Raw genomic sequence first — 72,089 nt, forward strand, 5'->3', positions numbered from 1 at the left:
CGCAACAACAATCACATGTGCAAGTACAAGCCCAAGTACATGTGGAAGGAGAGGCGGCGCAAGGAGAGGAGCAAGCAGAGGTGCATGGAGGGGCACAACATGTGGCCACAATAGTTGTTCCTCCAGAAGTAGGGGCACATCTGGAAATCGACAATCAAGCCGAGGTATCATTCGAGGAAGCCACTCCTCCTGATGATCATTCATTGTCTTCCACATCCCGAGCAAGGAAAAGATCAAGGGTGTTGGTGTCTACATCTTCTTCAAGCCCACCTCCTTCTGATGATATAGATCTTACTTGGGAACCAGCACCACTGCCGTCTGAGAGTGAGGTTGAGGAGGCACACCATGATCTGACAAAGGTAGCTAAGCGTAAAAGGAAGGTCGTCGAAACTCTCATAGTTATGGAGTGTGATGACGCTCAACAAGAAGTGGCGTATACTCCTGCTGCTGAAGACTCTCACGACGACGACGCAGTCATCATCACTAACGTCACTGAAGCCCCAGCGGGCATGCAGTAAACAGACATTTTGACCCTAGCCCGGCAAGCTGCTGAGCGTGATGATGAAGTCAACGAGGAGGCAATGGGAACACCACAATCATTGATCTTAACTAGTACACCACAACCTACCGCTTCCATATTTCTTACTCGCCAGAAGGGACCTCCATCCACCTCGACCTCAATTAGTGGTGGTGAAAGTGCACAACGTAGTAAAGTTCAGCAATACACATCCTACACTTCATCTGGCATTAGCAGCACGACCACCACCAGTATCGCCTCCTCCGGCCCCCACAGACATTTGAAGTCCGCAGTTTGGGACTTCTTTAGTGTTTGCCCAAAAAGGGAAAACATAGCCATTTGTAGCCTTTGTAAGCTTGCAGTTAGTCGTGGTAAGCTTGGTACCAACTATGGGACTGGAGGCCAGAGAGGTCATCTTAAGAGACAGCACACTGTCCAATGGTTGGCGCACCTAAAGGAGATCAAGGAAGCCCGAATTGCAAGTCGAGAAAACGTTGATGTTCCATCTGATGATGACGAGGAGGAAGAAGTGTCACACACTTCACTTACACCCAGTACCTCCGTCAGCACACCCCCTGTGAGCCACACTAAGAGTGTGGGACAGAGTGAGACACCAATGCGAAAAAGTTCATCAGCGAGCGTAACTGGGTCGAAGAAGTCATCATCATCATCCCGTAAAATGGTCCAGGGCAACATTAAAACAATGTGGTTTTCAGACGCGCCATATGACCGCAACCACCCAATGGTGCGTCTGTATAACACTAAGCTGGCTAAAATGCTAGCGCTGGATTTTCTCCCTTTTTCTTTTGTAGAAGGGGTTGGTTTTCTAGAATTAGTGGCAGCGCTCTGCCCTAAATGGAAGGTTCCTAGCCGGTACTATTTTGCCCGAGTTGCGGTTCCAGCACTACATGAAGATGTGCTGGAGGTGATTGGGGCAGCTTTGCAGAAGAGTGCTGTTCACACTATACATCTGACAACAGACATGTGGACCAGTGGCGCAGGCACTGATTACATGTGCATCACTGCACACTGGGTCTCTTTTTCAGGGGTTAAAGCAAAGCTAAACGCAGGTGCTGACCTGGACCAAGTTTTTAAAGCTGCTCGGAAACATGCAACACTAGCCATGTTTGGCTTGGAGAAACGTCATACAGCACAAAACATTTTGAATGAGTTCAACACAAAGGTCTTTCACTGGCTGTCTCCAAAAAAACGCGGCATTGGTTATGTTTCCACGGATAATGGCGCCAATGTAGTTAAGGCCATGGAACTGGGTGACTATTTCAGAGTGCCGTGTTTGGCGCACTGTATAAACCTGGTTGTTAAAAAATTCTTGCATAAAGACAGTCCAGCATGCCAGTTAGTGGTCACCTGTCGAAAAATGTGCAACCATTTCAGCCATTCTTTTAAGGCCCAGAAGCATCTGAGGCGCCTGCTACATGAACGTCGAATGCCAGTGAAAGCACTCATCCAGGAGGTGCCAACACGTTGGAACTCAACCTTCTACATGCTTGAGCATCTGTATGAGCAGTTTACAGTACTCAATCAGTATTTCTTAACACTGGGTACAGCTGTGAAGGAGGACCTGAGGTTAAATGCGGCGGAATGGGAGCTAGTTAAAAGCCTGACAGACATGCTTCGTCCTTTTGAGGTCTTCACGTGTGCAGTCAGCAGGGAGGACTGTAATTTGGGAAAAGCTATCCCATTGTTGCGCATGCTGGAGCACAAACTGAAGGCGGTGTCTTCAAAGTTTCAAAAAGATGAAGAAAAGCAAGAAGCTTTTGTTTTGGCGGAGAAATTATTAGAGCGCCTACTTGGCGATGAACGTCTTCAAAAGATCCACTCAGAACAGCTTTACATTTGTGCTACTATTCTGCATCCACGCTACAAAAAGGCGCTGGCAGGCTGTGCATTATTTCCTTTTAGTGATGAAGATGTTACAAAGTACAAACGTTGGCTAGCCTTGTCAGCCATCAGGTTTGAAAGAGAACAGAAGCAAATTGAAGGAAAAGGCAGTACAGCAGCATCAGCAGGCCATCCCCAGTCAAAAGACTCCACTTCTGCACCTGTGGCTGTGGCAGAAGTGACCTCTCAGCCGTTAAAGACACCGGCAACCGCATCATCTGCACCAGACACAACAGAAATATCGGGTGATGAAGAGGATTGGCTAGCTGAGATTGGTTATGGTTCTCAAAAGGTCCAAGCAAAAATTCAGCAAAGTGGAGGAACCGTGGAGAACTTTGAGTCGATGGTGCAGGACTATCTGAATGACTCAACAGAGGTCTATGTTAATGCTGACCCATTGGCGTATTGGCATGGGAAAAAAGAATTGTGGCCAGAGATCACCCGCCTGGCTATACATTACTTGTCTTGCCCACTCGCAAGCGTGTCTTCTGAACGTGTTTTCAGTGCTTCAGTGCTGCTGGTGGCATTGTAACTTGCAACGGACCCGCCTCTCGCCCAAAAATGTGGAGATGATCAAGATGAATGAGCACCTCATACCACCAGATTTCAAAGTACCAGATTGCACGACGGAAGAAGACAAGGAGGACAGCAACTTAGATGAGGGAATTTCTTCTGTGTTAGGTGACACTGACCTACTCCTGTCTGAATTTGCAGAGTATGAGGACAAACTCTTCTTCCCTGACACCGAGCCCTGAAAATGAGCCAATGAATTCAGAAATTTTCTTTTTCGTACTTATTCACTTTTATTCCTGTGTTTCTGTCTTTCTTTGTTTTGCACAAGTTAATATAATTAAAACTTTAACTTTTGCTTTTTGGCTGTTTGGGGGTCTTCTACTTGTTTTCGCCTGGGTTGACGGCTCTGGGGCCATTGCTGGGAAGGTCTAATACCGGATAAAACTGGTTTAAACAACATCCATGAGGAAAAAGGTTTTGGCACTTTTTGTAACTTAGGGTTCGTTAGGGTTAGCCCTAGCAGCAGGATTGCATGTGTTTCGGGGTGTTCTTGATTTTTGCAACTGAGTTCTGGGGTTTTAGAGCACTCGTGGAAATGTGTAATTTTTGTTGCAAGTGATTTGAAGAAAATCCATGGTGGGAAAGGGGGGATCACTTACTCTGTGAGAGGCACTTAGTGTTGAAAACATTTAGCCATTTACACTTAAAGGAAGAAAATGACACAGACTTAAGTTTCAGGAAAACAAACTTACTGTTAAACCACCACCCACCAGACTCAAAAGCAGTAAAAAACAGGTATGCTCAGATAAAGTTTCAAAAAGTATATTTGTATAGCCCTGTCATACTCGCGGCGATGCGAACTACGTTTCCCGGCATGCTCCGGGGTTTAGACTACAATCCCCATGATCCTTCACGACGCGCCGCATTCTCGCGAGAATCCCATTTAAGAGAATGGCGGTCGGAGGATCAGCGTCGGGAATTCCGGTCCTGGTGTTCGTTTCTGGCTTTGCCCTAGATCAAGTTTGGTAAGGGTGCTTGCACCACTGCAGCCTTGCAGCGCTTCTCTGCGAGTTGTTTGGAGATACACTATATACTTGCAACGCTGTGTTGTGAGTTACTGGGATATCTGACTTTGCTTAGGAGGTTGGCGGTAACCTGGACTCGTGTTACAAGACCTTTGCTTGCTATTGGGGACAATTTTGGATTTGACTCGGTTGGTATTACGGCAAACGGTGGTGGTGTTAAAACTAGAGCTATCAGACTTTGGATAGCCTTTTTGGTTTCGTGATCACAGTGCTTTGTTTTTGGATTACTAGTTGAATCACCAGCTAAGATTCATTAGCTGTGATCGGGGACTCTCTGAGCCCAGTGGAGTTTTGTGGATATCGTTAAACTGTGTGGAAAGGCTATTTCTCCTATAATTGTTTTAGGCATTAACTGTGTATTGAATCTTCTATTAACAGGGGTACAGGAGGTGTGGCTACACTCTTCCCCTGTGATGTTTATTGGATTCATTCATTGGGTATGTTACAATATCATGTGTATGTTGTGTGTGGCATATGAAACATCGTTCCTGTTGCCAGGTATTACATATCTGTTTTGTCCCTTTATATAGTTCTGCCATCGTGACCCCTACGTAGCCTCTACACATCCACAAGATCCTATTATTTTCTTTTACAGGTATAGGTTGTTATAGTCACTTACTAAATGTATATGTAGAGTGTGCTTGTTACAGTACAGGACGTTATCTTATGCTTGTGTTTTATTCCTGTCTTTCAGATCTCCCTCCCTGCTGTCCCCTTCCTTTCCTTCCCTGTTCTTTTCTATTATCCCCTCTTTTAATCCGGTCAAGGTTCTGTGCCATCACGGCTAATCAGACATTGGCTAGATTTAGAGGTGGGCTTGCCATTCGACAAACCGATCCTGAGGACTAATAACACAACGAGCCCTAACAAAATAATCTCCCTCAAGACCCTCCCTAACCCCAACGATTGTCTTTCAAAACTCCCAAAAAGAACCCAACTCCCAAATCCCACCCCCCAAAAGTCTCTAAAAAAGGGGCAAGGGACACTACGGCAGGATGCTGTTCACTGTAGTGGCCAGGGCATCATACTCCTTGCGGAGGGTGGCATGGTCGGAGCGGAGGCCCTCCACCAAGTTCTTATAAGTTAAGACTTCCTGCTCCAGGTAGGACACTCTGAGGCATAAGCGGCGCTGGCGTGCCTTGCAACTCCTGTGTGGGGCAGCTGATGTCTTTGCTGCTCGGCGGTGGCGGTTGGTTTTGGTAGCCCGGCTCCGTACCGCTGGAGCACTGCGCTGGCTGGCTGCCCGTGTGGGCCCGGAGGAGGACGCAGCTGTCGCAGTAGATGTGCTAGTAGACTGCGTGTCCTCCTCCTCCAGGGCCAGCAGCCGCCGATATTCTGCGACAGTGGCATCCAGCCTCCGTTGCCGGGCCATTCGAGCCTGCTCCTTCCTTGATGGTTTGTTGGATTTGGAAGGTGCAACTATATAAAGAAAGAAAGACATAGTCTGTAACCAATGATCTTAAGATTAACACAAAATGATTGAGCAGAAAGTTGTGTCACAGTACAACTAGCTACTTAAAAGCACAGTACATAACTATTGAGGCCAGTATCTATCTAACCTCCCACTTCTTCATCCTTGCTCTAACATTAGTGGGAGTTTAAGGAACAAATTCTACGAGCACTATGGACTTCCATTACAGTCGACTATGACAGTACACCAGTCTTATTCTTCTTCTTCTCTCTTGTTTAGGAAAATTGGTACGTTATCTTCTGCAAGCCGGCATAATGCCAGCGCAGTGATCTTGCACCCGAGAAAAACAGACGCACACCATGATGAGTGAGACAGACTTGTGTTACTGTACCGGTACAGTACATGCAGGTGGTGAAGCTCATATTTTTCCGGCCCGGAGGAGGCGGAAAATCCTCTGCGGAGTCACCAAAGACCCACCGCCGCATTACGATGGCTGGTGGGTCTTGGATTCTGTCCGCTGCTTTTACGCCGCGGTCGTATTACAAGCGCGGCGGAAAAGCTCTCCTTTGGCTGGCAGTGTCTATCAGACACCGCCAGCCAAATTAGGAAGCATTAGTAAACATGCTTTTCCGCGGCGTTTTTTCCGCCGTGGAAAAGCATGTGTACTTTTGCTTTTGGGGGCCCGTTGCGGGCCCCCAGGGCGTAGGCGGGTGGGGGTGCACATGGGGGGTACCTATGGTACCCCCCAGCATTTACATGCACAAAGCGGCAGGCACCGCACGGTGCCTGCCGCTTTGTGCATGTAAATGTTACACATGCACTTTTAACATTGCGGCGGGTGCTGCTTGAAGCAGCACCCGCCGCAATGTTAAATATCCAGGATGTGACCGCCAGGGTGGCGGTCACATCCTGATTTGCATGGAGGGACCTCCGCAGTCCATGCGGACGGTCCCTCCACCTCTGGGATGGCGGACGGACGCAAGTCCGTCCGCCATCCTAATCGGCCCCATAGTCTGTAACCAATGCTTTTAAGATTAACACAAAATGATTGAGCAGAAAGTTGTGTCACAGTACAAGTAGCAACTTGAAAGCACAGTACATAACTATTGAGGCCAGTATCTATCTAACCTCCCACTTCTTCATCCTTGGCTTGCTCTAACATTAGTGTGAGTTTAAGGAACAAATTCTACGAGCACTATGGACTTCCATTACAGTCGACTATGACAGTAGTACACCAGTCTTATTCTTCTTCTTCTCTCTTGTTTATGAAAATTGGTACGTTATCTTCTGCAAGCCGGCATAATGCCAGCACAGTGAACTTGCACCCGAGAAAAACAGACGCACACCATGATGAGTGAGACAGACTTGCGTTACTGTATCGGTACAGTACATGCAGGTGGTGAAGCTCATATTTTTCCATTACAGGTGGCACTGAGAATACTCTGTTAAAAGGGCTACTGCTTAATTAATTTAACTTTCACCCTACAGTGCAAATGAGTACTAGAGAAGGAAAAAGAAGAAACTAAATAATCTGATTATCTATCACCTCACATGGGATGTATTTGATTACATATGGGATGACTTTAGGTGCTTTGCTTTTTTGAGTGAACAGTGATACACCCACACATGAATGACGTACTACTACTAAACAAAAATTATTAAGAGAGGTAGGGAGGGTCCACCGTAATAACCGGATATATGCTGGGCTTGCAGTTGCATACAAACTACTGCAACTATTCATGGTAGTATTTGGACAAAATTACAACTTCTTTTCCTTGCCTTTCCTACACTGGAACGGACGTGCGGGTGCGGTGTTACATGCTCTTCAAAGTAACACTTAGTTCAGGGGTCTCCAAACCGGTCCTGGAGGGCCGGATCCATGGCAGATTTTTTGGATATCCCCATTGAGATACATGTAGTTATTTTAAAAATCTGGCATGTATCCGGCCCTCCAGGACCGGTTTGGAGACCCCTGACTTAGTTCATCCAGTGACCGTCTACTCTCTCTAGATACACATATGCTATCTAAGAGTCAGATAGTACCATGATCCAGGCATCCATCCATTCAAAGTATATGCACACATACAGTTTCTGTTTCACCCACCAAGGCTGTTCTCCTTCCACCCATTCCTGCTTCATCATTCACCCAGCCATGCACCATACCATATTCTTCTCAGCCACCTTGGGGACCAAGCAAACACATATCATTCTTCTTTGCCAGTCATCAATAAATTTCTCGTCCTTCCACACTTACTTACACCCTTCTTTCGCTTTTCGTTTTTTTATGTGCACACTAACAAAAGAATCTCTGTGACAAAAGCAGTAACCACAGACATATGCACATAAAATACTGCTTTTCGTTCATCCCATCCATCAAGTTCATCTCAGATCTGATTGGGATTCTTCTCGCCAAAAACTTCACAGCTAAGTCGAAGTACATTTAGAGGAGGCTACTACCTGGTTGATACACCCGTGCAGAAAGCACACTCTGCAGTCCTCAATCTCAATAAGTAAGGAATATATAGCTTACCTCTGCCCGCCACCACCGTGTGAACCCTCACAGGCACATTGGTGTCGTCCGGCACTTGCACCGCATCCTCCCCAGAAATGTCCTCCGAGTCCTCATCCACCACCACCACCTCCACGCTGGCCCCGCCACCAGATGTTCCACCTACAAAGTACATTTAAGAATGTTAGAATACACCACTCACTACTATATAATATTTGGTCTAGGAATAAAGAAATGTGAAGAAAAAAACAGAAAACAATGTAATAATTTGTGACTGTCTAATCTAAAGTAAAAAAATTCCTTTTTCCAGGGAAGGCTCAGTGCATAGAGCTATTGCTGACTAGAATGGGAGTCCAATGGAATTGCCAAATGTGCAATCTTAGTTAGCTACACAGACAGACTAATGAGAATAATCTAGTAATACCACAGGGAGTTATAGTCGAGGCAGGATAAGAATTTAGATACATGGATGATATTTGTCAACCAAATCAAACATTGCAAAAGAACAATAACAAAATATTTTGGTGAAATAGCAAATAGACAACTATTCCACGGGATATATTGACCGATCTCATGTGGTCTACTACGTTATTAGTATTGCTTGATTTGCGGACCGTCGACTTGGAAAGTTCTTATGTAACTCACTAAACAAACTACTAAAAAGGTTCGCCTAGGCCTGGCAGGCAGCAGTCCGCAGCACGCGAAGTGACAGACAAAGTCCATCGTGATTGCAGATCAGTGAATACTCAAACTATCAATCCACCATCACTATTTCTTCTTATCGCCATGTGTACAAAGGAAGGACTGGACTTGAGTCTGTAGGGGCTGATTTAGAAGCCCCTTGCGGCTCTTTTGCTCCATTGTTGCGTGACTTTTGTGACGCAGCGGCAGAACAAAAGAGGCGCCATGGTGCGGCGTATATTAACAACGTAACGCATATGGGAGTGCATCACGTTGTAAAGCCCTGCGCCATCAGGGGGCGTTCCGGCGCAAGTGTATTGCTCTTGGTAAAAAACAAAAATTTGCAATATAATAACACATAGAGCGGGAGAAAAGAGAGTAGTGATGAAATAGCTAGAAATAGCTACTACTACTCACCAAGCCCGGGGATCTCTACGCCGAGCACGTCCAGCAAGTCGCGTTCCCAGTCCATGAGATCCGTCCAGCGATGGGTGGCCTGGTTATAGGTGCGCCGGACCCCAGAGTGTTCAAACATGGCCCGGCACACCTTCTCCCACCGCTTCCGGCGCTCCCGGATCCCGTAGCTGGTAGCGATCTTGCCGCCTCCCATGATGGTCTTGGGGAGGCGGCGCTGGACGTGAAAGACTAGTGCGGCCACCTCCTCCGCACTAAAAATCTCTCGAGCTATAACTGTCTCACCCCTCAAACGCCCGCACGGGAGCCAGGCACGGGGTGCGGGACCCTTACCCTTCGCGGGCTTCTTCCCGGCTCCCTTTGCCATGGTCTGGGCAGAAAGGAAGCAAAATAATAAAGAAGAAATAGAACAGGGAAGAAGAAAAGAAAAGCGTTTAAAAAAGTAGTTTAAAATTAACAAAAAGTAGCAGAAAACACAAAAATATAGAGCTAGAAAAATAGAGGGATAGATAATAAGTAAAATAGATTAAAAAAAACTTCAAACAAGCAAAGGATGGCAGAGATTCAGAGAGGATACAGAGAGTATGCCCAGAACCATAGCAATGAATGAGAAACAAGATGGTTGCGCCCGTTCACGACCGCGTGGGTAAGTTCGCGCGAGATTTTCCTCGCGATCACACGTGAAATTGTACTAGCGAGCCGCACACTTTGCGACATTACACATAGCGCCCGGAAAAAGAATTACGTCACGCAAACAAGATGGCCGCGCCCATGTACGACCGCTAGGGTAACTTCGCAAACGTTGCGCTAGAAGCGGCTTGCGAACACGCAAAAAATCACGCGAACAAACACGCCGCAAAAAAACCAAATCGTGTATTCGCACGAATTCGCGGCTTCTGAAATCGATCTCGCACGGATTCGCGCCCCTCAAATCGCGCGAAATTGCAGAAAAACGATTTTTGCAAAACTGAAAGCACTCAGCAGGTGCAAAAGTTCAATCTTAACATTAGTAACCATTCACTCTAGTGCTTCCTGAGGGGCCCCTCCAGAGTTCAGTTGCCTATTTGCAACTATTCTATGACCCTGCTCTGACCCTCACAGCAGGCTCATAGAATAGGTACAAGTAGGCCATAAAGGTCCTGTGAAAAAAAATTGCACTGCAACAGAAAGCAAATTACAGATAAGGAAGGAAGCAGGTGCCAGCCAGACTGGAAGTTTAAAAATCAGTGACACATTAATCAACCCCAAATTAATTCATGGCAGTTGAAGCAGGGCAGGTGTGCTTGCTTTTTTTCACCCCCATAATCTACAGTGATAAACCAACCAGAGGGTGGCAGTGATGTACCAGAGGGTGGCATGGGTGTACCAGAGGGTGGCAGTGGTGAAACAGAGGGTGCTGTGAACCTGTGATGATGAACCAGACGTAGAAACAACATAGTCGCGGCCGTTGCGAGCCGACTAGTAAGTTCGCAATTGTGAACTGGTACACAAACCTCGCGAACTGGCAGAAACCCTTGCAAACACAAAAATCTGCAAATTTGCGAGAGTTCGCGGATTTTGCAGATTGCGATTCCGTAAATACGCAAGTTCGCGTACGCCAGATTCGCAAAATCCGCCCATACTTACCAAGCATATTCAGCACAGCTTAGAGTAAGGAACCATGTAGGAGTTCCTAAGTTCCTTAACATACATTTAAGTTCTCCGTGACGACGGTACCAGTACTCATTAGTACCACGCTGACATGCCATAAGATTAATTAGCTGAGATTCCAAAACATTGTCTTTCTAGTGTACTTTATCCATAAATTCCTTTGCCGAAACATTTTGCAGATGTATTGTACACCTGTTTTCAATATATGGTTTACTGCATAAGAAAGTCCAGACAAATCACTCTCAAACAAAAGATTAAACAAATACGGAATACATTGTCAAAATCTTGGATCTTCTGCATGCAATCTTAATGTACGGTATTCAGATGCAGGAATCTGCACAGGTGGGTCATCATATCGTCCTACTTTTCCTGTAGGAAACAAATGAGGGAAACAACGAGCTTCCAAGCTTTTTTCCCATACACTAATGGGACTTCCCTTTGCTTCTTTCATTTGGAATAACTCTATAGTATTCCCCATCACTTCTTTGGAATGCGGTGGATGAACACTATAATGTTCATATATTTCTTCAGTTCTGGACACATCCACTTTTTCAATTTGTCCAGATGGCAAGTCACTATCTTCTTCTACAGTTATTTCTTCTTCACTCATAAACACGTCTTTATAATATTGATTATTTTTTATCAGATACAATGTTGCCTTTTTCACTTTCCTAACATCCACTAATTCTTGCCAGATTTTCTTACTCTTTGTAGGTACGCCATTAATAAGAATAACTAAAGGTTCATCTTCTACATGTTCTACACCAACTGTTTCAATATTTTTCTTTAAATCTAATGGCAAATACTCAACTCTTCCCTTTAATCCTCTCTTTAAATCTGAAGGAGGCAATTTCCCTGTCTTAGGCTCTATACGAACAATAGCCCGAAAAGGATGCACACATTGAATAAGAATAGACTCATAAGTATTTAAATCCACCAGTTCAGAAGGAACTTTTACCAATTCAAAATTATTATGCACAGCTCTAGCAGGCCTTTTATTTTCGTCTAATTTGTTATAACAATATTTACAAATACGCTGATCACAAACTAAATCAAAAGTATTCTCTACCAACAAATAAGTTACAAATTCCATCCACTCCTTATTATTTTCCTTTTCACATTTTAAATACAAATCAACAGTCCTAGTCTGATTTTTATAATGAGTACGTCAACAACAAATACAAGAATATTTGGTGTTTCACCTGAAATCACCTTGAACTTTGTAATTTCTTGCTCAAATGTTTCTGTACTGCAATGTTGTACATTCTCTTCTACATTTCATTCTACTAATGTATACATTTCTGCACTATCTTCTTCTGCACCAAAGTAACTAACCTGAATTTCATCACAAACGTTCTTTACATCTGACACAGATCCATGCAAAAGAGCCCTGGTCAACTTCTTTTACATTAGAGCTGGACTTTTTCCATAATACAACGTTCTGACTAATTTCCTCATTTCAGTATGATGTACTGGCAACATCCTGAAATGGTGAAAAACACTTCTACATACTTTTTTAGAAAGACAAGCCAAAGAATGTCCTTGCAAACCAGTATTTTCTCTCAATCTACAAGGGTCTAATCCTTGCAACATCTTACTCTTTTGTTTAACACTTTTCTTATAGTTACGTAAGAAATTGCGTAAAAAATCAATAGATTCCTGCCGTACACTACAAATACTACTGCAATTCCAAGTGTACACTGGAACTTTAGGCCTTCTACCTAATACTTCATCAGCTAACACCTCTTCTACATTTCTAGGAAAATTTTTCTCTTTCTCAATAGGACAACCATTTTTAACCTCATAAGCACGACCTGTAGTGTCAACTGCATGCAACAACTCATTACTCTGAAAATAACTCTCCTCATTAAAAAAAGGCTCAGAACTTGAACTATGTTTCCATTCACCCAAAAAAAAGTCAAAAAAATTACTTCTATTAAATACTCTCCTCCACTTACTTTTGCTATTCATTAAATATATTGGCTTATTTAGTGATCGAATTCTATTGATTACTAAAACAAAACGTTTTTTTTAGTTCAAAAGCTTTCTCAATTACATTTTCAATACATTTTCTCTTCTTATAAAATGCGGGTTTCTTCTTACAATTCTTTATTAACTTAGTCAAATTAAATAAAATTCTATTATAAAACATCTTCTTCCTTATTTCCTGAAATTGGGTTTTCCTCCTTTTACTATATACCTTTTTTCCAGAAGTTTTTCCATGGTTCTTGTCTTTTCTCTTAGTTGCAGAAACAGTCACAGTATTTTTTACTTTGCGCACACTACTATTACTGGTTGACAATCTTCGCAGAAAAGTCTTAGTTTTCTTATCAGGGCTTTTTTTCTTTTTGTTAACATATTGTTCTTCAGGTAAATGTTGTACATGAGATCTCTTTAAATAAACTGCTTTCTTTCGTCCTTTCTTCTTTTCAATTTTAGAAGGCATGATTATTTTTTCAGTGTTGATCAAAAGAATCTATTATAAAAAATATATATCACTTTAGAAAAATAAATATATCAAATAGACTATTATATTACTTATAAGAAGAGAGTAGAAATTATGACAACAAACATAAGAGTATGACAATAGAAGGAATTACAACAAGAGAAAGAGGACTATGAGAAAATAGGAAATATAAATACAAAAGAGGATATAAGGAGACACTGCATTATAAAAGGATAAATAGAGTATGAAACGACTGGAAAATATAAAGAGATAATGAGAAGTACAAAGATGGCAGCATGAGGAGAGAAGGGAGAGTATAAGAAGAAAACACAGAGTATAAGGAGACAGGGGGCAGTATAAAAAGAGGTTTGACAAGGGAGTATAAAAAGAAGTAGGACTAATAGGAGACAGACTAGCCAATGAGGACAGAGAGACTCTAAGGGGCCCAATAAGATGGCGGACAAATTGCTCCCGCTAGGCTGGCGGTACCCACCACCAGCCCGGCGGGAGCAATCCAACGACCAACCCAACCAGAATGACCCCCCGCCATATTAGCATGGCGGGGGTGTCCACAGCGGGCGAAAACACCGTCCACCGCTTTTCCGCCTCAGTCTTCTTGCAACCAGGGCAGAAAGGATTTAACATGGTGGTGGTGTCTAATTCACACCGCCAGACATATCATAATGGGCCTCTACAGATGCCTTTCCGTAGTAGCGATGCCGCCACGGAAAATCAAGCGGTCTTTACTGTGAGGGCCCCCTACGGGCCCCGGGAGTGAAGGTGTGATTGAGGATGCACACAAGGGGTACCTGTGGTATCCACCAGAATTTGCATACACAAAGCGGCGCCTGCCGCATTGTGTATGCAAATGCATACATGCGAACCTGAGAGTACCATCCACCACAATGTTAAAAATGCAGGATGCATCCGCCACTGTGGCGGGCACATCCTAATACCCCCCACAGGACTCCCACCCTTATGGCAGGGAGTCCCAACTACCGTGAGAATGGCAGGTGAACTAAGACCCCCTAAGAGTACAGAAGACACTATGACAACAAGCAGCACTATAAGAAAATACAAATGAAAATAAAGAACGAGGGAAAATATCACAAGAAAGGAGACACTATAAGCAGAGAGAGGTAGACTGTGAGAGAGACAGCGGATATTATGGAAAAAGGTGAAAGAGTAATTCTTGAATTTTCACCGACACTACGTGTGATTCTAGACAAAAAAAATTAAACCGTACATTTCACCAAAACACATTTACCACACTAAAACATTTTAGTGACTAAACACATTCTATGTATATGACCACTACATTTCAGTAGACAATCCTGACTCATTTTGCAAATACATTTCCAATTTGCACCATTATTTGTTTTGCCAACATTACATCCAAATATGAAACACAAGAGAACAAGAAAGAGGCCCCAGGGGCTTGTAAATCTGCACAAGAATGTATGCAGCAGTCTATGTATACTGACTGGAGGATTATTAAGAGAGAGATATGATGAGAGAGAGAGGAATAACAGGTCAGAGGAGAGACTATAAAAAGAAGGGGCATAATTAAGAAACAAAAGGAAACAATAAAGACAGAGGGTGACTAAAAGGACAGGAGGCAGTATGAGAAGAAGTGGCACTGTGAAGAAAGACAAATTAAAATAGGGAAAGAAGGAAAATATCAGAACAGAGGGAACACTATAAGCAGAGAAAGTTAAACTGTGAGAGAGACAACAAACATTATAGAAAAAGGTGCAAGTGTAAATCTTTAATTTTCACAGACGCTCAGTGTGATTCTAGGAAAAAAATGTAAACCATACATTTCACCAAAACACATTTACCACACTAAAACATTTTATTGACTAAACACATTCCATGTAAATGACCACTACATTTCAGTAGACAATCGGACTCATTTTGCAAATACATTTACAATTTGCACCATATTTTTTTGTTTGGCCAACATTACATCCAAATATGAAACACATTAGAACAAGAAAGAGGCCCAAGGGGCTTGTAAATCTGAGAAAGAATGTATGCAGCAGTGTATGTATACTGACTGGAGAATTGTAGATTTAGAACACAAGCCTAATTCTAAACAAGCAACACTATTAAGTATTCTACAACTAAAAAAGTGATTGCGAGGCTCCCGCCCTACCATACCAAACAGCAGTGGCCCGGGGGTAGGCACCCTGGGACACTGCAGGAGCCGGCCCTGGGGAGGTAGAGGTCCCCAGGGCCACACAAGCCTCCAGGAGGGGGCCGCACGGCCCCCCTCCCAACATTGAAAAGCCCCGGGGGGTGGTGGTCCCCAGGGCAGGGGGGTCCGTCACGGACCCCCCTATTTTACATATTAGTGCCCCGGGGAGGTGGCGGTCCCTGGGGCATGTGGGGGGTTAAGCCCCCCCACACAGGTTTTTTTGTTTTTAAACAAAGCCCGGGGGTGGCGGTCCCCGGGGCTGCGGGGGGGCGGTGAGCCCCCACATACTTAGAACGAAAGCCCCGGGGGTTGGCAGTGCCCGGGGCTTGGGGAGCCTTAGAGGCCCCCCATCACTAATATCAAAGCCCCAGGGGGTGGCGGTCCCCAGGGCTGCGGGGGGGGGGCAAAGAGCCCCCCGCAAACATACACCTTAAGCCCCGGTAGATGGGTCCCCGGGGATTATAAAAAATTTGTAATAGAGACTATTTTTTTTTTACGATAGATTTTCCGTACACGTACCGTGCGAGGTCAGTAAGTCGTACCGTGAGCGTACAAAACCAAGAAGAAGAAAAAATGGACATTGGAGATCATTGTAAAACCTCCCAACTAACCCAAGGGAGTCAGGAAGTCCTATAGCAAACAGCAAATATTTCCTGTCAATCTATACATTCAATCCACACACATATACAAATAAATAACAAATCACATTTATTCCCACATTAAATCAAAATGAAAGACACTTTTCTATTGCTTGAACTTTTGAACCTTTTCCAACTGTCAAAACTTTCAACCCTTCCCCAACCACATTCTGCCAGTTACCATAGAAACACTTCAGGGAACACGTTACTGAAAACACAGGTGAAAAGTTCATCATACATTGTTGCAAATCAAAACAGCAAGTGTGCTTGACTTCTCAATATACCAGCTTATCTTAAGTATGTTTTTTTCTATCACTTTTTCTTAACCAATAAATGACAGGATTTTAAAAAACAGAAAATTGCACCCTATTTTTCTACCTAGTAACATTTCAAACAACCAATCACTTCTTTGCTTTTTTTCAAAACTCCACTTATCCACCATTTTAGAAAAAAAATCTTCAAACTGCCCTTTCATTTACAGAGACCATCTGAGTGCATCCAGACCTCTCTTCAAGATGCTTACAGTGTGGATTGTGGGACATAGCTATATTTTCTGGAGTGAAAGGTACGCACAACAGAAATAAATTCACAAAGACCTAGGTTTACCAAATGTAGACATTAAATGGATAGGACAGAGAGGGTTAAAGTGGCACCAATTGATGCCATTAGTGAAATCCTTTATGCATCTCCAACACCCTAACCTCATAATTGTGCACTGTGGTGGCAATGACCTAGCCACTTTAACTGGGGTAGGACTGGAAATGTTTATGAAGGACGCCTTTACAAAACTGATGTCACTTTTCCCCCAAACTGCATTTGTCTACTCTAATATATGTCAAAGACTTAATGGAACTGGTCCAATCAATTTTGTCAACAAATTGAGAAAACTAGGAAAGATGTAATAAATCTGTTTCTGCTTTTCTCCAAGCCTATAGAATGGGGCCCATTTACCACAACAATCTGTGTTTCAATATACAAAACATCTATAGGAGAGACGGTGTGCATTTTACAGATGAAGGGAACAGAGTCTTCCTCATAAACTTTAGACTCTGCATCAGTACTTACTTGTAGGTACTACAATCTCCCAATAAACACAAGGGCTCTTTTTAGAGCCACCCAACATGTAAACACATACACTTCATAAATATCTAAAAATATTTTACTTTTTCTAGCTTAGGTACGCTTACAGACTTTGCACCGTACGTCATACGTACGAGCATGGTACGCGTACCGTAAATCTATTGTAAAAACAAAATAGCGTCTATTACTAATTTTTTATAATCCTTGGGGACCCCATCCCTCGGGGCTAAAATACAACATTGGGGACCATGGGGGGAGCCCCAATGCCCCCACGGTCACAGCCGGCTCCCCACATCTATGGGAGCCGGCATTGCTTTTCATCAGAGAGAGCAGCTAACATGCTGCTCTCTCTGATGAAAAGCAGTTTGCTATGGTAGGGCGGGAGCCACGAGGCTCCCACCCTACCATAGCAAACAACAGTGTCCCGGGGGTAGGCACCCCGGGACACTGCAGGAGCCGGCCCTGGGGAGGAGGCGGTCCCCAGGGCCACCACAAGGCTCCAGGAGGGGTGCCCCTCCCAACATATACAAAGCCCTGGGGGGTGGTGGTCCCCGGGTCCATATTTTACATATTAGTGCCCCGGGGCATGTGGGGGGGTTAAGCTCACAGTCACGACAGTTAACTACCTCACTCTGCACTTCTTTTAACAGTACCAGCCCGGGGTTGTGAATAAAAAAAATTCCGATACACCTACGAGCCAGGTACTTTTTAAACCTTCACTATATCCCACCACTCACATTTAAATACCCCTACCACTTGCATCACACACACCACACATAGTCCAACCTTCAGTGCTCCCGCGTAGTCGTAGGTTGCAGCACGCCGCATCCCGTTAGAGGGGTGCGAAGACCCCGATGATGAAGCATGACACCAAGGGGCCTGTTGGTGTGTGAGGGGTATTTTACAAAACACTGTGTGTCCCCACACCTGTGGTAGACACCTTTCCCGTTCCACTGTGAGTAGGATTCCTTTTGTTTATGTATCAGTGCCCATGGAGTAGGAATCCTACCCTGTACTCTACCTCCCTCCAATTGTTTTTTTAATTAGAGTGTTGACAGCCAATTAGCATTCAGCTCGTGCTCGGAAAGGTACAAAGTACAGTAAGCTTACGGTAAGCTCCAATAGATATACTTATGATTTTACTTATGATTTTCTCAGAAACTGCTGAACGGATTTATACCATTTAACAAAAAGCATGATCTGCAAACCGAAGTCTACCTTTTTGCAAAATTTGGTGTAATTTTGTTCAGCTGTTCATGCTGTAGCCCTGGCTAAAGGTCCAATGGAAAATTGCATGGGGGAAACATGTTTTGGGAGCCCCCTTTTTTCGCAGGCTCCAGCTTCACGAATCACCCCCGAACTTTCAGGGAAGGAGCAGAGCGGAGAAGGCCATTTTCTTGGAGAAATTCGGGAAGATTCGTCCACCGGCACCAAAGTTATTCCAAATAGAATGTTGCAGATTTCCTATGGAAAGTAGGTCCTAATTATAAATACCTACTGGCGACCGCCAGTAGATAATATATCGTGGATCGTGGCACTCCTGCTACACATGAAAAAATAAAATAAAGAAGACACTGCTGCACTCGCTACCTGACTTGGTGTCCGTTTTCTCTGAGAGGGTACTGCGGTCTGTGGCACTCTTGGGAGCGTTGTTGTATATATATATATATATATATATATATATATATTCTTTACCATACCAAACTTCTGATGAAAGAAGGCGCTGACTCCGTGAGTTTCAATTCAAACGTATTTATTCCTTATTTCAGTTTCTGCTCAGACGCGTTTCGACGGACTCCTGCCGCCTTGTTCACTAACAATTGCATACTGACATTTAAGGTTATATATACAGAAGCACATTATCACTGATTGGGTAGGCTCAGTTTTTTCTAATGCCAGTTGCTATAGTTACATGGTTACACCCTAGGTGATGACGCTGCCTGACATATGACTTGCACATTTGATCCATCATGGAAGTCTTTCTACTGTTACTGTTAAATCCACATGTAACAGAAAATTGCAGCATATTTGACCAACATACTTCGTGCTTAAATTATACAATGTGAATAATTGCGCTTAACATTACTGTGAAAACGAACATTACACACTCCCACTTGCCACCGATTGTGGTGCACGTATGTCAAGCCCATGTATCAGCGAATCACGTGTATTCCTGCATACAGGGTGGACATGTCTGCTCATATAAGCATGCTGATTGGGCTGGCGCTGTAATCTCAAAGTTGCCAGATCCCTTGGCGCGCTCTGAGGGGTTGTCAACACCTATTGCTGTCCTGACTCGGTGAGTTCTAGAGTAAAGCGGCGCGCGCGCCCTGTTTGGCCCTTAACCCTAGTGCAGTTAAACTAATGTTTGTAGATTATTGCTTATGCTGAATAAGGGATAGCGAGCGGGACCTGTTGCTGTTATGTTGCATTACAAATGCTGTTTAACAACAAACGGGGGGTGCCTAATGTGTGGCATGGTGTGAAATGTTCGCTGCACTGTTGTATGTCATCTCCCTAAAAGTGATATTTATGTGCACAGTGTATTTACAGTGAATTTAAATAATATGCAGTTGTTCAAGGGTACTCGGGAAATTGGAAGCAGACAGCGCGCTGTGCTGTGTTTGCTTAAATGTGGACATTAAGGGCCTCATCCGCATTCAAACCTGAAGGGATCTTGGAGTTCAATAGAATTATGTATCTAGACTCCAGGCGGCGTAACGCAAGTTTTCGATTGCCACCTCTTGGGTTCTTGGGGATGCTGTCTATAACAAAGTATGTTAGACCATCCGCATTGCCCCCATGGGACTCATGAATGTGTCGCGCCACTGGGTATGCCTGGTCCAGGTTTGCAACCGCCCTCAGGTGTTGCAGAATTCTCACATGGACGGGATGAATAGTAGATCCTACATATCTTTTGCCACACTGGCACGTCAATACGTACACAGCAAACTCGGTTTTGTAAGTGAAGTGTTCCCTTAAGGAATATTTTTTCCTTCTGAATGGTAATTGAACCTCAGTGGTATTGATGCCATGCATGCAGGCTTTACACTTCATGCACTTTTTGAACCCCTTTTGGGACTGTAGCCAATTTTTCTTCTTTTTCAGAACCGGTGCATTGACCACCAGGGCGTTGCGCATTGATTTGGCTTTTCTGAAGGATATCAGTGGACTCTCGCCTACTTCGCTCCCTATAGTAGGGTCATTGTGTATTAATGGCCAGTGCCTTTTTAAGATTTTTCGGAGGTTCGAGTGGTACCGGTTGTAGCCTGTTATGAGTCTAGGGGGTTGTCTTGCCTGGCTTTTTGTAACTGCTTCATTCGCCACTGGAAATATTAGATCTTTTCTATTCTTGGTGTTACACTTCACTTCTGCTTTCTTGCATGTTTCTGGTGTGTACCCTCTCTGTTGGAGTCGCGAGAATAGATTCGTTTTGGCATTGGCAAGACCCTCAGTTGTGCTACAGTTGCGTGTCATCCTGAGGCATTCTGCATATGGAATCGATTGCTTGAGAGAGGTGGGGTGGAAACTGTGGGCATGCAGAATCCCATTCCCTGCAGTTGGCTTACGGTATGTGCGTGTTTGAATCCTGTCCTGTTCGACAAACAACTCTATATCTAGAAATTGTATGGTTTCTGTGCTGGTGTTACAGGTAAACTTTAGATTTAAACCATTTTCATTCAGTTCTTCTGTGAATTTCACAGCACTCTCCACATTGCCTTCCCACAAAATAAATATGTCGTCAATGAATCTGTTGTACACAACCACATTGTTTTCCATAATTTCTTTGTGCTGTACCCACAGTACCTGCTCCTCCCACCAGCCCATGTGTAGATTCGCATAGCTGGGGGAGAAGCAAGTTCCCATGGCCGAACCTTGTACCTGTTTGTAATACAACTTATCAAACATGAATGTGTTGTTCGTGAGACACCATTCTGTCATTGCCAGGAGCATTTGAGTGTGTTCAAACAAGCTTATGGGTCTATTTCCCAAGAAGTGTTTGATGGCGTTCAGGCCATCCTTATGTCTGATGCTTGTATATAAAGCTTGGACATCCAATGTCATGAACACATATTCCTTCTTCCATCCAACATCATATACTTTGGATAGGAAATCTCCTGTGTCCTTTATATAGGCAGGTAGTTTTTTAACTTCTGGTTGCAAGAACTGGTCAATGAATATGCTTGTGTTTTCAAACAGGCTCCCTATCGCTGAGATTATCGGCCTTCCCGGTGGTATTTTGTCATCTTTGTGTATCTTCGGGATTAGGTACAGTTGCGCTGTTACTGGGTAATCGTTTTTCAAAAATTCGAATTCCTTTTTGCTCAAAAGCCCTTTGCCTTTCCATTTGTACAGGTCACAGTGGTATATATCGTGGATCGTGGCACTCCTGCTACACATGAAAAAATAAAATAAAGAAGACACTGCTGCACTCGCTACCTGACTTGGTGTCCGTTTTCTCTGAGAGGGTACTGCGGTCTGTGGCACTCTTGGGAGCGTTGTTGTGTATATATATATATATATATATATATATATATATTCAAGCTCCTTCAGGTTACACCAGCTTTCGCGGGCGGTGCCCTCCCCCTACAATCTATGTTCGAACTTTGCCTCGTAAAGAAGAAAGGAAAGGACTCTCAGGGGCGAGTTCAAATCTTTATTCAGAACTCACAGTGACCACTGAGCATATATATATATATATATATATATATATATATATATATATATACACACACACACACATGTATGTGTGTGGATATATCTGTATATATGTAGATTTAGGAAAGAACAAAGAGAGAGCGAGGAAAATAGAGAGGTATGTCCTTTTACACAAATAAATAACTAATCAGTAAAAGGGACAGACCCTGCAGGGGAATCCACAAACACTGCTCCAGAAAAAACAGCGAACACAACCATTCTATTTTAAAAAGAACCACCAACCTAGTTGGTGGCATGCTTCATCATTGGGTTCTCTCCTGGGATGCCGAATGCAACCCAGGTGTGCTTAGACTCCTGGTTACAGCGGAGCAGGTGGTTTGTGTGAAGGAAGTGAGAATAAAGTGCAAGTAGAATTGCCTCTAGGATCCTCCGTCAAGATAGAACAACTTTATTTTTGAGGTCCAAGGACAAGGTTAAAAAGCAAGATGGATTTTTTAAAGATTAATTCGATCTTTAATATCCAGGTGGCGGTTCACATGTTTCAGCCTTACAAAACAACTTAAATAGGCTTTCTTCAGGACCAAACTGTGCAGTGAGGCCAAATCAAAAGACCTTGTAAAATATCAGAAGACACACTAAGGTGTGCTGTGAGTGTGGGGCAATGCCGTACTTACGGTTCACACCGACATGGTAAAATTTATCAGTAGTTCAATCCTGGCGGGGCGGACACCTATAGTCACACATTTGTCAAGGTAGTCAGTCCACATCGGAACCTACTCTGGTACAGCACGGGATCCCGACGGTGTGGGTTCTTTTTAAAACCTAATGGTTTTTTCCCCCATTTTTCCTGGAACAGTGTTGCAGTGTTTGTGGATTTCCCTGCAGTGTCCGTCCCTTTTCTTGATGGTGTATATATAAATATATACACATACATACACATATACAGCATTTATATAGTTTAGCCCTATATAAAAGGCAGCAAGTCACTGTACAAAAGGTAAGCAAAGTCAACAAACTATAGGTGAGGTAGCAGAGTTATGGATGATTAAATGCATTGTGATGTCGTTTTCTTTGGGGAGGGGAGTATTGAACTCTTTCCTCAATTTAGCAGCATTGCAGAGGTTCAGATACTGGGGTGTTGGTCCTGATCCTGGGTGCATAATGGAGAGGCCTGCTGTCTTGGTTTTTCTTTTACACTTCTCAGTCTGCAGTTTGATGGTGTCCTAGCTGCAAGTATGCCTAAAACCACCATATATGGAATACGTGTGTCTGCAAGATAAGCGTGAGTGCTGGTCATGATGGCTTTGTGAAGGCAGCACGTGGCAAGGACAGCCAATGGACTTTCATCAGGGTAAGGGTGATGCAATCATATTTTTAAGGCCCTGGATGAGGTGTGCTGTGGCATGTAGGATGCCGTTAAAGCAGAGGTCTTCGAAGTTGTTGATGCTTAGACCCCCTTGTCAAACCTTTTCAGTAGTAAGGAGCCCCTCCTGACAAATGTTTCTAGAACCTGGTACTGCTAATCATTGACAAGCAGAAATGCCCCCTATCCCCACACAAAATAACTTTTACAGTGGGGAAATAATAGTAAACAGTATTTAGCAAACCAAAGGTCAGTGAGCATGGTCAAAAGTGTAGCTAAAAACAAAGGGACTAATTTATGAGGAATTTGGGTAGGGCAGCGCTGCAAGTCTTTTTCCTACACTGCCCTACACCAATTTCAAAGGGTAGGAATGCACCATATTTATGAAATACGGTCCAATACTGTCCTTTCCTCTTGCTTTGGAGCACAAATTGCTGCCTAGCACCAATATAGGCATTATTGTTTTTTGCAGAAAGGGCACCTTCCCTCATACTAACAATCCTGAGAGATGTTTTCTTCTTTCTATGTGAGCTGCAGACTGCAGCACACATGGAAAGAGGAAAAAACGAGGAGAATTATTTTCACTGGGGAGATGTGCGTTTTCAGTGCTGCCCCAGGTTTAAGTGATTTTGTAAATACGGGGCAGCATCCAAATCCTTGAATGTCGCGTGGGAACACCCACGCAGCGCACATGGAACATCTCCGTGATGCAGAGTTAGGCGAAGCAGCGACGTGCGCTGTTTTGTCTTACTCCACGTCTATGAGGAAATGCAAAGCCATGCAGTGTGACTTTGCTCAGACTCATGGGTATGATTTAGGGCTTGCGCCACCATAGCGCCAAAAAAACTGGTGCTCTGCAGCGCAAGCTTCTCATACATTAGCCCCAAAATATTATGTATATTTTTTAGGTCTTTCACCATCAGGTACCTACATGTAAAGTAATGGGCAGCGTAATGTAAAATAAAAATAAAAAGTTGTTACTCTGTGGGAAATGCACTGTAGTACATTATGAAACCTCTATTAGTTGCATTGCATTACACACAGTGAAATATAGACTGATACAAAATGTTTAATTAGTTTTATAATAAAATGGTTTTTCGAAAATATAGTTTTAGGAATACCAGGGCTTATGTAATGCAATTTCTTTTTAAATAACGCTTCAACACCTCCTTAGGGGTACTAAGGGCTCTGTAAGTACAGTTATGATTAAAAGCAAACCCTTCGCAGCCCACTTGTTAACTCTTTGTCATCACAAAGCTTGGAGTGATTCACCAGGTTCCAAGCACCCTTTACACTTGCAGATTAACAAAGGGGCACATTTGCATTTCTTTAAGGCGACCAGGCTCCCTGGCACAAAAGCTTTTCACAGCACAGGAGCCTCAGCTGTAGCATTTTAAAAGATCGAAATTTGCTGTACCAAGACTGCAGTCTTTTTCCCAAAACCAAAGAAAATGTTTTAGAATCCAGGCAAAGTGAGACTGGGGAATGCGTGACACCATTTCCAGGACTCCTCGGACCCCTGGGGGTCGCGCCCCACATATTGAAGACGTCTGTGTTAAAGGGTGCCAGTGTGGAGTTTGGACAGGCCATAAAGAAGGCTGTTACCACTATCCAAATAGAAGGGTACGAGGGATTGAACAACAGTTGTCAAGTCTCTTCCTAGAAGAATCAGATTCACTTTTTTAGAAGAGGGCAGTAATACCAGGCCGCCTTTGTTTTTTGGCAAATATGTTCCATTAGAGTAAGGTTGGTGGCCAGGGTGAATCCAAGTGACTTGTCTGAAAGTTGGGGTTCAAAGAAGTCAAGGATCATGTCCTTGAGCTGATTTGTACTTTTCCTTGTTTGTTGTTTTTGGCAAATAACAGGAATTCTGTCTTGGTTGGTTTGAGCTTCAGGTATGTGCTGGGCATCAAGTTGTGGATGATGTGCCAAAAGTATTTGAAGCGTTGGAAGTCTGAACCAAAGCTTATAAATAAAGGGTGTGTCAGTGGCATATTTGTGCATCTGTGAGTAGAGCATCAAGCAGATCAATGCGGTGGTTGAAGATGAGACTAAGGAACCCTGGGAGACTTCATAGGTGAGAGGGATCTTTTAGGAACAGCAGGGGCACATGTACAAAAACTATTGTTAATTGGAAAGGTAGGAGGAGAACCAGTGAAATACATTGCCAATGAATCACATTCGAGTCTCCAGTGTTCGTGAAAGGGTGGGATGGTCATCTGTGCCACAGGCAGCTGAGAGGTACCGCAATTGAAGGAGGCAGAGGTCATCTTCATCTGTGATCAGGTGGGCATTATTCATGGTGGGTAAAGTAGTGGTCTTTAGAATGCTGCTGATTGATCTGTAACCAGGTTGGCAGTTGTGCAGGGGGTGGTTATTATTGTCTTGGAGTTTAACATAGGCTGCTTTTTCGATGAACTTGACGATGTAGAGAAGGTTATTGATGGGGCAGTAATTAGCGAGATTATCAAGGTCTAGTGTAGGTTTCTTCAGGAGTGGGAAAATCTAGCCTGTCTTGGGAGCTTCTGGGCGGTTGCCTTGAGTGAGGGAGGCAATGACAGCGTATAGGTGCGAGACGGCATCCCCAGAAGGAGCTTTGATGAAGGACAAGGATAAGATATACTCTTCATAAGAAGATGTTACAAAGTTTTGGAATAGCTATGGTGGTTATCATCCTGGGACACTGTGGTCATGGCAGTTGCTAGAATGCTTTACTTACTGAAGAGTACTGGCCTTACTGTGACCATGTACTTAGTACTGGCCTGGCAGTGGTACTTTACATTCAAGGTAAATGTGGCCACTTAAATGGTTAGGTGCTTTACATACTGGGCCACCACAGGTCCAGCAGCGGTACTTCACATGTCAAAAGTACTGACACTTCTATGACGCTTTACATATTTAGGCCATGTGTAAGTTGACATAAATAGGCAGCTTTACATTCTGAGAAACTTCTGGCCCGGGGACATGATTGAGATACTTAGGATGTATTGGCTTTACTTACTAGAGAGTTGTAGGAATTGGTTTGATCAGGGCCAGACTGTGAATCCAAAGCAGCTCTGACAATTTTCTCAGACCAATCCGGCCCTGGTCCCGGGAGGCTAGAAACACTTGCTTGCTGCTTTGTTACTGGGGCTGATATTGCAGCAAAACACAAAAGATGATGGACGGAATGTTGCACAATGGCAAAACATTCACGCCCAGTCACAGATCTGGGTTTAATCCAGGAAAGACATGGCTTGGCAGTTCGGGCTGGACTGTTCCCATGAGGCACAGGGTCAAGACTGATTTGCATATGGCCATGTCTGAACTGGGGTCGCTTGATGAGCAAAATAACGATGGATTAAACCCAGATCTGTGACTGGGGGTGAATGTTTTGCCATTGTGCAACATTCCGTCCATCATCTTGTGTATTTTGCTGTTCACCCTATGTGGGAAGGGTATGCCCAGACGTGGGTCCCTTGCTCACTAAGCCACTGGAGTCAAGCTATCCTGGCTGAAGACGGCTGATAGCCAGAAACCGGTCCTAGGATGCTTGATTCCGGTCCAGGAAAGACATGGCTTGGCAGTTCGGGCTGGACTGTTCCCATGAGGCACAGGGTCAAGACTAATTTGCATATGGCCATGTCTGAACTGGGGTGGCTTGGTGAGCAAAATAACAATGGATTAAACCCAGATCTGTGACTGGGGGTGAATGTTTTGCAATTGTGCAACATTCCGTCCATCATCTTGTGTGTTTTGCTGATATTGCAGCACCACTACAAAACCAGTCCCCAGTAACAAAACCGGCCCTCTCCACTGTAGAACCGGACCCCACCCTCCAGCCTCCCGGGGAAATGGCTGATGCACGGTACGGACCTGGGTTTGACCGAGGTGTTGGTTTGAATACTCTGGCTAAGTGGCTTTTGTACTGCTTTTCATTATGGGGCCTGGTTATAATGCTTTCTGAGTTTCTGCAAGAGGGCACTGTGATAATCAACCATACTGTCGTGCTTCACATGTAATGGACAATGTGGGTAATAGCCGGACGTACAGCTAGGCCAGCATCCTCAATGCCGATCTGAATGCAAGCACTACAAAAGGAAGGAAAACAAAACAGCCAGACATTTAAGAAAACTAGAGAAAGGCATAACTGTGCACCAAGGACATCACACATCTAGGGAAGCTCCTACTCACTTTAGGCTTTTTCTCCTTTAACTCCTTCAGAGGCATTAGCAAGAACTAGTTACTGTGCATCAAAAGCAATATTAAGGAATTCTTCATAGGGAAAGCCTACTAATAAGCCAAGATTACCCTAAACCTCTGTGGATTGTTGCTCAGTATAAGAGAAGGGGACTTGTCCCACTCCCAAATTCGGCAACTCGGAGCCCTAACGGCTCTGAAAAACACAAACTGAGCTGCCCTGAATTGGGACCCATTCTTGTAGTAAGGAGTTGTAAATAAGGATTCTGCTGGTAGCCCTAGTCATACCTAGGTCACACTTAATCCTGTAATTAAGCAGCTCAAACAGTTGCACGTTTCTGGGGGGTGACAGAGATAGAATCTTGGCTTGCACCTTTATAGATCTGCAGGGAGTGACCTGCGTGATATGGTGAAGATAAGGGGCATTTAAAGGAAGAATTTAAGAAATGTAGAGTTTGAATTTACTCTGTGGCTTCAAGCCCAGTCCCAAATTGACTTAAAAATGCCCCCTACCAAATGCAAGTGGTGCACCAAGCCTTGTTATAATATATGGGACCGGTTTAAGAAGGGAACCAAGTTGGGTCTGTAGTTGCAGTTCCTCTTCATTGTGAGAGAGTGTAAGTTTCTGAAAGGGACTGTAAGGGGGTTAGAGGGCCAGGTCGACAGACTGTTCTGACGTTGGGGATGTTGGGAGTTTGAATGGCACACACAGAAAAGTAAGGTGGGGGCTTGGGGATTATATTATAGTTTGGTAGTAGGCTACCACACGTGACTAGGGACAGTAATTGCATAGAAACACTGATGTCCACAAAGGTTACCAAGGCCCATGCCAATACCCCCTGTCAGGTCATTAACCACCATGGCAAATAACCACCAGATGGCTGAAAAATGAGTTAGGTTGCAAGATCAAGAAGGGGTATGTGGCGCAGTACATTCGTAGACGCTCCCTGCTTGGTTTTGCTAAAAGAGACCCACTTGATGGGTAATACTAGCAAATGCCTTCAAACGAGGACAATAAATGTTATTGGTACATGTGAGGTTCACTAAGGGCTCGAGAGGAGTGACCATTTTTGGCGAAGAAGCAACTTCCCTTTCTGATTGTAAGTGTTGGGAAGTTGACTTGGGATACTATATGGCCCTACGAGGTAAATGGGGCAGGTGCAACATCCTCATAGTAAATGTATATGCAATCCCCAAACTACAGCGTAGGATCCTTGATGAGTCAGGTCCTATATTGATTGAGTCAAAAGCTGAATTACATACTGTGGGGATAGAGGGGAAGGGGCTTCAAGAAAGTTATGGAATGGGAACTTGAAAGGAGCTCCACACGCATGTTTACTTCGCCAGGGTGCACAGACCAAGCGCAGTTTGTGCATTATTTGTGCCTCATGGATGCTTGGAGATTTCAGCATCTGTCGGCGAGAAGGTATTCCTTTCTGCCAAGATTCCATAAGTCCTTATTGCACCTAGATTATTTGGTTTTTTAAGCAGGTGTGGTTAGGTGAAGACAGGAGGTGGAATATTTGTCCGTAAGGATTTCGGATCACTTTCCCTTACAATTCACGATGGAGACTGGCACAGGTGACACCACAGGCTCCTGGAGGCTGGATCTGTGGCCAATGCAGGATAGAGAGGTTGTCAAATCCTGGCAGATAGACTCCAAGATGCACTTCAACAAAAATGAGGGGTCTCTTGACTCCCTGGTCATGCTCTCAGAGGCATATAAGACCGTGCTGAGGGATGAAACAAAAATATAATTTATTTGAAAAGAAAAGCAGAGAAAAATAGGTGAATATGCTAGAGGAACAGGTGTTGTTATCCCATGAGTCAGCTTGGTCGCAGAGATACACTGCAGCTAGTGGCGATCAGGGAACAATAGCATAACTTCACTCACAATGGGATTCAACAGTGATATCTCTCGGTGCAGTGGAAATGCCACGAAACAGGGGATACAACGGGCCACCTAATATTGTGGCTGGCAAGGAGAGAGGAAAAAGAGCAAAGGGTGGCTGAGGAATGGGGAGTTTGTCAAAACTGACTGGCAGATAGTACAGGCATTCACAGAATATTACCGTACCCTTATTGAAGCTAGGAGAGATTGTACAAAGCCAGATAGAGGCCTTTCTAAGTGAGCTGCAGGTTTTGGTCCTGAGTCCAATGGAGAGGGAGGTATTGGAGGAAGACCTTTTGCTAGAAGAAAATGGGGAGCCTGTACCCAAATGAAATCGGGATAAACACTGAGAGCAAAAGGCTTCCCGGTGGAATTATATAAATGTCTGGTGCAATTACTTAAGCTAATTGTTATGCCACATCTTCTAATCCTGTTCACGCTACCAAAGATGTGGGAGAACTCACATGTGATCTCAAAATCCAATTATTGCAGAGATTCACAGAAAGGATAAACCTATAACTGATACAAGTCTATTTCACTTCTGAATGCCGAAAGTAAAATGCTAGCAAATGTTTGGCATCACGTGTAACCAAAAGGATTACTTCTCTTCATTAACAAGGATCAGACGGAATGAATGAAAGGGAGGGCAACAAGGCTTAATCTCAGATGACTGCAGGTCACGTTAGATCAAACCAAAGATGATTGAGATCCCGAAGACATATTGTCGCTGGATGACGAGAAAACATTTGACTCAGTTGACTGTGGATGTCTCCATTTGACCTTGAAGCGACTTGGGTTATGCCTCAATTTTTCCAAATGGGTGGAACTGCTGTTAAACAAAAAAAACCACTCACTGCAGCTGTAATAGTGAATGGAGTACTTACTGAGACATTCAAATTGGGGGAGACACAATGCAGGGGTGCCTGCTGTTTGCACTATGCCTGGAACTGCTCGCACATCGTGTGAACTTTTTAATTTAGAGTGGGAAGTGCTTTGTTATGTCCTTTTTGTATGAATTGCAAGGATTCTAATTAATTGTGAAAATAAACATATCTATCTAGGGCCGACACAGTGGGATTTCCCGAGGTGTTGAATGAACCAGAATAAATATGGCTCTATGCAGACAATGCGTTGATCCATCTTACGAACCCAAAGATGTCACTTCCGGTTATCCTGACCCTGTTCCAGTATTTTGAGACATATTCTGGACACCACATCAACTGAGAAAAATCGATTCTTCATCAGATGGGGGACTGGGAGAAACTGGGCAGCCTGAGCTGGGCCCACTGGGTGATTAGAATAAGCTTCAGGTACCTAGGAATAGTGATAATGGCAATTAGAGTTGGATTCCTGGAGTGGAATCTGTGCTGGGTCCTCTGAGAATTTCAGGAAGATGCAGAGAGATGGTAAACTCCCTTTGTCAATTGTGCGCAGGGCATCCTTTTTAAAGTGATCACCCTACCCAGACTACTGCATGTCCTGCAGAATACCCCCTTTGTGGTATCAGACACTCTGATGGGTTTGGTAGAATATTATTTATTTATTTGAACAGTTTTATATAGTGCGGACTAGACCCGAAGGTATCAGAGCGCTTTACATGAGGACATAGCATGAAGACATTTTTAAATTGTTCCATCAATTAGGGAAGACGTAATCTTAACACAATAATATAAAATATTAGAGCGTAACTTAACCAAGTCTTACATTATAGGAAAGGTGGAGGATAGAGGGGACAGATAGTCAGGATAGAGGCAGGTGGATAGGGCTAGGGGTTCTGAAGGGGGAAGGTATTCAGTGTGAACATAGTAGTCAAGTTGTTGAAGACAAGAGATAGATGAGCCATGAAGAACAGTGAAAAACAATGTCTGAAGTCCGGCTGGGTAGGTGACGGCCAAGGGGGTGAGCCAGAGCCAGACTCTGCTTTAGCTGCATGGGACAGCTCCACCGGGCAGCAGTCAAGGGTGTTCAGTCTCCACGGTAAAAAAGACACAGTTTAAAAAAGAGAGCAGAATTACAGAAATTCGAAGCAGGGGATAAATGAGAGACAAGGGAGACGGGGAGAAACTGAGCCCAAAGACCGGCTGGGAAGGTGACGGACAAGGGGATGAACCAAGGCCGATCTCCTAAAAATCTGAGCCGAGCAGCTCCACCGGGCGATGGACACAATGCTCAGACTCTGCTGTCTTGGTAATGATCAGGTGCACTAAAAGAGTCACAGATTGGCGCAGGGGGAGTGAGAAAAAAAACCATGGTCCAAGGGGAGTACGGACGCCATCTTGAGGACAGGCATCGTCCCTGTAGGGCTGCGCAATAAAAAAAGTTCCGCTCGGGAAAAGAAATCACCGCTGGCAGCCACGTTAGGATCAGGCAGCCATCCGCCTCAGCCTTGAGTGAACAGGGGCCCCCTCTCAACACCCAAAACGTATACCAGGCACCACAGCACTTCATGGGGAAAGGATGGGCCACTCTTCCCCTGCCACCAGATCCCACCTGGACGCATCACTCCTCACGGCAGGCCAGCGCGGTAGGAGCCACCATTTTGCCTTGCCCTGGGGGGCGGGGGGATCCGCTCACCTCTGCCCTCAGCAACTGGTACCTTTGGGGTCAGGAGCAACCTGTCCAGCCCGTCCATCCCGTCTGCTGCGTCCGCGACCCACCATTCACACACTGCGGTCAGGCCACAAAGGCGGATGGAGGCTGCAGATTCAGCTATCACGGGCTGCGCCCTCGGTGTCACTGATTCGTCTGCCGGGAAAGATGATAGGGCAGCCCCCGATCTCGCCGCAATCCTTTTCTATCTGTTCCTGCTGCTTCCGGGCCTTGTGTATCCCTCTAATGTGTTAACGCTGCATCTTTTAAAATTTCAAACCCAAAGCTGCTTCATTGCCAATGTGCTCTTTCCTTTATGAGTGATGAAGGCTGGCAACACCTGTGCAGATGTTTCTCTGAAACGGGTGGTACCCTGCAGATAGCCCTAAATTGATCATGCTATAATGGGGGTATTGCTCTCCCCGATCATACTATAGGGCCTCACAATTGCAAGTCATTTATAAGTGGGGGTGTATATCACATACTGAGCCAGTAACAAGACTGGAAATGGCACTCATGTAACTCTAAACATTACATTAATAGGCAGGAGGATAGAAAATGCTTACCGTTGACAATACAGGCAACCCTGAAAGCATGGGACAATACTAACAAAGCTCTGGGCTGGCAGGGTAAATAGCATTGGCTACACTGATATGGAAAGGGATAGTGCTAAAGGAAGTACGCAAACCGACTGGATTCAAACAATGGAATGACATTGGGATCAGCTCCCAGTGGGATATAATGGTAGGAGGGAGCTTGAGACCATTCAAGGTAATGCAGGAGGCATTTTTTTTTACTGTTGCACTCCCAAAGATATACATATGTTCAACTGGCACATGCCCTCAGGGCACGAGAGATTAGCGAGTCAGACATCCTTGAATATAGCCCAGTGGAAAACTGGGTCCTGATATGTGAAATCACACAAAAGCCAATGTCACAATTTTACCCCAACATCATTAATAACACTCCAGACATCTCCAGAACCTCTGATGCAACTGGGAAACTGATTTGGGACCCATGGAAAAAAATGACTGGGAGGCAGCAGCATTGATGCATCCCAGGTAAGTTGCAATAAAAGCCAGGCTGGGACTCATTCAACTGAAAATCTTCCTAAGAATAAATTATAATAAGAGCAGATTATTCAAAATGGTAAGGGCCTCGAGCAACAGCACTGAGCAGAACACGTTTAGTCATAGGATTTGGAACTGCCCACAGGTGAGCACATACTAGGGGTAGTGATACAGGAACTGGAAGCCATCATAGGAAGTGCTAACCCTAACACACCATATTTAGTGATATTGGGCATTCCGATTAAAGTACATATCTCGAGGTCACAGTTGTCATTTTGTATGTTGAGCTTTATGGTCGCAAAACGAAAAATAGCCAAAATGTGGCCAGAGAGTATGAATAGATGTATGGAGGCAATACGGGTAGTATACAAGGGGAGGACATTTCCCAAAAATATGACACGGTCTGGGAGAAATGGAGAGCCTTTTTATGGCTTGGATGCTGCAATACAAGACTCGTCCAGTAGTAAAACCCCTTTATGCCTGCCCCTCTAGCCGCGCAATCTGTGGGTGCACTTTATAGGGTTGTGGTTTTGGTCAGTGAGTGGAATACGAGGAGGTCTGTCCAGGTGTCTAATTCTAGAACAATTGTATGAATATAAAGTGTGCTTTGATTTTGGGTTTGTTGCAGATCGTAAAAAACACATTTATTTAAATAAAAAAAGGCACCGAGCACTGTACAGTTAATACTGCTCCTATAGACTATTGTTGAGAATACGTAAATAGTACATGGACTATGGGCATCACCCACAAGACAGCAAGGGCACGATGCACCACTGGTCACTCGTGCTGGACCAATCATGATACAAATGTTATAATTCAAGGATATTGTTTGGTTACTTGTAGCACGAATTGCAGGTGAAGTGAGGAATGAAGGCAGTAAGCTACAACTTTTCCCAAACCTCTCTCTAGAAACTTGCAGACCATGAAGAAAATCTGATGGCATTGAATAAAAAAACTCTGTGCTGGAAAGGTAATTGTCATGATTTGGTTTGTCAGACCAGACACAGAGCGGACTTTATATCTGGGAGATGCTTTTTGACAACGAAGCCACATGCATCTTTAGATGGAATTCACTTGATGAGCAGCCAGCGAAGAGGTCGAATTTGATTCTGCGTTTGGTGCCGTGTTTTTTTTAATTCATTGTATTACATGTTTAGCTAGTCCAACATTATTGAACGTTTGTATAAACTAGATCGTTGACAGATTATTTCTCCACAAACGTAACTAACTGTACGTTTTGTTTGATTCTGTATGTATGTAGAAGTGGAAGACGAGGTGGTAAATCATCCATAGAAGCAGCAGACACACCTGAGGTTGCCAAGGCCTTGTACCCTAAGTGTTATTCTTCCTGCAAGTTTGATACTGTAACAGTTGACAAGGCCTAGCTGCCTTGTCAACTGTGATGAGAGGCAATGTTGTGGATGGAGCGCAAAATGAGTGCCGATGTGAAGCAACTGGACAAGAGCAGGGGCGTAGGATGCACTAAATTACAGGGCAGAGGGGACGAGAACAACCTTTTGGACTTTCCAATTACCCTATACAAATCGCCCATTGTCGAAGAGCCGTGCGCTCCATTAAACAAATACAATCTCATTGTTTCGTAGTGAAACCGTGATAAAGGCAGGCATGTAGTCACATTTTGCAAGTATGCTTTAATTGTTATATACATTCACAAAGTAATTAGATCAAATGTGATAAAACATGTTTTTGAAACTTACAGTTCCATACATCAAGCAAACAAAGGTGGGACGGAAAAAAGGAAGAATAAACTGAATGCTCTTCACGACATTGCTAAACCTCAAAATGCAATTGGACTAATATTGGCGTGTATTGGAGATAGGCATCAGGCACACACAGATGTAAGTGCAGAGAAATGTCCACTTTATAAAAGTGTCATATCTAAAATACTAATGTAAAATTCAACCTTACCAGTAAAGAGGATTTATCATTGCCATTCTAAAGATATAAACATGATACAGCTACTACTTTCTATCCAGGAATGACATCTTAAAAGAGTGTATTAAGGAATTCCCAATGTTAATCTATGAAAGGAGTAGGCCTCACACTCATGAAAACGCATGTAGGGGGTTTTCACTACAAGGAGATGCAAAACTTAAAAGTACACGTCCAACCTTTTAGTAACATAGCACCCTGCCTTATGAGCTACCCAGGATCTGCCTTAGGGGTGTCATGTGCAATAAAAGGAAAGTTTAAGTCTTGGCTAGGGGTTTTAATGCCAAGCCGACATGACAGTAAAACTGCATTCACAGGCTCAAGCAGTGGCTGACCTGAGACATGTTTAAAGGGCTACTGATGTGGGTGGCACATTCAGTGATGTAGGCCCACTTGGAGCATTTCATTTACAGGCCCTGGGTATATGGTATACCTCTGTACAAGGTTCTTACAAGTAAATTTAATTTGCCAATTGTGTATACACCAATGTTACCATGTTTAGGGGTGAAGCACATGCACTTTAGCACTGATCAGCAGTGGTAAAGTGCTCAAAGTCCAAAGGCCAACAAAAAGAAACATTAACAAAAAAGGAGATAAGCAGGCAAAATGTTTGGGTGAAGACCGCCCGCAGGCTGGCGGGTCTAATAGTATGGTATAGGATTCTGTGTGTGTGTTAGAGTATTGAAGACAGCCGGATCCCTTTTAGAAGCTCCTGGTTTAGCAGGGCACAAGAAGGAGAGCGGGAATAGTTTATCAAACACTCAAAGTTTATCGCCTGCATTCCTGTCGCTGAAGGGTGGAGAAACCTTTAATGCATCTCAAAGTATACAACACAATACAGAAACGTTTGTTGTCTAATCAATGAGAAACATTACTGCAGATGGATGATACGAGTGTAGAGGATACTCAAACTGCATTATCTTTCACAAAATACTCAAACTGCATTATCTTTCACAAAAATATAAGACTCCCTATGAGATAATTTTGCAATAAGAATTAGCCTCACGTGTGATGCTCACAAAAAATAAATATACAGTGTTTGTGTGGAAGAGAGATACTTACCAATGTAAAATAGCCTGCAGTGCGAGACACAATACATGCTCACAGAAGAAAGGTATAGTGAGATATGCAGAATGAGGTGTGTGGGCAAAGCTCAGACATGAGGTGTTAGTGATGAACACCTGAAAAATAGTGTTTGTGTGTGAAGCGTACAAATGAATACAGTGGGTAGATGGTCGCAAAAGAGTAGTGCGTCAGATGCACTGAGGAACAAAAACTTTGATATATGGGAGGCTCACAAACTATAAAATGCACAAAACTAGCAAATCTGCATCGTGCTAGGATTATTCGAGACAAAATCATGAGCATTTAATTGAAACAATGATTGGAGGCCTTGCTCAAGACTATGATTATTTTTTTACAAGAGACATTTGGAGAGTTGCATATTAACAGTGAAGTAATCTTTGGGGAAAAGGAGTGACCTGGTTTGGACGCTCTGATACCGAAATCATTTTCGGAAAGCATATGTATGGGTGGTGTATTTGCTTCAGAGAAAAAAAACACACCCTTTGTGTGATAACATTGACAATATTGGTACGTGAGGGAAGGAATATTGGGGCCTGGCCTCCTTGAGGAGAATGTTTGCCCAAAGGTTGCAGAATTTAGAGATGCATGTTATGATTGCTTAGTGAAGCTTGAGTGAAGATGCCTAATCTGGTAGAGTAGAAAACATTGAGCCATGGAGGGGTTACTTATTTACTATGCCATTGTGAAACACTATTTCCCATATTTTATGGAATAGTGCAAATAACTTCCTATGTGTGGCTGAGGTACTTGATGGCCTTGTAACCACCGCTTTGTGTGCACTGCACTTAGGCTGATGATTTGTGTCTTGTGTGACAAATAATGTACATCGAGTTTACTATGAGTAAATATTATATTATATTATATATATACTTTAATGACTTTAGCACGCCAAAGCAGGTGCCCACCACCCACCTGAGGGGCAAAAGAAGCAGTAGTACTGAATGTTACCCCAAGATTGTGCACTACCCTGGTAGGGGGAGGTAACAGGGAGACATCCTTTTGCCAATGGTCATTATACTAGCTGGGTAGAGGGACCACCCCCCAAAGAGCAGAATTTCTGTCTTGTTAGTATTACATTGGAGGCCACTATCGTGCATCCACTGAAACACAGACGTCAAGCAGTCTGGAAGTTACACAGTGCATTAGGTAAATTTCTGTCAAGGGTGAGGAGCAGTTGCAAATCATTTGCATAAGATATTGTCTGTACTCCAAAGGATTCAATTAGGGGTGCCATAGGGGTCATATACACATTGAAAATAATGTTGGGCTTAGTGCAGACCCCTGAGGGGCCCCATAATAATAAAAAATAATAATAAAGCCATTTCTAAAGCGCCTGGCTGCACTAAAAATAGTGTGTCCCAACGCTGGATTGTTGCTATATCACAAGAGGCAGCGAGAAGAGAGAACAAGTAGAGGTCAGGGAGAAAAGGGAAGATTAGTTGGTTGGGAACAGGTGAGTTTTAAGTTTAGCACGGAATCTGGTTTCTGAAGGTTCCATACGGAGATCAAGCGGTAGTTCATTCCAGTGCCTAGGAGCCAGGTTCCTGAACCCAAGGGCTTAGGATCAGAGGCAAAAGGAGCCATCCTGGCTGACTGGGACCTGTCTGCCAAAAAGAACGAATCCATGCCAAAGCAGAACAGGACACCTGTGGCTTGGAGGTACTGTAGGAGTGTCGAATGGGAGAGGATGGGGCAATAGATCAGCATGCCAGACAGGATTTTGTTAGCAGACAATAAAATGCAAAAACCTATAGACTCCTACGCATTGCTGACTTACCATCAATCTCACCCACTGTTTCATCCCTCATCATCACATTTGACTCCTCCGTATAAACAAAATCTTCAAAATGGCAAACTATTACCTCTGGGTCTTGAAAATATTAAGCCATTTTTGTCACTTTTCTATCAAAAATACTGTCAAGACTGGACTTTGGCCACGCTGTCCTTGTGAGGGTCTCACAAGCCTCCCTCTTGCCACTGAAAACTGTCCTACATGCCAAACTAGACATACGTCTTTATCCCTGATTTTCAATCATATTACTCTGCTTCCCGCCGAGTTGCACTGGCATCTTAATAAGGTATGGATAACATTTAAATTTGATGACTAGCCTACAAAACCACCAACACCAGTTGTCAATTATACTTCTCCCACCAGAGCACAAGTGCAAAAAAAAAAAAAAGTGGGGCACTAACCAAGTGGCATCACAGTGCGTGACATCGCCAATGACATATTTCAACAACAAAGGAGCGACTATCGGTTATATCACTGTGTACTAGTGAAAAAACAAACAATTATGAACAAAGAGACAAACAGAATCTATTCGTAATCAAAATGATACTATTTGTAAAAAGAACTCTCACTCACCCTAGTGATGACATGCTTCATCATGGGGTTCCCACGGGGGAGACCGAATATCTCCCCCGTGTGCTAAGACGCCTGCGATTGCAGCGGAGCAGGTTGATAGTGATGTCAGTGCTGTGTGCTCAGTGAATTAAGTGAGAAGTTAAAAGAGATCAACAGTGCCTCAAAAAACTTTATTCGTTGGTCTCTCACATTAAAAACAAGTGAGGAGACTGTTATGTTTGTTGTAACAATCACTGTTTCCTACATAAATAAGGTCAACATGTTTCTGCTGTCAAAAATGCCTTTTACGGCGCAGCTTTCATCAGGATCATAAGTGTGTGATCCCCCGGGGGTCCGTACACGCTAAGGCACGTCCACACCAGGAGGATATTAATGTGAAAAGGAAAAATTAGTTCAGTTTTTCTCTTTTGGTAAAAAACTTACGGTTTTGTACCGTGTCGTCATGTACTCACGGTAAATCAACCGGAGCCCAACATCATGTCTGTTTATAGACATGCACCTTAGAGAAACAGCGCAGCTCAATCTTCACGCTGTGTGTCAATTAATCCACAGCGACTCGCCGCCATCCACCTAATTCAGTAAACGCTGTTTTCTGGACATCTCGCCAATGACATACCAACCCATGACCTCACAGGAAGCGATATAAAAAAAAATAAGGTCAGATTCTAAGACCTCACATATTTAAAAACAACAGCACAGGTGCACCAAAATAGAGCTTAGACCGAGAATTTTATAAAATCCACGTCCAAAGAGTAGGAGTCTTTTATACTGTCAACATTGGAAAATAAACCGCATGGTGAACCAAAAGTGGAGTAACCAGTTGCTTGCGTCCTAAATGTATTAAGTTTAAGATTTTAGTTAGCACCTTCTTCAGTGGAAGATGCACCAGTCTGGTCTTCCACTGATGAAGAGAATGCCAGCTGATTCTCGCCGGCTGTTGCAATTGTGCAACCATTGTCGTATTGCACTTAGTTCCCTGACCTGGGACCTTGGATTGCTTTAATTGGGAGTCATCATACACCCACTCGTCCTTCTTCTGTCAGATTAAGGTGCTAACTAAAATCTAAAACTCAATACTTTATTCATATGATATCACATGTGCAACATGTTTACTCTGTCCACCACTCCTTTTCAACCACATAACATGGAATGTTGAAAAGGTGAGCCACCAGCAGCATTCTTGCCAGTGTCACTGTGTCAACATTTCTCATCCAATGGCAGTGAGATTATGCTGCTTACTGAAGTTATACAAAGTATGTCCCTTGTAAAGCAACTCTGGTTTCCAGTTTAGACAGAAACGCCCACCATACTCGAAAATAAAAAGAGTGTCTGATAAATTCCTCACTTTTTTGTACCTAAGCATTCACTAATCGTAGGAAACAGAAAGGCAGGGCCTTTCCATTGAGTAAGAAAGTTTGGGGCACCATAAGTAGCAATAAAGCGGACAACTTTGGTGGTTAATGTACCTTCTAGAAAGATATGTGTGCACTCTAATATAAGGTTCAACTCATCATAAAATTGCATAGAGGGCCATTGTGCCTGCTGGAAAGTACAGCATGCAACATATAGATCAGATTTTTTTTTATGTAGATAGCTCAGCTGGATACTGTTTTTGTTGCATAGATCCTGGTCTTCTCTGTAGGTCACAAGTGAACATCCTTGGCATGCAACAATGCATATATTTAGAACCTTACTGTTTTTCCTCAATCTTTCAAGGTTTGCTTTAAGGTTGCTAAAAAAGGGTTACTTTGGTAAGAAATAAACACTTATTAGTAAGTGCTATATAAATGGTTATTAGTGTAAAAAACTAATGGACAGATACATCCGACATTCTAACAATGCATGCAGATTTCTTGCATAAAAAGCTTGGAACTGTCAAAAACGACTTCCACCCATTGTTCCACCTTTAGCACCACCCTTATGCCCGCCCCAAACTCCACCCCCAGTCTATCCCTCCTCTTGATGTGTACCTGCACTTGTTTTTGCCCATTCAAAGCACTGCTCACAAACGACAGCACATGTGCTGTTTATTAGGTGAGACTTAAACGTTTTATATAAATAAATCAGGACACTTGTGCTTATCAAAGTCACTAATAACAAGCATTTGCAATGCCATAGGTCTCACATTACTGATAGTTTGAGGTAATGGTGTTGCAAATAATAATGCAACACCAATAGCTCATAGTATCCGTAACGCGAGACCGAGTGCATTGCAAATGCTTGCCTAGGGAGCCAGGAACCAGCATTGTATGTCTCATTGCAGTATCGCAAACTGCTATTAGAGCTCCCTAGTGAGCAAGGCACCAGCACTGCATGTCTAGGTGCAGTACCGCAGGCTTCTCCTAGAGCTCCCTAGTGAGCAAGGCACCAGCACTGCATATCACAGTGCAGCACCACGGGCTGCTCCTGGAGGTCCCTAGTGAGAAAGGCACCAGCACTGCATGTCTAGGTGCAGTACCGAAAGCTGCTCCTAGAGGTCCCTTGTGAGCAAGGCACCAGCACTGCATATCACAGTGCAGCACGACAGGCTGCTCCTGGAGGTCCCTGGTGAGAAAGGCACCAGCACTGCATGTCTAGGTGCAGTACCGCAAGCTGCTCCTAGAGGTCCCTTGTGAGCAAGGCACCAACACTGCATGTCTACAAAGTTGGAGTTATTGGCATTATAAATGAGGACCTCTTTTGGTCACATATGGTACTGCACCCTGTAGAAGATATGGTAAATCCACCCTACCCATAATGCATCGCATACAAGACAGTACTAAGAGTACATTCAAATAGCTATGCCCATATATGCAATTAGTAGCTTTGAAATGTGACAAAAGAATTATAACATTTATTTCGGATTAGGTTGTACTGTGTGGAGCTGATGAAGGAAAATGGATAGATGGTCTCATATAAATGTGAGATCTTCTAGTGAGTGAAGTAACCACTGCCAGCCTAGCTTAGGACTAAGAATGTGTCCTGCCTGGAGCCTTTTAAGAAAAAAGTGCCTGGAGGCTGTAATTAAAACCTAGGGAGTAACACATGTAACAGGGGATTTCCTCCTGAGAGGTTACTAGAAGAGATAAGGCGGTACTAAGGAGGGACTACTAAGCCTATTGACCAATGAAGCCACCATTTACAAAAGACAGGAGCCAATTAAAAAGATGGGCAGAGCTTCATGCCCATATTCTGAATATGTATAACACACGAAACACAGGGGGTCTAGCAGCCAAATTGAGAGACTACACTGTCGATACTGAGTCAGCAAGATCTCAAAATATCTTTATCGCACACACATAACGTATTAATAAGGATAAAGGAGGAAAAAGGCTAACACTACATGCATAGAGGAGACCGGTGCATCATCGATTATTCGTAAATGGCTGATTAATCCACAACAGATTGTAAAGGGTTTCCATCAAATTAGACTCAATGATCAGTCCTATCATTTGGCCAAACCCATGTGCAAATGAGGCTGGTCCCCTGATCAGTGGGACACTCAGCTCCACACCTTATTGTTGTATCAGGATATGGTCCACCAAATACACAAACCGTCCATGATGACTGATCTTTTGATGGTAAAGTAAAAAGAAATAGTGCAACGAACAAGAAAGTGATTTAAAATAGGATGGAATGTCCTCCTTCTAAATACTTTATTCTGCGGACAAGACACGCCTCCTAATTAAAAAGATATATAGAAGAGTGCAAGAAAAGACAGTAACAAATATCTGTCTATATAAGGGCCAACATGTTTCTGCCTAACGGGTATTTAATCCCTTGGCATTCGTCAGGGCCTCTGCTCGTATAATAGTTGCACTCCTAATAGTGGAATATAAAAATCACCACCATCACCAAAACAAATAATAATAAAACTGGTTAGAAACGAACAACCTGTAACAGCCATGGACATTAACCCTCCGATTCACAATGGTTACTGTGAATTCTGTGAAGGAAAACATTACATCATTTCATCATTAGCACTGTATTTGATGCATCAGTTTCATGTGCATAGTGTGTCACCAAGCCAACCAATAATGTGTATCAAAAAATGTATTTTTATGCTTACCCTTTATGGTAGGGCAATAGACCTCACCTCACCTGGACACTGCTCAGGTACTACGAGGCCCCGCACTACATAGATATAGGGAAAACAAAGGAATGTGGCAAAATACTGTCAAGAATTTTTTTTCAAGCTTTATACCCTGCCTATAATCATTCCTATAGCCAAATGCCCTATATCTAGAGGCAAAACATGTGAGGTAGGTCAACACCCAAACTAAGTGTACCAAGCCTCAAACTTGACCCAGAAACTCGACTAAGACACCAAACTTAAAGGAAGATTAAAAAACTCCTTTCGCTGCTTATTCAGGAGTTTTTTAACATTCTGATCTTAAAAAACTGTGATTTATTAAAGTTTACAACATAATATAGCTAAAGGTATTCTGTGGTAGCTGCTCACCTTTCCGTCGGTACCTCAAGCTCCCATCTGAGACTTGGGGGAGGCACCGATCTGTAGGTGATGCTAGTATAAGTAGTCTAGTGAGGGTTTGTTGGTAAAGTATCCCTCCACCTATCATATATATACTAGATAGTGGCAAACTTATCATGTGTCCCTTCAATTGATAAATGTTAATGACAAGGACCCTTTTATCACATATTTATTGTGAATTAAGCCTTGATGGTCTTATTTTCATAAGATAACTAAGCGCACTACTTTATGCTCGAAATATCGCGAGAGGACGCGCTAAGAACTACCCTGTGATGTCATATCGGCCATCTTTGTAGTTCCTAACACTATAATCTGATAATCATTGGAAGACGATTGTTCATCACGTGTATATTTTGTTACAATGCCCCAGTATTATGAGTAAATGCCTATTTTTCTACAAAATAAGCCTAGTTAAGCTTATTGTGTTAGGAACAAGAGCGCACTACTCAGCGCTCGAAATCGCGCGAGAAGACGCGATCAGGACTACGCGATGACAACATATCGGCCATCTTTGTAGTTCTGAAGGCTCCAACCTGTTTATCATGGAACCAGCATTGTCCATATATTGTTTAAAAGTACCAGGTGGGAGTGTCTCGGTTCTCATCCATTTAAACAGGTTACTAATACCTCTAATTCACACTTGATAATTCGCTTTACATAGAGAAACCCTGCGCACTATTTGGCGCTCAAAGGAACGCCAGAAGACGCAATCAAAACTACCCAATGATGTCATTGCGGACATCCTTGTAGTGCGATGACTGCAGCCTATTGGTCCATCGTATTCCAATGTTATTATGGGGACACAAGTGCTCTAAGCAGGTGCCATAAGTAGCCTCAGAGTGTATTCAAAGGGCATAACTATGCAGATGCTCAATAATCTTACAATGTGGGAACCATCCTGATGTTTGTACATAGCTATATGTCACCCTCCAGTGTAGGTCAGAAAACTCCCATAATCATACCTATATGTGATAGTATGAGAAGAATATGAGCAAAGTAATTCAGGCATGAATCAATATGTACAACATGTATACATCCTATAGACACACCCTATTACAGTCAGTATATCCCAGTTATTGCTCATTAGTGCCAAGGCTACAGGGAGGTCCAAGGAATATCATCATTTAATCCTCCTGTCTCTGTCCGAAGTTTATAAATCCACTTTTGCTCTTTTCTAAAAAGGTAACCCGACACATCACTTGTGTGGCTGGGTATGTATGGCTTCTCCAGGACAGTCCATTGGAAGTCCGTTTCTAGATGTGCACGCTCCAGGAAATGTCTCGTAAGTTTAGTGTTGTTTTTCTTACAACGAAAAGAACTCTTGTCTTTCAACATCCTGGTGCGGACTTTGCGGGTCGTCATACCCACATATCGTGTGGAGCACGGACATGTCAGCATATAAATCAGATTGGTACTATTGCAATTACTGTAGTTGCTCAGCAACCAAGGTCTCGTGGTGCCTATATCTATCTCCTTCATGGGTTTGGTCTGGGGGCAGACTGAACAAGTGAAGTACCTGAGCAGTGTCCAGGTGAGGTGAGGTCTAGTGCCCTACCATAAAGGGTAAGCATAAAAATTAATTTTTTGATACACATTATTGGTTGGCTTGGTGACACACTATGCACATGAAACTGATGCATCGAATACAGTACTAATGATGAAATGATGTAATGTTTTCCTTCACAGAATTCACAGTAACCATTGTGAATCGGAGGGTTAATGTCCATGGTTGTTACAGGTTGTACCGTTTCTAACCAGTTTTATTATAATTTGTTTTGGTGATGGTGGTGATTTTTATATTCCACTATTAGGAGTGCAACTATTATACGAGCAGAGGCCCTGACGAATACCAAGGGATTATATACCCGTTAGGCAGAAACATGTTGGCCCTTATATAGACAGATATTTGTTACTGTCTTTTCTTGCACTGTTCTATATATCTTTTTAATTAGGATGCGTGTCTTGTCCGCAGAATAAAGTATTTAGAAGGAGGACATTCCATCCTATTTTAAATCACTTTCTTGTTCGTTGCACTATTTCTTTTTACTTTACCATCAAAAGATCAGTCATCATGGACGGTTTGTGTATTTGGTGGACCAAATCCTGATACAAAAATAAGGTGCGGAGCTGAGTGTCCCACTGATCAGGGGACCAGCCTCATTTGCACATGGGTTTGGCCAAATGATAGGACTGATCATTGAGTCTAATTTGATGGAAACCCTTTACAATCTGTTGTGGATTAATCAGCCATTTACGAATAATCGATGATGCACCGGTCTTCTCTATGCATGTAGTGTTAGCCTTTTTCTTCCTTTATCCTTTTTAATACGTTATGTGTGTGCGATAAAGATATTTTTAGATCTTGCTGACTCAGTATCGACAGTGTAGCCTCTCAATTTGGCTGCTAGACCCCCTGTGTTTCGTGTGTTATACATTCAGTTGTTGCTGGGGATAAAATCAGGTGTGGGTCAAGTATATCCCTTGGACCCTTTTTTAAATGGTTTTGTTTAATCATATTCTGAATATAGCATGTCTCGAAGACCCAGCGCAAGCGCTGCCTAGGCAAGACCTAAAATTACTTTGAAAAAGCAATTTCACGTGTGACCACGAGGTAACATGGTAACCATAAGTTTGAATTCGTAGGCACTTCATGTTTATTATTGATCAGAAATGCAAAAACCCACAACAGACGTAAAGTCGAATGGTTAGCTAATCATGCTGCAAACTTACATTTTATGGCATCAATCTTGAAAGCTGCTTACATTTTTGCTTTGCAGGGAAAATGGATTCGATTGTGTCGAGTGATAGAGGTACTTGCTTATTCAAAAAAATTGCTTGTTTTTACAGCGAGAAGCAGCTGCCAAACAGAAATGTTTCGCGTTAATTGTAACACTCGTGAGCATCTGCAAATATCAGGCATCAATAATAGACTTGTATGGACAAAAGCAGGCACTGGGTAAAGAATAAACAAGTCTGCATCTCTTCCAGCTTCAAACCATTAACCACTTAAGTGCGCCGAACGTTCTGCGCTAGTGCGGAACGTTCTATTGCGCGGGCGGGGCCACGACAGCCAACAGACATGCGCAGCACTCCATAGGTAGTGCACGCGATGGCCGTTGGCAGCATCAATGAGGTTAAACATAAAAACTACTGGTAAATATTGATCATCGAAAATATTAACCAGATTGTTTACGAAGGTAGTGCTTGCGACGGCCGTTGGCTGACAGAAGCAGTGAAGGGACTAAGGAAAAGACCTCAGGTGCAGCATATCTCTCGAGTTATGGAACAAAATTAAAAAAAAGGTAATTACAAATACGCATAATATCATACATTTTAAGTCATCTACCCCAAAAAGAGACCTATATTGTAACTTGAGAGCATATTAGATATGGTTTTAGCACACTCAATTTGTGATACTACAATGGGTCGTAATTAGTAGGTGTGCAATTGCAATACAATTCCAAACTGCAGAACTTTAAACGAAGAACATAAAATCATTTTGCCATTCTGATGCAAGAAGGTGTCTTAAGCGGAATTGAGTTACCAGATCCTAGGATGAACAGAGACTGCATACCTGTGCTGCATTCCTTTTGTCTAAACTTAAATGAAATTGTATTGCGAGATTTACCAGATACTGAGATAAGAACACCATAAAGAACTTGCCGATTTACAGTCCTATGCTTCAATGTCTGGTGATGACCCTCTGTTTTTTACTGTAGACCCATTCGGCACAGCCCAAGGGACTATGTAGATGTTCTAGCTTTCCTACCGTTGTTTGTACAGAATATAGTTCCGCAGTCCCCATAATGTATTCACCATACTCAATTTAAATGAGAAACATCACCATGATCAGAAAAAAAATTATGAACAACAGTGTCAAAGTTAACTAGACTTAAGTCAAGGCAGCTCAGAATAAGTCTCTATTTCATGTCTGAACTCCACCCATCTACTTTGCCATATTTGGTGTGAGCTTCAAGTCTATAGTTTTGGTCATCAGCCACTGATTGGACAATGAACGTTTCACATTCAGACAGTTCATTTTGAATATCTGGTTGGATACCAGTACTTTCATTCAATAGGTTTTCAATGCAATCTGAGATGGGTGGTAGTGGTACAACTGCATCCACATGCATTACAGTGCGAACCGCTTGCTGATCTGTGCATGGATCTGGTTAGTCTTCATTTGGAGGGTGTAACAACTAAAAGCAACTTTCTTGTTGGTTGTACAGTGCACTGCATCTCCGCCAGCTGCACTGGTTGACTCTACATGGTTCAGCAAGGGGACTGACACAGGCGTTATCTTTATAGGCAATGATGGTAACACCACCCTTGCTCCTTTCTCTGCTATAACTGGCAGTTATCCTCTCTAGGCAAGACCAAATACTTCTGTTTCCCCCAATCTCTCAGCCACATTTCTCTCAGATTTCCAACCTGTAGTAACCAGACAATTACAGCGGATAGTATTGATGGAGCTGTATCTTCTTATGCTTCACCCAAACATTGGGTTCTACATCAGCAAAGCAGAAAATCTGTTAAAAGATCATGGCCTGATTGTAAACACAAATTTTCCTTTCCAGGAATATACATTTTAATGCCAAATAGCACCTCCTAAGGTATGCAGTTCATCAAAACATGTCTTGGCATATTATTTCAAGCTCTTAGTGCGCTGCATAGGTTGCTTAGCAAGGATGCACCATTATGGTTGCCTATGCCTAAAGAATTATGAGAAGTGAAAGTGCACTCCCATCTTAGCAAGTGCTTGCACTAATACACAGAAGGAAAAAGCTGGCCCTTGATCTGAGTGAAAGGTACACAGTCCACCCATCACTGCAAATCTCTTATGACTGCACAAGCGGGAATTTACGCTGTGTACACACCCACATAAACCAACTACAGGAATCCTCCACTTTCAATACGTATTTATATATTGGCTTCAGCAGACCAATGGGATTGTGATAAATGGTTTGAATGGTTGCTATGTTTTCACCAGGGAGCCTTGTGGTGGCCTCCCTAGTGGATAGTTTTATCTGTTGTAGAATTTGCACCGTAGTACACACTGCCTAGTCCATTTAGACATTCATGGCCACCAGTAGTGCCATTGCTAAAAGAACAATTGATGGACAGAATGCAGAACAATGTCATACATTCACCCCAATACAGAGATCTGGGCCTAAATCCATCGTTTTTTTGCTCACCAAATGCCATTGTTCTGCATTCTGTCCATCAAATGTTCTTTGTGCAGTAGTGCTATTGCTGCATACTTAGGGTAGATGGAACTCATTCATGAGACAAATCAATTTGGCAACTTTATCTAAATCTACCTTAACTGATGCAAGCAGAACATCTAGATCACACACTCTTGGTATTGTCACTTTAACAAGCCAATTTTATCCCAAAGAATAGTTGTACTTTACAGGAAAACCTGGTGATGGGGTTCTGTTAGACCCAGGATCCCTGGTTGGCTGAGGTAGGTACCTTAGGCCAAAAAGGGACCTGCTCACACTCTCGGTAGCTTGGCACGAGCAGCCAGGCTTATCTTCAAGGCAAATGTGTAAAATATTAGCAACCATGCTCACAGCAACCCAATGATGACACCACAAAAAGACTCCACACAAATTTTATAAAAACGAGTATACATTTTATATAAAAAGATATAAAATATGACCACACAATATAAATCCAACATATGCGTATTTGTGATATTTCTCCTGGCCGGTTGTTAGGCCGGCCAGCCCTTGTAAATTCTGGCGATATTAATGAGCTCTTCTAATAATTCCACTGTAATCCTAATACCATGTTCTGCAGTTCGTAATGCTAGAATCAGACACTTTTGCAATGTAAAAACAATGCAATGCATAACACAACAATCGGGCACTTTGCAATTTAAAAATAATGCAATGCGCAACACAACCACCAGGTAAGTCGTTATGCAGAAATAAGGCAATGCGCAATACCCTAATCAGGTAGTTCGTTATGCAGGAATAATGCAAGGCGTAACAAGCTAATCAGGTAGTTCATTATGCAGAAACAATGCAATGAGTCATACGACAATCAGGTAGTTCGTTATGGAGAAATAATGCCATGCATCATTTACTAATCAGGGTAGTTCGTTAGGCAGGAATAATGAAATACACTAATCAGGTACTCCGTTATGCAGAAATAAGATAATGCGTAATACACTCCAGCACCAATCACGGTGCCTTAGGCGGTCTCTCGGCCACTCCTTCTGACTCGCAGTCAGCCTCGGTCAACAGTTTCCCCCAACACGGGTATGGTGTAACAAAAAGTGCAGCTCTGCACTCCGACCCCGGTACTGCCACTCCCTAATACAAGCCGCGATACGAGACGCAGCAGAGGCTCGCACTGCCAGAATGAGAGAGGCCAAGAGCATCTCCCTCCGAGCCCATTCATGCCCCAGGAGTCAATACACGTTACCATGAGGGGGGCACAAACTCACTCTGCTCTCCTCGTCCAGCACCTTGGGACTCCAATGCAATCTTTGTGAATTGGCAACAGAGGGGGTCGGGCCGGCAGCTCAGCTCCTCCGGGGCTGCTAGTTCGGCCGCTATTGCTATGAAGATCTCAGGCTGCCACAGGGCACACGCACACAGCATCACTGAGACTCCCTTAACTCCGATCACTGGGCACTCCACACGAAGGTCTCAGGCTGCATGAAGAACATGCACACAGAGTCGCTGAGACTCACTTCACTCCGGGTGCACATTAACAACTCAATCCTCACAACGGTATCGCGCTACACAAAGCGCACACACACCCACGGTGTTGATGAGACACTTGGATTCCGGGTGTGCACGATAACAAGGCAATCCACACGAAGGTCTCACGCTGCACAAAGCACACGCACACAGCTTCGATGAGACCCACTTGGATTCCAGGTGTGCACAATAAGGTAATCCTCACGCCGGTCTAACACTGCACAAAGCACACGCACACAGCGTCGAGAAGACTCACTTGGATTCTGGGTGTGCCCAATAACAAGGCAATCCTCACTAAGGCCTCATGCTGCACAAAGCACATGCACACGGCGTTGATGAGACTCTCTTGGATTCCAGTGCACACGATACTTGGACAATCCTCACAAAGGGTTCAGGCTGCAAAAAAGCATACACATACAGCTTCACTGATCCTTACTTCTCCTCCCCTGGGTCAATACATTCCCCAGATCCGATCGCTTTCAAATCCAGTCAATCCACAACCAGGCAGAGACACACAGAAATGTTAGAGCATAAATATCCAGACACTTAAAAAAAAAAGTGGCTTCTGAACACAATGCAAAAACCACCTTTATAAAAAGATGTGAGTTCAGGCACAGTAAACTGCACCTCTCCAGCTTAAGCCTTTGGGAAGATAGGCTGGAAAACATATTACACAGCCTTCCCATTCTATCCTATGGGCAAGATGGCCTTTTCAACAGTGAAAAACTAAATGGAGATTATTTCACGGTCAGGACCTGGTACACGTCCTACCTTTCACATGGACTGCACCCTGCCCAGGGGGTACCCTGGACCTACCATAGGGGTGTCTGATGTGCATAGAAAGGGAAGGGTAAGGTCTGGCAAGTGGGTGCACTTGTCAAAACAACATGGCAGTTTAACAAACTGCTGGCAGGCACTGCAATGGCAGGCCTGAGTTCCCTTTTTAAGGCCACTTGTGTGGGTGGCACAATTAGTGATGTAGGCCCATTAGTAGCATATGCATTACCAGCCCTGGTGCACATAGTGGACTTTACTAGTAAAGCAAACATAGCAATCATGGACAACCAATTACCATTACACTTTATACAGGGAACACTTGCACTTTGACACTGATCAGCAGTGGAAAAGTACCCAAAGTATCTAGGTTGGCAACACCATGTCACAAAAAAGGTCTAGGGGAAAAGCAAAAAGTTTAGGGAACTTTAGCCAAAAAGGGACAAGTCCTACAGGTTCTTTTTGCTAGATGATCATATTGCTGAATATATTTTTCAGAGGACTTGAGGTTTCGACTGGATTATTACCGCTATTTCACCTTCAGCTCTTACTAATGTATACAGTGGCTGTAAACATGGTGAATTCATAGATGGTCGTTTTTTGAATGATGGAAACCAATCTCTATGTGTCACAATTACACTAGTCTGTCTTTTTGGTTCCATTCACACCGGGGACACTAAGCACTGCTTTATAATATGTTTTTGCTTATTGTATATACTTATACTCTCGAAATCAAATATAAAATATTGATTGTGATCACAAAACAGAAGTGTACTCCGTCTCCTTTCCTTCCGACATCTGTGTGACCCATAACCATTGAGAGTGTGCATTGTAGTATTGATATTGAAAAGTATTTTCCCACAAGAACCATTGTTTTTGGTCATACATTACTTACCCAGGTTCCTAGTGAGTAGGGTGTCCCCTCCTTGTTTTTGTTTGCAACAAAGCAAAATCTGTGGCAGGCTTGGTTTCCTCGGAAGGAGAGAACTCGTGAACATTTTTCCAGACTTTCTCCTGAAAGTAGAGGGCTATGTTGTCACAAAAGTCTTGGGTAGGAATCAGGAGTGATGCTCCTGAAGGTTCAGTAATTTCTCTGATTACTTTGAAGAGCGTGCTAGATGAATTATCAGCTAATTTAATCTGGTCAGTAAAATATTGGGATTTCGCCTGGAAGATGGTCGCTTATAGTCCTTCAGCACTAAGAGCGGCAAGTTCGTCTGAGAACCACAGGGCTGACGGTTTGGCTCTCCTGATAACACAGCATTTGACTAGAGCAACAGTGTCCAATGCATTGGTAAACCAATCACGGAAACCATCTGCCGATGTAGGATAAGCAGTCGGGCTACTGGCCGAGGCCAATAAAGCATCCTTCCCGTCTATGGGTGTAACCTTATGTATTCTTCTACTTAATATATTTTTGGGGATTACTTTAGACGTAACCTTAGCGCTGGAAGGAAAAGTAACATCAAACTCAACCAACCCATGGTCGAACCAGCTAATATGCAGGACACCCTTGATCCTAAGATTACTGTGGTTGGCAAAGATGCCGTCCAGTGTGGCCAGCCCTGTGGGTGGGAGAGTGAATAAGTTGCTCAAAGCCCATTGAGGTCATGGGGTCGAGAAAATGTACAGAATCTGTGTCCTGGTTACATTCAAGATGAAAATTGAAATCCCCAAGAATAATGCAATGTGTCATGGTGGCAAACGTTTCAAGAGTCTGGCCACATGTCTCAAGAAAGTTGGCCCTAGACCCCGGAGGACAAGAAATCAAATGGCCTGAGACTTTGCAATTTTCTCCAGATTTAATACCAAAAATGGCTGCTTCTTGAAGCGAACCCAGGGCTCCCTCCAGAGGGGTAAGGGTGCAGTTGAGAAAGTCTCTAGCCACCAGGGTTAGGCCGCCACTCAATCTGCAGGGTCGGTCATGTCTGAGGATAGTATAGCCTGGGGGAACAGCATCGGTCAGGTCGGGCCCCAAGTGTTCCTTAGCCCAGGTTTCAGGGATGAAGAGGCAGTCCAAATTAACCGTAGTAATGGTCAGGGCGATTTCGGTCTTATGCTTAATCATGGAACGAGCGTTAATAAGTGCTCCCTTGTGAACAGAAAGTCTACTGGTTATCAGGGAATCGTGTGTATGCATCTCCAAGCCCCTAAGGCCAGTGTGAAAGGCCCAAAAAGGAGGTCAGACCATTAGTGGGGCAGAAATTACACTTATGGCAATTATCAGCCTCCGCCTTAGTAGGATTAATACTAGGTGCATACTTCCTGTGCGGGTATTTAGGCCGTAGTGCAAGTAGTTGTGACCTAGAGTATACAATATTCTGGCAATTACAGTGTTTAACGGAACCGGTAGTATGTCTGACCCCTGGTGCTGGGCAGGCGCGGACGGGTGCAGACTGTCTTGCCTTTGGTGCGCCCACTGCACGCTTAGGGAATCATCCAGCAAATATGACCCCTTCACCAGAACCAGAAAAGGGGCAGGAGCAGTAAAAAGAACTAGACCGCCGACCGCAAAAAAAAGGCATCCGGCACGTCCCAACAGAGGAAACCAACAGGAAGACTCTTTCCGCTCAAATGGGAAGTCCCGCGGCGGACCGAAGAGTCAAGGAAGCAAGGGAGAAGGAGAGAAGTGCTCCCAAAGGACTCCAGGAGGCAATTGGAGCAGAAAAGGGCACAACAGAAAGAACAAGGCGAGAGAGTAAAAGCAGGTAAGAACACCAGCAAAACCAGCAAGGGCAAGTGACCAAAGGGATAGCAGGATAAAAGCTTTTTTTTTTTAAACTAGTAGCAGCAGAACTTTAGTAGGGAACTGGCACAGAGTAGCAGCATGCGCGTCTTACTCCAAGCGTCCGCTGGACACTTGGTGAATCATCCAGCAAATATGCCCCTTCACGGAACCGGGGCAGGAGCGGTAAAAAGTTGAATTGGCATACTCCTAAGTGGCATATTAAAATTGCCTATAGGTACCTAGCATATGGTACAAAGTGTATCCATGTCCTGGACATTAAAGGCCACTCGTAAACTGCAGCACCATTTTGCCTTCCACTACAGTGGCAGCTACCATTGTAGCCGGACTCTAGCAGTGTAAAGACTGAAATCCAATCAGCCATAATAGACCCTTTTAACAGGTCAAAACCTACCTTTAGAATATTGAGTCACTCCAATAGGTGTTGTAGCCAACAAGGAGCGGGGCATTGCATTTCAAATTAGGACAAGAATGTTAACATATCCCAGTTACTAACACCAAAAAAACGAGTTTCTCTAGGCAGGAATAGCAGTCTGAAAACACAGATTAAAAACGCAATGCTGCATCTTAAGAATAGCACCAGCTAAAAATAATTAAACCACTAATTTTAAGTTATAAAAAAAAATGCAATTCAACTGTTAAATCCGCTTTAAATTAAATATTAAGGATTTTTTTTTTAACAAAGTTCTCTTTCCTCTACTCGAAACACGAAACTGGACTTAAGCGAGAAGTGCAAGAGGACACTAGAATTACCATAGTAGACTCCCCACACAGACCCCCAACCCTAAGAGCAAAGTTTAGTGTGGCCGAAGATTTTCACGAGCTTGAAGATGCACAGAGGATAGTGTTGGCCTGGTAACTTTTACCCCATTGGATAGGGTGGTATGTAGCCTTCTCCCCACTGTCTCTATCCTGCATGACCTTTACCTCACAATCTTTACCAAACAGGGACATTTATACAATAGGCTTATCTTTACCTGATATTTTTAGCACACATTCTTTACCACACGGTTCTTTATTCCAGAAGGTCTTTTTTTGCATTATTTTTATGTTAGTAAAAAATGGATTGAGGTACGGGTACAGGGAATTAAGGATGGTGTGGGAGGGGTAAATGCAAGGGTAAGGGTGATTTATGGTTCAAGGGTGGATAGAGGTAAATGAAGAGAAGGTGGATTTTACAGTTAAGGTGTAAGGCGTGGTAATGGCGATTTCAGGGTTATAGGGTGGGTGGAGGTACAGAGGGTAAGGGTTTTGAGGCAGGTAGAGATAAAGAGAAGTATATGATCCTTTGAGTTCAAGGGTGGGTAGCGGTGAAGAGGTTAAATCGATTAAAAAACAAGGTTTCAGAGGTAACCCCAAGCCAAAAAAAAATGCATTGTAGAGTCTGATATTTATTGGGTCATGGACAGGTGTCTTTCCCATCCACTAGCTCTTGCCAGTCATAAATGTTGCACCTTCAGGCACCCACGAGAGCATAGTTCTGGACCTGAAAATCAGAAGAGGGCTGGACCGCTGAACCCTAATTGTCCCAGGCATAAAGCAGCAGTAAATAAACACCAGATAACTGGATAGGCTCCCATCTTCCAATATTGTGGCATCAATATATAGCACTCAAATAACAATCTACTCAATGGGAACTTATTTAAAGCGGTGTCTTCCCTTCATACAGAAAAAGCATTTAGGTGACCACTCAGACAGTGCCGTGCCAGGTAGCTTTCACCAAAATGATCATGTTGCAGAGACTGCTTTAATATTCCCTTAAGTCTATTTCTTACATTGAATGTCATGATGGGAGACACAATTTGGAATAAAAGAAGACATGGTGCTGCCTTGGATTAAATAAAGCTCTCCAAAGTACAGGGAGGTCTCAGGGCTCTGGATTTTGAACATTATTATATCTCGCGGTGCAACTCCAGTGGCCTGCTCCCTTGTTGGTTGGTTGACACTTCCAAGGTGAGAAACAGGGATGTGCGGGGTGTCTGAAGTACCATTCAAGAACTCCTCATTCCTAAATCAGTCTTGCCCGAAGCAGCAAATAAATGAGTAATTATAGCCTAGTTTATCTACCACAGGGCCTTGAAGATTCCCCCAAATGCCATCTTGAAATCCCCCTGAAGAGCAGTCATAGTTTTAGATAGGTCACCAAAAGCAGAGCCGCAGAGATATGGGAGAATGCTGAGATTTGAGACATGAGTGACCTTTTCAAAATAGAGCTCCGATACTTTTTGATTTAATGATGAAGCAATGCAGCCTGCCAGAGGGATAGTTCTTAAGCCATAGGCACCTCATTAGGGAGGCAGTCTCTCAGACGCATTACAGGCCCTGAACCACCCAACCCATTACTCCTCAAATTCACAATTGGGGTGTGCCAAAGACTAATTTTCTGGTTGTAGGTCTATTCCTGATCTGTCAATGGTAAACTTGGATGAACTTCACACTAAGGCTGAAGCATGTGTTGGCCACCCCTTTAAACAGAACGGGCAGATCACTTTCTGACCTGTAAAAAGATTTCTTGTAATGCCAGTCTTCAGTACATTCAGCATAACATACACCAAGCTTATTTAACCCCAGCGCACCTCAGTAAAATTTACACAGGTGGCACTTCAAACTGTCCATGACGCCTTACTCTCAACCCAGACATAAAACACATGTTCTGGAACTGCCAAATTGCCCAGGTGTTTAGGGATGCAGAAAGCCCCATTCTCTCATTAACACTGCTGACAAAGAACTTACAGAGAGCTGTATTCCGTGGCTTTATAAGAGTCCTAAATCTGGTAGTGTGAAAAGATTTTTAGACTTAGCCTTCATTGTAGCCAGGTGCTGGATCCCAATTAGATGTAAGGCTTCAACCTGTCCAGTACAGCCCATGGACATGATATGGTAGTCCAATGGGCCGATACACAATCTATATCCCTGTGGTGGGACGAGACAAGGGGACGCTGTAAATAATAACCTATTGCATCCATGTGGAAGGAGTTGATCGCCTTCAAACTGTCTAAAGAATGATATCAGATCATTCTAGATAGAGCTGGCTATACTAGTACATCAGGAATGTAAATGGCATCACAGTGTAGAACCTACTTTGTAATTTTAGGTTGAAAGGTGGTGTAAGAACCAAAGAATATTGCATCTAACTTTGGCAAAATAGTCTTCTTCATTGCTACTGCTTTGAACGTACAAATAGGCTTACTTATGAATTGGCTTACTGCATCGTTTTCATTATTGTTATGCCTTATTTTAAGGCTTTCGTGCATCCAAAACATCAAGTTAAAATTTTTTGTTTTTTTAAAATTGTTTTTATTGAGTTGTATACAAATGTCCAGTACAAACGATAGGAATAGAAGTTCCAACTAAAAAGAACCAGCCAGCATGTCAATACAGTCATATAGAAATCTTCAAGTTACAGTACATTAGAATTGCATATCTAAAAGGAAAGATCAACCATGCATTGCGTGCAGTCCAGGTAGCAAAATGGTTATACACATCACAATCTGTAGTGTAACCCATTACTTATGAGAAACACGGCAATTCACGCGAAATATCCAGGGCGAGTAACAAACATAATTCAGCCATATCTAATAATTCAATGTCATGCACGATGGAGTGTATAAAAACAATGCATATCAATTTGATACAAGTAGACAAACTGCTATTCGGTATTCGCATCAAGTTCAGGTACAGAGGCTTAGGCACTAGCGCGCGCCAAACACAAGAATGGCTCCTATAGATCACGTGGTCTTGAAGACTGGGTCATCAGCTCCCACTATATGCCAAGTTGTGTGCGGCCATATGTCACATCAGACAGCCAATCTTTAAATCTAGGGACCCTTTTCCTCCCCCATCAAATAGCCACCTGCCGTCTTGCATATAGTAAAAGAAGAGCATGTAGTTTGCGTTGCTTCGGTGGTGTGTCCCTGACATAACCGAGGAGGCCCGACTCCGGGGAGGGGGCATCCGTTCTGGCGACAATTTGGTTCACCGCAGAGAAAATCTCCTGCCAGAATGCATGAATTCTGGGGCACTCCCAGGCAATATGTAACAAGCATTTACAATGCAATAGGTCTCGCAGCATTAAAGTTTGAGTTACTGGCATTGTAAATGACAATGCTTTGCATTATTTATTTATTTTTATTTGCAATTGGTATATAAACATTGTTTGTGAATGGTTAGCTGTTGCTTATACTAAGCAAAGTTGGAAGCAACATAGAGTGCTAGTCTTGCTTGTTATAAGCGTGCTGATTTAAAGCGCTCCGATACCTGCGGGTAAAGTTTGCGCTATATAAAAGTGAAAACTAATAAATAAATGCCTACCTGTACCACATCCGTTCTTATTCTGCGATGCCACATACCTTTGGGTCCTTGTACTTATTAACTGCACCCGGTTGTGGGAAACCTCCATGCCAGGAACAACGTGTTGCGGGGCAGACACGGGCAATGTAGCCACTGTCCTGTGGCTGCACCGCGGGGTAACAATGTAGGGGCAGGAAGGCAGGCAGTTGGTAGTGCTGTGCCATAAGTGTAGTTCTCGGTGTATGCTGGGCATGGGGGTTGCTATTGGCTGACAAGAAGTGGTGAGGAGGTGCTGGTCCGGTGTGCCTGCTTCCTGATCTTGGGCAGGCGACAGGCAAAAACAAGCAAGGACAGTGCTGTTGTGGTGCTGAGTGATGATGTGGTGGTGTATTAGAGTGATGTGGTGGTGTCCCAGAGTGAGGTGGCGGTGTCCCAGAGTGATGTGGCGGTGTCCCAGAGTGATGTGGCGGTGTCCCAGAGTGATGTGGTGGTGTCCCCGAGTGATGTGGCGGTGCCCCCGAGTGATGTGGCGGTGCCCCCGAGTGATGTGGTGGTGTCCCAGAGTGATGTGGTGGTGTCCCAGAGTGATGTGTGATGTGGTGGTGTCCCAGAGTGATGTGTGATGTGGTGGTGTCCCAGAGTGATGTGGTGGTGTCCCAGAGTGATGTGGTGGTGTCCCAGAGTGATGTGGTGGTGTCCCAGAGTGATGTGGTGGTGTCCCAGAGTGATGCGGTGGTGTCCCAGAGTGATGCGGTGGTGTCCCAGAGTGATGCGGTGGTGTCCCAGAGTGATGCGGTGGTGTCCCAGAGTGATGCGGTGGTGTCCCAGAGTGATGCGGTGGTGTCCATGAGTGATGTGGTGGTGTCACGGAGCGACGTGGTGGTACCCTTGAGTGGTGCCTCTGAGTGATGTGGTGGTGTCCCTGAGTGATGTGGTGGTGTTCCTGAGTGATGTGGTGTGTGAGGGTGAGAGGGTTGTGAGTGTGTGTGTGTGAGGGTGTGGGTGTGTGAGGATGAGGGGGTGAGTGAGAGTGGGTGAGTGAGGGTGAGAGGGTTGTGAGGGTGAGTGAGTGTGTGTGAGAGGGTGAGGGGGTGTGGGTATGAGGGTGAGGGGGTGTGAGTGAGGGTGAGTGATGGAGGGTGAGGGTCTGTGAGGGTGAGGGGGTATGAGGGTGAGGGATGGTGGGTGAGAGGGTGTGTGAGGGTGAGGAGGCAGCTAGCAAGTAGTGTTCTCAAGCGTGATGTGCACGCGGGGGCGGGGAAGGGGCATCCTTTGAAGTCTGATGCCGAGGCACAGACAAATGGTGGTGTGTTATGTGGCTGGCGCTGCTGAGGACATCTGCATCATTCCAGTGGTGCATGATGACTTATGTGTAATGTAATGAACACTTATATAGCGCTCCTATCACTCCAAGGAGTATCTTGGCGCATGCATCCGAAAGCTTGCACACCAGAAGAATGTCATGGGTGCAATTTGCTTTGTTTTTTTTTATTTATCAATTCAAGATGATGGACGATGCTTGAATCAGTAAATATTTTTTCATGTAAAAGTGCAAATAAAATAAAAAAATTAGAACGTGGGTGGTTACGGATGAGCAAATTAGGGAAGCAGGTGATGGAAGTCTTTGTTTAACAAAACCAGGAGTGGCTGAAGTCACCCAAGTCATACCTCCACAGCACTGCTTGGAAGGAAAACAACAAATTGGCTCGATTTAGGATTCTGTGCATGTCTAAATTAAATCAAACTATTATTTTCCATAATATATACTGTGATCTTTGGGCCAGCCCTTTTAAACTATTGGGTTTACTTAGTCAATCACATCTTGCTAAGCCCTGGGGAGAATTTCTATCTCCTAATGCTATTGTCTGCGCCCTTGCAGCTCAAAGGAGCACATATTGCAATAAATGAGGGAATGTCTTATGCATCTGTCCCTCTGTTGGTTCCTTGTGCTGACACATGTACAAACACACACACGTGCGCATGCTTCTCTTCCCAGGTTACATCCAGAACGGTTGGATTTACCAGTGCCTGTTCTTCAGGAATTTAGCCGTTCAGCAGGTGATGTGTTCATCAAGCCTCAGATTAAGACGTTGCTCTCCGGGATGGAAGGAGCTTCAGAGGCACCCGGGTTTATTTGCGCTGTTTCTCCCGGACAGCATCTCAAGTCCCGGCGTGCTGCCTGCCTGGCAGTGTGATCTGCGTCCACTCGAGTTACCTGCTGTCGGAGCTGCTCCAATCTTTCCCGGCCAGGTGCCGGCTCAGCCTGTGGACAGCTAAACCCTGGCCCACTCCAGTGACAAACTGATAATCCCCGGATCAGCATCGCCGCTCCGAGGGATAAGGCCCCCGGGCGCCCCTCCCGCTCCCGATCGATGTCACAGAGTCGGAGGCATCACAGCTCCGCGTACCATGTGCGAGGCCTGTATCCGCCGCCTCTTGATGTACAGTTACTCGGGAAGAAGCTGCTGTTCTGGGATTTGAACGAACATTTTAGAAAGAAAGGCCAATTACATAAATTGGCTTTTATTTCAGGGGGAATGTTGCCAGTGTGTGGGAGCTGGAATACTTAACATAAAGGCGGGAATTAAAGGCGGTGGATTCGCCAGGACGCCCACCTTATTACAGGGGCGTAATGCAGTGTCATGTACATCTACGTTTGGATCTGCTGGTGCCTACTTTTGCAGCCCTTCCCGCCAGGTACTGTAAAATATTCAGCCCATGGAGTCGTCGGAGTGCAGCGGGGGCATGGTCTCAGCGCGCGAAACTGAAAGCGCGGTGAGAGCGCACGAGACGACGTGAGCATGCACATTGGCTGTCCCGGCGCAAGCTGAGGATCGCCGGAAAAGATACGGCGTTTACCTGCCCTGAGGCTCAGAGTCTGAATTGGAGGCTGAACTGTCCTTGAGCCTGGCCCGCTCCTAAGGCAGCACGGACAGCGTGACAGCGGTCGCCTGGGCTGAGATGTACACCGAGCCCCTGTGAGCTCTGGGTACATACAGCAGGGCATCACGCTGTAGCATGGCGGAACGGGGAAACGGCCATTACAACGAGGCCGTTTCAACGAAAACCATAACCACGCATGCATTACAACGCATGCGTGGTTACAACGACAGCTTTTACCACGCATACTTTTACTACGATGTACGTAGTAAAGGCATGTGTGGCAAAGGGTAAAATTTAAAAAGGGGGGGTTGGGGGGGCTTGCCCCCCCAAAAATAAACCACTAACCTTTAGAGGAGATGTGCAGGAAATCGGCGGCGCAGGGGAAGGAAACGGACGTTTTTTTTAATGACGTCACCACGGAAAAAACGTGGAGAAGGAAAAGCGTGAAAATAGTATTCCGTTGTAACGCATGCGTGGTAAAGGCATGCGTTACAACGGAGTTCGTTGTAAGATCATACAACCGGCGGAACGACGGTAAGGAATGCGGGGAGAGAGTAGCTGTTGGCAGATGGCGCATGGCTGGCTGGCTGACCCTGGAGGGGGTGCAAGGAGAGCTGGGGATTCAGGAGTTGCGCATGTGTGTGCGCTTGTGAGTGTGCGTGCGTGCGTCTTTCGGTGTGTGCGCGCGCGCGCGTCTGTGTGTGCTTTCAAGGGAGACAGGAGATGGTGAGCGCGCGACCGGTTCAGATTCCGCCGTGCTGTGCGTGACCATCTCTTGTCTCCTTGGAAGCAGAGCGGACGGCATACCCACAGCGCCAGCATCTATCATCCTCCCTTAACTTGATGCAGTGTAGAGGAACTGGCGTTCTGTAATATCTATGCAAAAATTCAAAATGTATTAAGCGGAGTCTATAGTTAGGGGATAGCTCAGTCAACTGCCTGCAGCAGAATTCCCACTGCTCTTCTGCAATTTAGGGTCAAGTTCAGTGTTCCACTGCTGTAGGGATTTGGGCCTGATTATCGGGCCGTATTTTGCATGCTGGTATATAAGCGTGTAGCTAATTTGCGCGGAGACGGAGACTTCAGGACAAGCTGGCAGTGTTTGCCTGCCCCAGCGCCGACACCAGGGACAACAACTGAAATCTTAACCGTGAGAATAAATGTTACGTGAGTGGGATCCACGCATTGACAAACAAGTATAAGCATTTCAGCAAAATCACATTGTCAAATTAACATTGTTAATGGTTAATCCACTAATGCGGTTTATTTGAATGATACTTTGGTCCTCATCACACAAATTGCTTATCGAGACATTGTCTCAATGATTGTCTTGATGTGTTTTGTATGCAGAGTAAGAAACAACAAAAAAGAAACTTAATAAAATGTGTTAGATAAAGTTAGCATGCACTACATTGTCAGGCCTGCAATGCATGAAACACATAACTTGTCAAGTCCTGAAGCACAGGTCACCCACTTTCCTTTGCTCCTATAAGAGGGGATGACTCTCCTGTTCAAGCCATATCTCAGATTTAAAACTGCCACCAAGTCAGACGGAGAACGAGGTCACCAACATTTACTGGTGTCAGGTCTCCAACATGCAATTTTATTTTTTGCTTCAACACCTTTTGTACATCTTACCTTGCGTCGGTTTCCTTCCTGCAAACTCTGCATTTTGCCCTCAGTCTTATATCCTCTATTTAAGTCATCCTACTGATATTTCACCCATGTCCTACCACTTGTATTCTACATGGTGACCTTTTTTCTTCCAGATCTCCAAAGTCTTGTCTACCAGGGACCATCACTGGTCTCTGGATCTACTACAACTGTACTTTATATTTAAGACAGGTTTCCTACATCTCCCCTGAAGCTCACCACTGTACAGAACGTGGTTGTGTTGTAGCAAGTAAAGACAACTGGATGTGTACCCTCTACAATCACATCTATGCTGACTTTAGTTGTGTCCTGTTGCGGACTGCTCCTCCACCATGGCGGAGGAGCACAGCCCCAATGCCTAAAAGCAGCAGGAAAAAAAAATGACAAAACTATTTTGTCATTTAATTTTTTACTTCCAAACAGTGTGTGTAGGGTGGGGCCATGTCGCATCGATTGGGGAAGGGGGGGGCAGCAGGGAAGTTGTTAGGAACGGATAGTGCACATGTCCTTTTGGTCTGCCAGCCAAACCGATATGCGCACTTGTATAACTCCAGGCTGTTCCTTGGAGATATCCCCAGAGTTCAGGTGACAGGCTCCCATTACCTGCTGGAGCTTCAGACCAGCTCGCCCGTACTACACCAGCTCTGCTCTCATGCTGGGGGAAATAGCATGAGAGCAGTGTTGGGAATGCATGGGGAGTCTGTGCACCTGGGATTGGAGAGCCAGGAGCAGCAAGGCGAGGCACAGAGAAGGAGCATAAAATCGCAGCCGCAAATAGTAAGCATTTTTCCCCCACAGGGCGGATTGGCAGCAGCCACCGCTGACCTACTCTTAAATCCACCATCGAGCACTAGCCATGCTAGGTTAGGCAGGAACCATGAGGAGTGTGGTCATATAATTACAAAAAGGCAATTTCTACAACAATGGTAGTAAGAGGCCAGAAAAACCAGAGCGGGGTTCAACAAGTAGATCAGTTTTCTTATGTTCAAGTGTTAATAGTAGCAAGCAGTCTAATCTTCAAGTTTAAAAAGGGAGGTCTTCATTTATCAATCCAAATGGCTCGGTGCATACAAGCAATTTTGCACACGAATTTACCACTTGTGTGACCAAGCAAGTTGGCTCCTACATGATATATTGGAGATGAAGGGGGCTGGGCTAGTTTCCCATGTACTTACACGATTTGTCTTGGTGGTCTTGCATTCAGGTCAGTTCAGGGATATGCATAAAGCAGTGGCGGATTTCATGGATTACCCACTTTTACATAAACACTGGTGTTTTCGGTCATTTGGTCTGCATATTTTGGCCTTAAAATGCAAAGCGTGTTCTTGCGCCAGGAAGCCATCTAGCAAAGCGGTCATTCCTAGCTATTATAAAGTGCTAAGGTTATTATAAGCAACGCTATGGAAACAAATACCACCATTTAATACATAATTTAGGCCCGACAAATTTTCCTCCTCTAAAAGACTCTAGCCACAATTATCACATACAATATCAAATCAGCATTAGATGACAAATCATGTGTTGGTCATTTTCATTACCACAAAACTCATATTTAAAATCAAACCAAAACACACACACAAAAAAAGATTTCCATAGACCTCCCTCCAACAAGTGTTTGATATAGGAGGGTGGGAGCACACTGCCTTACATCACAGCACTCAGTTGCCCCAATCCATCATTGTAAATGCAGTGCACTGTAACAATTACTTCAGCAATAGTCTGCCACCCTTGTTGGTGCAGCTTGTGCTGTGTAACAATCGGACACGTTTCTGGATCCATTCCTTTACCAACGGAGAGCAACAGAGCGTTTTGGGAAATGCTGCCCAAAGTCTACTCAGGCCTCTTTGCCACTCAGTGGGCACAGGTGCATCAACATGAGCTTGTCAACCCAGTAGTTCATGGGAGCCTTTTCAAACAGGAGTGTGGGCACACTGCCTCACATCCCTGTCCTCAATATGCACTATTGCATCATGGAAAATGCAGTGAGAGATAGCCTACACTTCCAGATCCACACCGACCCGAAGACCACCCTCAGAGGCACCCTGATCTACCGACCCCCGGGACCACGCACACGATTCAGCGAGGACATCGCCGACTTAGTCAGCCCACATGCCCTCCCCTCCGCTGACTACATCCTCCTGGGGGACATCAACTTCCACCTGGAGAACAACAACGACCGCAACACCACCACCCTGCTCGACAACCTCTGACTCAAGCAGCTGGTGACCACCCCCACCCACCTCGCCGGACACACACTCGACGCCGTCTTCTCATCCAGCAAAGACATCACCTTCAGCCACGCCACTGGACTCCACTGGACGGACCACAGCTGCGTCCACTTCACCTTCAGAAGAACGACGATCCACCACCACCAGCAACAGGTTGCCCGCAGAAGCTGGAGCAAGATCACAGCCGACCAGCTCGCCGCTTCCCTGAGCCAGCACCCTCCCGCCAGCTCAGCGAACCCCAGCCAGGCCGCCGACAACCTCACGGAGTGGATCAGCAACTGCGCGGACGAACTCGCCCCCCTGAGGACCCCGCCCAGCAGACCCGGCAGCAGAAAAGCCCCATGGTTCACCGACGAACTCAAGAGCTCAAAGAAGAACTGCCGAGCTATCGAGAAAACCTGGCGCAGAGACCCAACACCGGACAACATGACTGCCCTCAAGCTCGCCACCCGAAAACACCACCAACTGATCCGCGCCACCAAGAAAACTGCATTCAAGGCCCGGCTGGACAACAACGCACACAACAGCAAGGAACTCTTCAACATCGTGAAAGAGCTCTCCAACCCCAACGCCGGTAACAACATCACCCCATCGCAAGAACTCTGCAAATCCCTCGCCTTCTACTTCCACAACAAGATCGCGGACATACACAACAGCTTCAACACCCAACCGACGAACGCCACGTCCGACACGACCGAACCAACGCCCCCCACCACCACCCTCCGCGCCTGGACCCCGATCAACACCGAAGACACCGTCCGCATGATGAACTCCATCCACTCCGGATCACCGACCGACCCCTGCCCTCACCACGTCTTCAACAGAGCCGACACTGTCATCGCACCCCACCTACGGGACATCATCAACACCTCCTTCACCACCGCCACCTTCCCGGAGAGCTGGAAGCACGCCGAACTCAGCGCTCTACTCAAGAAACCAACAGCGGACCCCACCGAACTCAAGAATTACCGCCCCATGTCGCCGCTCCCGTTTCCGGCCAAAGTCATCGAGAAGACCGTCAACAAGCAACTGGCCGCATTCCTCGAGACGAACGGATCCCTCGACCCCTCACAGTCTGGCTTCCGAGCCAATCACAGCACCGAGACCGCTCTCATCGCTGCCACCGATGACATCCGAACCCTGATGGACAACGGAGAAACAGCGGCCCTCATCCTCCTAGACCTCTCCGCAGCCTTCGACACCGTCTGCCACCGCACCCTAGTGCAGCGCCTCTACAACGTCGGAATCCAGGAGAAGGCACTGGAATGGATCATCTCCTTCCTCGACGGAAGGACCCAGAGAGTCCGCCTACCACCGCACAAATCAAAGGCCACCGAAGTCATCTGCGGCGTACCCCAAGGATCCTCGCTGAGCCCAACCCTCTTCAACGTCTACATGAGCCCCCTCGCGGCCATCGCACGCCAACACAACCTGAACATCATCTCCTACGCCGACGACACCCAGCTGATCCTCTCCCTGACCAACGACCCCGCCGCCGCCAGAGCCAACCTTCACGAAGGAATGAAAGAGGTAGCCGAGTGGATGTCGACCAGCCGCCTGAAGCTGAACTCGGACAAGACGGAAGTCCTCATCCTGGGATCCTCGCCCTCCGCCTGGGACGACTCCTGGTGGCCCCCCGCCCTGGGAACCGCACCCAAACCGACAGACCACGCACGCAACCTGGGCTTCATCCTGGACTCCTCCCTCTCCATGACCAGGCAAGTCAACGCCGTCTCCTCGTCGTGCTTCAACATCCTGCGCATGCTACGGAAGATCTTCCGGTGGATCCCCACCGAGACCAGGAAGACTGTCACCCAGGCACTCGTCACCAGCCGACTGGACTACGGCAACGCCCTCTACGCCGGAACCACCGCCAAGCTCCAGAAGAGACTCCAACGGATCCAGAACGCCTCAGCCAGACTCATCCTCGACGTCCCACGACACATCCACATCTCCGGACACCTAAGAGACCTGCACTGGCTCCCGGTCAACAAGAGAATCACCTTCCGTCTCCTCACCCACGCACACAAAGCCCTCCACGATCAAGGCCCGAGCTACCTCAACACCCGCATCAACTTCTACGATCCCAAACGACACCTCCGATCAGCCAGTCACGCCCTCGCCGCCGTCCCCCGCATCCGAAGAACGACAACAGGAGGAAGGTCCTTCTCCTACCTGGCCGCCAAGACCTGGAACTCCCTCCCGACCGACCTGCGCCTGACCCAAGACCACCTCGCCTTCAGGAAGAAGCTCAAGACCTGGCTGTTCGGGCAGTAGCAGCACCCCCCCTCCCCCTAGCGGCTTGAGACCCTCCGGGTAAGTAGAGCGCTCTATAAATGTCTATGATTGATTGATTGATTAAGCACAGGCTGCATTAAGGGTGAAACATTAACATCTACTGCTGCAGTGTGTATCATGCACTGCATTTACCATGATGCACTGGGGAAAATGGAGTGCTGAGATGTGAGGCAGTGTGCTCCCAACTCTACTTCAAGTTGCTCAATATGTCGGTGTAACAAAGGATAAAAAAAAAATGGTAGCAATCAATTCTATTAAGGACACAGAGGCGAGGATTATGCTTCTCTTTTCTTTACTGTCAACACAGCAGCCAATGAAAATAAGTTTTCATAACATACCCAACCTACATTGCCCATGATGCTCTTCCACTAATAGTGGTCCATCAGACCCTGTAAGAGTCACCATCACTGTCCCATGAGCCTCCTCCTTTGCTCAAGTCTATAGTCCAAGTGCATACACTAATTCGAATCCAGCAAAAATCCTCCAACGTGGAAGAAATAAATCGATAACTGGGACTTTGTCCAAATTCTTCAAACAGAAGAGCGATTATTCTGCCCCCTTGTCTGAACCTGGAATAAATTAAATAGATAACAAGTAATCTATGATGAAAAGAATACAATTATATACAGGTGGGTACTACTTGTAGGCAAACTTTGAATACAACCGGATAGGATAAGTCTCACCTCCGTGTCCTTAATAGAATGGAAAATTCTTGGTGCGAACGCTAGCAAATTTTTTTGTTCTATTACAGGACCGGAGGCTTCAGATTATGCTTGTTTAACACCACAGTAGTTATTTCAACCACCGGTTTATAATAAAATTGCTTAAACAGACTCGGATGGCCAATCTGAAGATTTTATAAGGTGTTAGATAGTTGAACCCAACATAAAATTTTGAACGCCATACCACCCCACACAGAATGTGCTCCAAACACCTGGGTATCAACCCCAGCTTCTTTCATAACAGACTCAAACCATCTGGTTATTGTCGCCGCAGACACAGGCTTATATGGCTTCTGAAGGGCGATCAATATTGGTATTGAACCCTCTGGTTTCAAGGACCATGTATACTCTTCAAATGCTTTAAGGCACTGTACAACGCACAACTTTTGATTGCTAGGAAAAGCATTATACACAATACTAGTTAACATAGTTTTTGTCCTGCCAGAAATGGTAAAAAACTCCTTCTGGAGTAAATACTCTACCTGTAACGTTTAGAGCTTTAGAAGAACGTCTGCAGGCACACAAACACAAAAGCATCACTAATTTAGTTGAGAGTTGCTTCCTGGATAAATCGATCTTTACTCGGCCCTGTATCAAACAGGTTTATGACCGGTGACACATCCCATAAACATGAAGATATCGGTCACTGATGATTAGCCACCCTAATGCCTTTAAGCAACTTACACACCATTGGGTACATGCTTACTGTTTTTCCGTCTACTTGTGTATTGCCTGCAGATATAGCCGATCTGAAATTGTTGACCGAACTATATGCTAAGCCTTCGGAGGCTTTGTCGGACAGGAAGTTTAAGTGGGATAAACTCTGCCCCCACAGGATCCACATGCCGTTCCACACACCAACATACCCAGCATTTCCAAGTTGAGAACTATATCGCTCATATGGAAGGAGCCCCATGCTTGTCTAATTAATTCGGAAGCAGTTTTCGAAATTCTTGGCTTTTCCCATTGTTGCAGGAAAACCTCCACACAATCAGGGACAACTGCCCGACGTTACCATCAGATGCAATTCTCCATGAGGGTCCTGGAGCATCGTCTGAGATCAAGGGATCATCCTGGGGAGGTCACAACTCCTCTCCAACAAGATTGGGAACCAGGTCAGCGACCTCCATAGTGGCGTCACCAAAATCACCTCTACCCGTTGACGCACTATCTAGGTCGTCACTCTGGGGATTAGAATGAATGTGGGAAAGGCATAATTCAGATTCCTGTACAATCCTGGGAGAAAGCGTCCATCGCTCTTGCCAATAGATCTGGTCTCCAGCTGAAAAATGTCTGCAGTTGTCGAATCAGTCTGGGGAAAAGCGATCCATCTTGCAAGGACCCCACACTGTCTGTAACCATTGCAACAGTTGTGGCTGGAGTTGCCAGTCGCTGTAATCCTTCAGATACCTGGAATTCCAATCCGCGACTGTTAGACTGCCCCGGAATGTAGTCCGCAATCACGGATATCTGTTCTTGCAGGCAATAGTGCCAAAAATCGTTCGCTATCTCCACTAGCAGGGACAACCTTGTACCTCCCAACTTGTTGATATATCTCGCTGCAGAGATATTGTCCATCCTGAGAAGGATGCAACAAGACTTCCTGGGGGAGGAGTGGAGGGGGGAGGAGTGGAGGGGGGAGGAGCTCGTATTGCGAACGACCCTCCTAACAATTCCAGGCAATTTATGTGGAGTGATAGATCTTGAGGTGACCATCGATCTCCTGTGGTGACATCTTTACAACGAGCTCCCCAGCGAAAACGGCTGGCGTCTGACTAACTACTTCTGGTTGAGACCCCAAGATGGCTCTGCCATTTCACACCTCTACTGGGAATAACCACAATTGCGTCTCTTCCCTCACTTCTTGCGTTAGGGCAACCAGATTCATATATGATAGACCCATGCGTAGATGTTGTATCTTTAACCTCTGAAGGGCCCGGTAGTGCAAAGGACTCGCAAAAATCACTTGTATCGAGGATGCTAAAAAAAACACAATCCTGGCAATCGTCCGAAGAGATACCATCTGTTTGGATAACACTGAGACTCTTTCTTGAGATCTCCTAACTTCGACTTGGGAAGGCGCACTTGTGCTGCCTGTGAATCTATGATGAAGCCTAGGAAGTCTATCATCTGGAGTGGGAGGGGGGGAGGGGACATAAGGCCGATTTGCGTTTGTTGTTTTTGCAGAAGGGACCTTAGCATCCACAAAAAAAGATTTGCTGTTGCTAGAGTCTGAGCCATGATAAGTATATCGTCTAAGTACACTACCATGCATACTCCATGGCGCAGAGGGAAGCCCGAAAGGCCAAATATTCCAACCATCAGTTTTTCCATTGAAACTGCAGGAAGCGGTGAAGGGGATAGATAGGAATGGTCAGATAACAGTCCAGCCAGACCATCCAATCCCCCTTTTTTAATAGATCTGTCAGCAGGTAGATACCCTCCAACTTGAAAAGTTTGTAAACCATGAAATGGTTGAATTCGCTCAGGTTTAACACCAACCTGTGATCACCACCCTTCTGCACCAGAAGACGTTGTTGCAGAAATCACTAACCCAGATATCGCAATAGGCAATCACATGCTTCTGCAGCAATTCTATTTGTGTCAGTAAAAACACATTCTTGTTTGGAAACTGATATTTGTCTTGGAAAGGTGGCTGGTAAAACTTAAGGTGAAAACCTTGAATAGTCCTAATTCAACGCATCCTGTGACAACACCCCCCAATTGTGTATGAAGAACTGTGCAAGACTCCCCCCAGGGTGGGCAAGTAAATTCTGCTACACTTACCTGTAGGGTTTTGAGCCTGAAATCTGTGACCACCTCTGTGGAAGCTGCGTCTGTTGAACCTTTGTCTAGTATGGCAAAAGGTTCCACCTCTGGTAGAGTCCCGGCTGCCTCTACCTTGTCCATAGTCTCCTCTGGGAGGACCTTGTAGAGTTGGCAGCCTGTCGAGCGTCCTCTGCCATGTCCGGCCCTGTTAAAAAGGCCAGCTTGAAACACACATTCAATACCTGACTGGGCCTTGTCTAGTGAAGTAAAAGTCCCTACATACTTGGACACATCCTTCAAATCTTTCATCAAAAATGTTGCCCTCTGCAAGGGGACCCTGTGCAGCTGAGGCTAATTCCGTGAAGTTAGAGTCCATACTCATTAAGAGTGATTTGCGCCTCTCCATGTAGATGGCGCAAATTGAGTTCCCCAGGAGGCAAATTGCTCTCTGTGTCCAGCCTGCCAGGATGTCCGGATCTATGTGGTTGGCGGATTCCTTCGCCATCAGGGCCATCTCAAGTATCTTGGCCAGTGGTCCTGCAATGTCAAGGAGTCTGTCCTGGCAGCCCCGCGAGGCTCGTTCAATACCCTTTTTAGGGTCCTTTGCAAACTTAAGAAATGTCAAGAGACTAACATCTATATCAGGAGTCTCTGCCACCTCATCTGGGATATCCGGTCAAGGGCACTCAGAGCAAATTATTGTGCACTTTCTCATCAAAGCCCTTCCTAAAATGATCATGCAAATAGCCCGCCACTTCAGGGGCTGCAACCCAATCGGACGACCGAGGATGAATTATATTGGTCGGGTTAAAAGTGAAAGAGGTGTTCATGTTAGAAGGAGTCATAAGGAGTACTAAAATGACTTGCTTTTCTAGACTTCTTTTAAGGAGGCACTTCGTTGTGTGTGTGTCAGTAGTGTCTGTATCTATTCAGACCTTTTTTTTGCGCTTTGCTTTTGCACCTTATGTGACTGGTGGAGTGGAATTACCCTGATCTACCGCATTCGCCTGTAGCAGGTTGGCTAATGCTCCAGCATGGGGCCATGACCCCAACTTCGACATACTCTTATCTGTAGGTGTATCTGTGGGAATTTCAAGAGGGTTGTGGAATCCGTGAGGCTTTGCAAAGCTTTCCATCTAGTAAGTAATGGGTTACAGCACCGCTGCCAAGGCTTGTTGTACAGTGGTAGGAAATGTGCTTTCAATTGCCCTGATGACAGACTGGTGCGTCCAGCGCGTCAACAATATTATCTTCTAGGACAGTCTCCTGCCGTCAGTCACAGTAGGGTTCCTCCTCCTCATATCTCACCCACTCTTCCATTATGGATCCACTTGTCCAAGGAATACAAGTTACGGCAAGGTAGGTATAGGAGGAGTCAGGGGGAGCCAACCCTGGTGCACACACGTTAGGCAGAATGTAACTACTTAGTAAAGCTGTGTTCAGTAATTGTTCCAGACCAGTCAGGGCGTAGAGAGCCAAACACCACTAATTTTCGGAGAGTGTGCGCACTCCCAGGGATGACTGTTTCAGCCAGTCAGGCATCCACTCTCCGTGATGCTCGCAATGAAAAACCGGGCTAATTATTCCTTGGAACGAGAGAGGGGAATCTCTCGACGGGCGACGTCTGGCTCAGCTGGGAGTGTTGGGCCTGACAAGGGGAGACAGCCGACAGTAAGCACCGAGTTAGCACTGTAATATATTTGCATATAACTTCATTCAAATAACACCACCTACCTCAGTGAAGCATCTGCTCACCCGGCGGGAGCCATAGAAACAGAGCAACAGCCCGCAGCAACGAAAAGACGTTTGAGCCCGCGCGTAATTACAGTAACCAAGTAACAGTTATCAAGCCATGCATTGCAATACAAATATGAGCATAAGCCTAGTCCGTTCCAATAAGCATGAGCACTTAAGGAATAGCTGACTATATACACACACTTATCAAGCACAATTGTTTAGAAAGTAGAAATAGAACATCTCTGCCATGAGCAGAAAAGTAAGAGGCTCATGGGACAGTGATGGCGACTCTTATGGTGTCTGGTGAACCACGATTGGTGGAAGTGGCTGCTGTATTGACAGTAAAGAAAAGAGTAGAGAAGCATAACCTGAAACCTCCGGTCCTGTAATAGAAATCAAGAATGTGCTGAAGTGAAAAGAATTTTGAAGGTAGTTAGTAAAAAGCTACTTCCAGATGACCAGTTAAGGACAGCTGAGAATACTAGCAATGCGTCGGTCATCTGTTTCCTTCATTTTGCACCATTTTCAAGCTGCTTTTTCCTTTTGGAACATGTTTTATATCTTTACCAGAGAGTACAAGAAATGTTTACAAAATAAAAAA

The sequence above is a fragment of the Lissotriton helveticus genome, chromosome 3_1 (genome assembly GCF_964261635.1).
Source record: "Lissotriton helveticus chromosome 3_1, aLisHel1.1, whole genome shotgun sequence".
In the NCBI taxonomy this organism is placed as follows: domain Eukaryota; kingdom Metazoa; phylum Chordata; class Amphibia; order Caudata; family Salamandridae; genus Lissotriton; species Lissotriton helveticus.